Source organism: Physcomitrium patens, chromosome 22 (assembly GCF_059467195.1).
Source record: "Physcomitrium patens ecotype Gransden chromosome 22, ASM5946719v1, whole genome shotgun sequence".
NCBI lineage: Eukaryota > Viridiplantae > Streptophyta > Bryopsida > Funariales > Funariaceae > Physcomitrium > Physcomitrium patens.
In genome coordinates this window covers 6019236-6083934 of record NC_143431.1, presented here as the reverse complement: position 1 = coordinate 6083934, position 64699 = coordinate 6019236, and the positions used below count along the sequence as shown (strand labels likewise).

Sequence of the window (64699 nt, the reverse complement as noted above, 5' to 3'; positions counted from 1 at the left end):
ATTTGATTATTCTTTCATTTCTACTTATTTTGCACAATTAGGATTTTAATTAAAATTCAATTAGGATTTTAATTATAATTTTAGTATTTTTTTAGTAAAAGAGTATAACCATTACTATAATATATTAAAATAGATAATCATTTAGAATATAAAGTAAAAAAGATCTTTAATTCTATAGCAAAGAAGACGTATGTTGAAAATATCTTAAAAAAATATTTTTAGAATTTTGATATAAATTGAGGTCCTTGATTAGAAATGATGTCATTAAATAAGCCATGGTATTGATATATATTGTCAAAAAAGAGCCTTGTCATTTCTACTTCAAAAATTACCTTTTTATACAAGATAAAATATACCATCTTTATATGTCGAACTACAAAATTATAGATAACATCAAATATAGCTGATGGTTGGAGATCAATAATTAAAACCATAGTTATTGAAGACCATAGTTGCTTCAAAATTAGCAATAGCTGTAGAAGTCTATAAGAATGATGTTGAGAATTTTTGGATCTTGAATAGATATTATACAAGAAGATAAAGTCCTTCACAATCTTTCATATTTGAAGCCACCAAAAAGCTTGAGAGATAAGCTTCAATGTTTTGTTGAACTCAAAATATCATGCAATTGGAAAATCATGATAAGATTGGAGAATACAAAGTCACATTGATCATTTTGGAATATACAAATAATCTTTAAAATACAAAAGATCTTTTATAAACTTAAACTTGTTATTAATAGGGCATTACTTGATATTAAAAACCAATGAGTCTTTAATTGATGTTGCTTAAATTTATTCAAGAAAACTTAAATTAATAAATGTAACCATAAAAGTAGCACAAGACAAAATTATTTTTGTTTTAAGAGAGTAGTATATTGCTGATTAAATGATGCTTCTTTGACCTTTGGAGTAAGATATAATCTCTTTGATAAAATATTTGATAGTCCTTATTACTTCTCTAGTTAATATATGATTATAAAATCAAAATGAGATAATAATATATTTTAATGAGGTTGGCAGCAATTCAAAATCTGAGTTAATATAAAATATTCCAAATTTTTGAGATTTGTATATACAATCACAAGTTCTTTTCAAAAATAGCATCACTAATTGTCTTCTATTCATCTTCTTCTTTAATCTACATCAAATTATATGTTCCACAAAGATCTATTTTAATGTAGATTTTGGCTTGATGGAGTTGTTTTAAAAGATTTGATATCAACAATAATTTGTAATAATTCTTCATCATTATTTTGTTGAAGAGGCAATAATCAACATACATTTGTGAAGATTCATTTTTTTTCTTCATGAAAAGTATTGGTGCATCTATTGGAAATTTAGAATGTCAAATAAATATTTTTCTAAGATTTTTGTTGATACAATTTTTCAATGCCAAAATTTTGTTCTATAATAGATTGTAGATTGGATAAAATGGTGGTTGAGACTCTTCTTGAAGATCAATGGTACAATCATATGGCCAATGCTTCAGCAATATGTCAGCATTTTTTTTTTTGAAGATATCTTGAAATTCCTTATATTGCTTTGAGATAGCTACTACCAAGCTTAGTTCTTCACAAGTTGGAATTGCATCAATGACAAATGGCATTTTTTTCTTAGCCAACTTCATAAAAGCCTTTGCTTCAAGAAATAAGAGCTTTATTATTGATAATTTCTTAATAGGCTTTATTCAAAGAAATTCTATAATAAATTCAACCTTATAAAACCTCTAATCTACAAATAGATTATATCTTTTCAATCACAAAAGTCCTAAAATGATAGAATTGGATGGACTTTTAATAATATTGAATATTATTTTGCTACTATGGCCCTCAAATGATATTTCTAGTAGTATGATTTCATGAGTAATATTACTATGAATCATTTTATTGACTCACTTATATATTTAGTATTATAATAGGTACTTATGGTACTTAAAATAACCAATCTAGTGAATTTATGTAGATATTTTGAAGTTAATAGAAAAATACTGAATTTTCAAATACAAGACTAGGTCTTTGGTATAATTTTTTTAAGGAAGAATTTTAAAATAAGTAATTTCTCCTTAATTGAGTCAATATAGATTTATGATGTCTTTTATAGTAGATTTATTCTATTAAAAATTAATTTGATTAAGAATGGAATGTAAACTTGAGTAGTTAATTTAAAAAATTAGAAGTAAATAAAAACAAAAAAATAGAAGAAGGAGAAAAGATGGAAAAAAAAAGATGAAGAAGAAAGAGAAAGAAAAAATAGAAAAAAAGAAGGTAGGAACTAATACTAGAAATTATGAAAAAATAAATAAAACTAGATGGAAAAGTAGAAAAAAAATCAGAAGAAAAAATGAAAATAAAAATAAAATAAAAAAATGGATTGGAGGGTAAGAGGCTGCCCTCAAATTTTGGCACCCATCTTGTCAATAGAAGTTATAGTTGCCTCAAATTCCATCTCTCTTTTGTTTTGATTACTTATTTTTTTCATAATTTTTGAGTTGTGAGCATTCTAAGATTTGTTCTCTATTTTTTTTGCATGGTAGGAGTTATGCAATGCCTTGATGGCCATTCTATGTTTTTTTTTTTTTTTGATTCCTCAATGCTTCAAAGCAACTTTTTTCTTATATTTTCTTTTCTTCCTATTGTTGCAAGCTAAAATACAACTTGGGTCCTCTTTGTATAGTGACTAGAGCATCCACTTTTTCTCTCAGCTAGTGGAACAATTTTTAATTTTTAATTTTTTTTTTTGCATGGTAGCTACTATTTTTATTTGTTTTTTTTTTTATATGTTGATTTGCCTGCAAAGTGCGGAGCTTAGAGAGGATTGTGGTTCTTTTCTTAGTGGTATTGCAATAATGATGCATGCTATACTAATCTAAACTTTTATTGCATTGTTTGCCTTTGACATGGTAGTTGATTGGTCAAAGCAACATGGTTGTGGGAACTTCCAATATCAATAATTTTTCTTGTTTATGTTTTTTTTTACAATCATCAATGAATATCAATCAACAATTGAAGCTCAAAATATTAGTAGTACTCAAACAAAAAAGTGTTGGTTGTCTATACTTGGTGCAAGATGCATGATTAAAATACTTTAAAATTGATTCTATACAACACACCTTATCTATTTTTATTCTTACAAGGTGAGATTGTGAGTACATAGAATAATAATAATTATTATTATTTTATTGTATCTTTCATTGCGGTTTTTAATTTTTTTGCAATCAATGAAAATGTGTTATATTATTTAAGTTCAATCTAATATGAAAAAAAAAAAAATAAAAAAAAATACCAAGTATCACAATTTAACTGTTATCTAATCTTTTATGCAAGCCAATATCTTGGAACTAATGTTGTCCAATTCTTCCACCAAAATTATCATTGACTGGCAAACAAATGTTTTAAAGGCTACTTATTTTGAAGAAGTTCTCTCTTCCATCATTATTAAGAAGATTGAAATTCATCTTGTACAAGTTCACGACAATAAGTCACTAATTTTTTTAATGACAATTCTCTTAAGAAGACATGCAATTGGTGGTTATTGGCCGCCTTCTTTCTAATTCAAATAGAATTTGATTATCTAGTAGTCGTATTGAGAAGTGTTGCATAAGTTCAAGCCAAAGATGAGTTTTCATTTAGAACAAATTGAAAGAAATTTGCAAGATCATTGTTAGAAGGGATAAGTGCTTTGTGAAGAAAGACTCTTCTTCAATGTCCATAGTCAATAGCATATTGCAAGATGACTTAAGATAAGGAGGGAGATTTCAGATTAAAAAATAAAGTATTTAATTAGAATTTGATTAAATTAGGCCACAAGGCGAGGAGACTTTAGTCTTATCTTCTTAACTATATTGAAGGTGCTAGAACCTATATAGAACTTGTATACCTTCCTTCTTACAAGGACTACATTAACTATTGGTCCTCATATTTTCTACTAGTAGAATCAATATTTTTATATTTTCGACTTCACTATAGTATATAAAAACATCCAATTAGCTTAAAGAACCTTGTTTGGCCTTCAAATCTTATTCTATTTCTTCATAATGGCTTCTAAAGAGATAAAACTCAATTTCACCAAAGTCTTAAAAATTACTCTAAATATTTTTTAAAAATTCTAAATAAATTTTAAATAAATTTTATATATTTTTAATATATTTTTATAATACTAATAGCAATTTAATGCTATATTTTTTATCTTAATAATTTTTTATAGTAATAAAATTAATATGAATCGACTATAAATTATATTTTTTATATCAATAATTAAAAAGACATGAGGTTCTTTTTCATGCTTCTTATAACTGCTAACTAATATTTATAATTTTTTTATAAATATTAAATATAGATATAAAGCCCATATAAATATTGATCTTATTAAATAATTTTTAATACTTAAAAATAAATAAAGATACTAAATCAACTAAGATAATTACCTACAAGTCTTATTAAGACTCTATTTTTACAACTAACATTTTAATTCTCTATTTATCTAGAAATTTCTATACTATTCATTATATATTATAATTTTAATATTATAATACATCTTTTTATCTTAAAATAATTAATAATTCAATTTAATGACTCACACATTACTTTATCAAAGTCTACAAGCATTGATCTTGATGACATTGAAATAATTAATTATCATACTTTATAACTTGGTTGATAGCTTCATTAAATATTTAAAGATCAAATAATAAAAATAATAAGTCTTTCATATGATTTCTTAATTTCCAATACAATTGGCTTATAAAAGCTTGTTCATCCTAATTGATGTCAGAAGCCAATTACATAAAATCAAATCCATAAATTGATATAAAGCGTGATCTTTGATGTAATGAGAAAATCTTTCTTATTGCCCATCAAGCCTTGTCATATTTTCTAAATGCCTCTGCAAAAATCTTCAAAGTTCCTCAGGATTAGAGATCTCTTTTCAAATAAAAGAACAAACTAAGATAAGCCTTATCTTGTAAGTAAGGTTCTAACTAAATCAACTTAAGACTTCTCTATTAAATAGTGTTTAGATTCTAAAAAAATTATTAATTAAATTTGGTTAACAAATCCTCAAAACTTTAAGTATGTGCCATCAATTTTTTTTGGAAGACTAATTTAAGGCTCTTTATGTTATTAAATAGGTAAATTTTCTTATTGAAATACAAATGCTAGTGCCTCCTTGGATATAGAAGCTTAAAAAAGAGATTACATTATATGCTAAACTGCTCCAAGTCTTGCATTATCATAAAATCTCACAAAAAATCCTTCAATTACAGTAATTTTATAAGTTAAAGTATTCAACATGTTCAAAATAACATCTAACTTGGACTCAAGAGATTCAACCATATTAACATCTTCACCTCCAACTATCTTGAAAGAAAAAAAGAGAATTTTTAAATAATGTTGGTTTAAAAGAGGGTAATCGATAACCTCTAAAGTACTTAGATGCCTTCAAGAACATGGATAATCTACTCCCTTTTAGAAAGGATCAAACTCTAATATTGATGAGAAGACAATCTCGACAAATTATCATGAATATACTATACAAAAAATCAAACAAGAAGTTGAACAAAAAATTTTTAATAAGAAAGCTAGTAAGAAATTGATTAAAATAAAAGAATATAAGATCAACATCAAGAGAGATGAGTTAGAGCTCTAAAAGATGAGCTAAAGTTTCAAGAGATATGTTGTTGAGATTGAGGATCTTTTCAGCCTTGAGTTCAATATATATTAGGTATTTTGAAGCTTTTTGAGAAGTTATTATGTTATTTGAAAACAAAACAATCTTAAGAAGCTTTTCAAGAAGTTTTCACATTACTTCAAGACAAAAAAAATTTAAGAAGCTTCTTAAAAAGTTTCTATGTTGTTTAAAGAGAAAAGAACCTTAAGAAGTATTTTAAGAAGTTTTTACATTAATTGAAGATAATGCAACCCTAGGAGACTTCTAAAATAACTTCTTTAATTTTTATAGAATTTTCTAGAATCTGCTAATATATTTTTAAAAACTTCTAAAATATTCTAAAAATCTTTTTAGAATCTTTTATAAGAATATTTAAAAAATATTCTTTAAATTTTCTAAAACTTATTAGAATATTTTTAAATTATTCTAAAAATCTTCTTATTGGATATTCATAATAGATGACTATACATGAAGCTTTTAATTTCAAAGAAAAAATTATCTAAAAATTTTACTTTGAAGAATGACTACTTCAATGGAATTGGAAGAAATGTAAGCCAAAAAAGTGGAGTGAGATTAAAGTAAGAAGATGCATAGATCTAAGAAGTGAAGAGTTTATTTAAAAATTATCAAAGAAATATGAAAGTAGCCAAGGATGACCAGTTACAATCAAAGCAAAGAAAAGAAGCATTATATATACAAGTGCATACTATAAATAAGATAAAAAAAGATACAAATGTTGAAAGCAATGGATCTAACTAACTAAAATTTGTTCTTTTTAATGTCTATGGACAATGCTACTTTGAAGAATCTCAAAGCTAAGTTATATTTTTAGTTGAAGAGATAAAAAAAATTAAAAAAGTTTAGTAGAAATTAATTAAGAAGAAAGAAAATGACAACTGACTTAATGTAGATTGAACTAGGAGGCGCACCATTGAAAAAGCAAATTATTATTAAGAAACTAAGTCAAAATGCAGCTATGATAGAAGAGCAACAAAGATAACACTTTGCCAAAAATTCACATGCAACAAAGTAAGATGGTTGACAAGTAGTAGTGATTTATAAGAAATATGGATGTGTAAAAAGAGAAGTAAAATAGAAGAATATAGCATATGTTGACTCGCAACAGCCAACAACTTGGAATAAATTTGGTAGAATTTAATGATATTTTTAAAGTCAATATATCCTATAAACTCTCCATGTTTCTTAAAAAATTATTTAGATAGATACATAGAAAGTATAAATGTAGGATTTAGCCTCTATAGATATTGTTATTGATAATAAAATTTAGGTATGTGTGTTAGTGTTTTTCTCAGCCCATAAGTATTCAATGAAATCACTCTTCAAATCACAATGGATGCCCTCATTTCCTATCTCAATTATTTATGTCATGAGCTCTTTAAAAGACAAGCCTTTATATAATGATATATTTTCATCAATTAGACCTATAATAATATTTTTAAGACTTGATATGTCATATTCATCTTCCAAAATCATATTATCAAAGATGTATCATACAAATCTTAATGTTAGCAATGGTGTCCATATTCCATTGGTGATACAAATTACAAATGATGGTGAAATGGGCTTGCAACACTCTAAAATATTGTTCAACATCTTTATGGTATGCTTCTTCTTTCTTTGCAAAGTGCTTTAGTTTTTTATCACTTAGTTGGTGAATACTTTGAATAAAGTGGCTCCATGAGGTATAAATATTTTTATTAACAAATACTATCAATTGTACTTTTAGCCATTCACCTTAAAAGTAAACTCAGAGATGTCATTAGTTAGCATGTTGTAGATAAGTGGCAAATAATCAAGCACATTTAGATCATTGTTTGAGTTAGAGAGTCCAAAAAAATGTGCTATATGTGCATGCTTTAGTCAACTATAGCCTCTAAAATAAATCACAATTATATTTTATGAAATTTTCTTTAAAATGTATTAGGTACCTAATTATAGAAGATAAAATAGAACTTACAAGAAGAAGATCCTAACAACTCTAATAGAATTATAAACGAATTTCAATTAAATTATAACATTGTGAATCAATCTTCAATTAAATTCCAAAAGAAGTTTCAAAGAACTTACAAAAAAAAAATAAAGATATCATGAAATAACCTTGAAAAAATATATATAATAAAAAAACCCTTAAAAAATATCAAAAAAATCTTAAAGAAGTATTAAAAATAAAAATCCTATTTGAATCCTAATCAAATTTTAATATAGTATTTAATAAATCTTAATTAAATCTTAATAAAATTCTAACCAAATCCTAACAAATCCTAATAAAATCTTGAATCCTAACCTTAGATCAAATCCTAATAAAATTCTAATCAAATTCTAATCAAATTTTAAACCAAATCCTAATCAAATTCTAAATCAATTTTAATCAAAACTTAATTCAATCCTAAATCCTTATTAAATTCTAATTAAATTCTAATCAAATCCTAAATCCTAATTTTATACTATAATCTGCTAGTAATTTATAAGTACACAAAATTTGAAAAGAATCAAATTCATTAATTGAAAGAAAAGCTTCCAAAACCTTTCAAAAGTTGGTTGTTCTCTTTTACCAACTTAAATGTTAGTTTGTCAATAAAGATTTATCCTTTTTGAATTCTTAAATTGCTTTAAAAATTAGCTAATGTATAAATATTTGAATCCTAATTTCTTTTACTAATTTTTTCTTCAATCAAATTGGCCGATGTTGCAAGATCACAAAAAACCTTACTAATCATAAATTTCAATTATTCAAGACTATAATCCATAAAAAATCTTGTAACCTTTAATCTAATTTCTTGATTTATATATAATTTTTCATAGATATTTGCAATAAGTAAATTTTTTAGTTGATAAATTCTTATTAATAAATATATTGCAATATTCATAAAATCATCAAATTTATGAGTTTTTTATTTTTATTTTTATTTTTATTTTATTTCTTAAAATCCAAATCAATAGAATATATTTCCTATTTTAAAAAGCTCTCAAAACTTCAACATTTCTTTAAATTACATAATATTAATTATTAAAAAAAATCACAAGTTTACTTTTAAACCTTACTTTTTAATCAATCAAAGAATCTTAGAATTGTTATAGGTGTGTGGTTTTGTACCTCAAGATCTGATATCAATCTTGGTTCATAATTGATCTTTTTTTGAATATCAATTCTTAATATTTTGAGTTTTTTTTATTTGATTTTGTTTTTTTTTAAAACCTATTCTTGATTCTCTCTTAAAGATGTCTATATTAATTATATATTTTATTTATTTTGATTTGGATCATTAATGCCCTTATAAAATGAGTACAAGTCTTTCCTATAAGAAAGCAATATTAGCACTTATTAATTTTTACTATCTTCTTATTTATTAACTATATCTCTAAGATAATTTATTAATATACTTTTTTTTAATTCCTCTATAATAAAATATTTCCTTTCTTCTTTCACCTAATAGTTGTATTTTTATACAACATTGCTTGTCCTTCTTTTGAATTATTTAATTGACTAACTTATGTGTTTAATATCAAAAAAGATACTTATGGTACTCAAAATCATCAATTTAGTGAGTTACTATAAGAATTTTGAAGTAAATAAAAAAAAATAAGATTTTTAAAGACAAGGCTAGGTTCTTAGTAAGAGTCCTTGACAAAGAATTTTAAAATAAGTAGTTGCTCTTTAATTGAGCCGATGTCAAGGACCTAAATCTTGAAGAAAGAAAATCTGCAATACACTCTTGTGTCACTGAAGAGAACTAAAAAGTCTCTCAAAAGGTGATATAATATTAAACTAAAATGGCTATTGCCAAAAACAAAAAGACTAGAAAGTCTTAAAACAAGACTAAGGATTAGAAAGGCATTGACAAGAGTGAAGCAGGCTTCACTCTTGCCTCCATATATACTCTCTAACTAGGAGCTACATGGCGATATTCTACAGGACCTCCAACATGTATTGATTTTGCTAGGCACATGTCTTAACTTGCAAAGCAAGTTATCTATGTATGTGCCACATAGTTAGCTTGTTCCATAAGCTACTACATGGAGTTAACTTGTTCCACAAGCTACCAACACATGATTAACTTGTTGCCTAAGTTTCTAACCTATAAACACATCTAAAATCAAAACCGCATCTATGAAACTTCTAGAAAACTCCTTTAAAAGATTTTATGAAATTAATCTATATTTACCTATTTTTACTTAATCATATAAATAACTACTGAGATAAATATATATATATATATATATACATATATTCATAATAGTTGATATATATATTTGATGTCTTTTATAGTAGATTTATTTCATTAAAAATTATCTAAATTAGGAGCAAAAGATAAACTTAAAGTGGTCAATTTAAAAAATAAATAAATAAAAAAAATAGAAGAAAACAGAAAAAAGAAATAGAGGAAGGAGAAGAAAAAAATAGAGAAAAGGAAGGTAGCCAACTAGTAGGAGAGAATAGGGAGAAAAAAGTTAAAATAGAAAGAAAAGTAGGAAAGGAAAGAAAAAACCGAAAAAAGAAAAGAAAAAGAAGAAGGAATAGATGGATTGGGGGGCCAGAGGCTGCCCCCAAATTCCGGCAGCCTCTATGCCGATAGGGGTCCGGGCCGCCCCGGATACCCCTGGATTTCTTCAGTTGTTTTCTGTTTTGTTGTTTGTCGCCGTTCTCCACGAATTCCGGAGTGGTATCCAGAGGCTCGGTGAGTTGGGCGGTTGCAGAAGCGCTTGGGGTCGAAGGCGGCATTGCTCACTCTTCCTTGGTTCTGTGTTTTTTTTTTTTTTTTTTTTTTTTTTCTTCCTCGTTTTTGTGTTACAGAAGAGGCTTCAATTTTTTAGGTGCATGCGGCTACTTTAGGTCGTGGTGTTGTAGTTGGAGAAGAGCAGCATTGCTAGATCACAGCGCGGAGCGACATTGACGACGTTTTTGACGTAGGTGGAGGTCCTGTAGATGTGCCCCTGTGCCTCGTTTTTTTCCTGATTTTTACCGTTCCTCCTTCGGTGAAGTGAAGGTAGTGTAGGTTGGCAGCAGATTTTCCCTTGTGGCAGCGGTGTATGTTGGTCCAGCGGCAGTTGGAGGTGCATTACTGGTGCGGTGATTTGCCATGGCAGTTGTAGTGATTCGAGGTTGAGAGAGTTGAACGTGGAAGATGGTTGATTAATCTAGTTCTTACTCTTGTCTACTTCCGGCACTCAACGGGGCAACTTCGTTGCACTGTGGAGAGGCTGGATTCCTCATTGACATCACCTAGTCTGGTGGGTGTTCTCTAGTGTGAGGTGTTCGATGCGGCCAATGCAGCCTTGACTGGTTTGACTTATTTCCTCGTGCTAGTGCCTGCGAATCGGCCGCGATCGGTTTTATTCTAGTGAATTTGCACCTTAAGTTGCATGATTGCCTTCTATGGTTCTATTGTAAAAACTTCCTACACAATAAAAAAAACAAACTAACTCTATTGTTATAAAATTATATTTTGAAGAAGAGAGTGATGAGATATATAAGGAGTGTAGAAACTTTCTATACAAAAAAAAACATGAGAGAAGAGAGAAGAGAGTACATAAAATTCCTATTCAACAAGAATATAAATCAATTCAATGGTTACAAAAGTTATGTACTTATTGTGTGAAAGTTATATGAGTTGTTGCAAATGTTGTATAGTTTCTCTTTTTTTATTATGTAAAAAGAGACATATTTAATAAAAAGAGGAGGGATCTTAGAAAGAAAGGAAGTTGAGAGTAGGATCTTTGGAGAGCCAACATAGGATAGGTAAGGATAGGTAAGTGGCACCAAGCATAGCTTATACTAGCAATCCTACCTTATGATTAGAAACAACTTCATGATTGTTTTGGCCAATGTATCATGAATCCACAGCATCTATTCATTGGCCATTTTTATTGGCATCAATAAATAGAAACACCTTTAATCACCAAAAATATATGCTCTATGGTTTTTTATCTTTTTAGTATGTTATATTATTTAATAACTTTTATTTGAAATTTTTTAATGATTTTTAAATTTTTTATAAAACTTCTAAAAAAAATCATATTTGTCCATGAAATATGCTAAAATATTAAGAATAAGCAAAATTGATTGTAAAAATACTATCTGAGTTGATTAATAAGTTGTAAGCACATTATTTTTCTACCATGTAGCAATTTCAAAATACACAATAAATATATAGTGATCTGAGCAAGAACATGAAATTTGATTGATAAAAAGTTCTATTAATTCAATATTTTTGCTTTATAATTTTGACAAAAACAACAAAGGCATGTAATTAATTACATGAAATTTTTGTTTCTTCTAAGCTACTTCATATATTAAATATCCTTGTATTCTTAATAATATCATATTTATTCTTTATTTTTATGATAATTATAAATATATCCTTAGATGGTGATAAGTTATAAACTATTTTTTTTAGCTACATATGAAACTCAATTGCAGCGTTTTTTTAAAAATTATAGGCCTTACACAAAATAGATGTCTTTGCTCATATTATTATCAAAGAATTTTGAAACTAAATCACAATGCATTGAAGTAGATTTGAGCATCAAAGTAGTCTTCTTTTTCTTTAAATCTTTATAGATTCTTTATACAATATGCTTGCATACATTCAATTTTGCTAAAAATTATTCATAAAAAAATAATTTTGTATCAATTCCTTGAAAATTTACTTAGTCTTAAAGCAACCTTATATTCTTGTCTTATTCTTGTTAAAAGATCTTAAGAATTAGTAATTATTAATGTACAATTGATCCCTATCATCTTTGTTTATTTATTATGTTCATTATTATTTTTTTATTCTTTTCATATCTTTTACTAAAATACAAACCAAACAAGTAATAGGCTCTTTCTATTTTTATTAGATTTGTACCTTACTTTTATTTCACAAGAAATTTGCACCTTAATTTTGCCTTTGTATTGTGCATTATAGCTATTCTTAGTTTGTGACTTAATAATTTGAATCACCCTTGTATATTTAATTCCTTAGAAAGTCTACATTCAACCAATAAATACTATGTTGTAGTGCTTTTTAAATTGTATCAACTTTGGTATTTTATAATAGGTGTTTGTTCAAATTTTCCATCCTCAAATAGCACCATATTTTATTGCTTGCAATATTTGGTGTTGTATAGTAGTATAATTATATATATATATATATATATATATATATTTTATTATATTTTCTTCTTTTCAAGAAGAAAATTAAATTCTATCAAATTTTTATTTAAATATTTTTTGTCTTTTATATTTAATTATATAATATGATTTAATATTACCATGGTGAACTATTTCAAAAATCAAAATTTTAATAATACTATTAGTATTATAATTTATATTAATGTCTATCTAATTCTTATTAGAAAGTTTTTGATTTTCTCTAATGATCATCATTGGGAGCACACTTCTTATTATAATTATTGAAGAACTTTTATATGAGAACTTCAAATTCCATGAGATCTTCTAACTAGATTTTAAAAAAACAGAAAAAATTGACACCATTATGTAATTAGTATAGTATCATGTATAGTAGCAATCAAAAGCAAATCACTTCTTTATCGTATTTACTTTATTCTTCTAATGATGTACTATATATATATATATATATATATATTCCTAAAAAATTTTAAAATATTTAATATTGATTCTCACTGGTTTCAATTTGGCTTATTATTTGTGTGGTCTTAGAAGTTTTTTAGAATCATAGGAGAAAATTTGTTTGAAGAGTGATTATAATAGTAGACATGGAAAGCCCACTTAGACCACATAAAAATTTCAAGTCTATCAAAACAAGCTCTCTAAGTAAAAAATAAGTGAAGAAGATAAATTAATAAGAGGAAGAATACTAGTCTAATGCTTAAACCTATCCAGATGCTCTAAGATTTAGTTCTAAAAATTTTACAATAGCATTAAAGGTCGAGGCATCTATTTTGTGCAAGGCTTAAAAACTAAAGAAAAGTGCCATGGTTGAACCTCATACATAATATAAAAAAATAATAAGTTATTCTTATAAATATATACATATATTTATTTTAATAATTACTTAATTGATTAGGTAGAAATATATAAAAATAAATAAATTTTCTAATATTTTAAAAAATAAAATAAAATAAAAGATTTATAGACATGGCTTTGATTTTACATGTGTTTGTAGTTGATTAGTAGGTTAGAAACTTAGTCAACAAGTTAATCACATGTCACACATGTTGGTAGCTTATAGAACAAGCTAATTATATGGCACATGTGTAAAAAACTTGCTTTGTAAGTTAAGACATGTATCTTGCAAAGTTAACATGTATTAGAGGTCCTAAAAAATATTGCTACATAGCTCTTAATTAGATAGTATACATAGAGGCAAGAATAAAGCCTTCTTTACTTTCGTCAATGTCTTTCTTGTTCTTAGTCTTATTTTAAGAATTTATATTTTTTTTATTCTTAGCAATAGTCATTTTAGTTTAATAATATATCATCTTTGAGTGATATAAAGATGTATTATTTTCAAAGATTCATATCTTTAATAGTTTAACAAGAATACTAACTTATTATTCTTGTCTTGTTTTAGAAGTAAGTGAATTACTCTACTTCTACTATTATATTTTAAAGATTTTATATTATCCATCTTTAATCAAATATTTTAGTTTTTTCACATTATTTTTTTTTTAAGAATAGATCACCCCTCTTCATAGAAATTTTTATTTAGCATTAGAGATTGCAAATTATTTTCCTTTAGTTTAACTTTTGAATTTGTTAAATTATTTAAAATAAAATAAAAAATTATAGATTTCATACTTAGTAGAATTGAGGATAGATTTGCAACTATTGAAAATCTTTACAAATTTGTCAACACTTTTAGGATAGAAATTTTATGCATTACTAATGCCAACAACAAAAAAACTATTCTTTTACATATGAAAGAAGTCTAGAATCTATATTAAAAAGTTTTGTATTTGAAGGAAGTAAGTAGATCGACTTCACAACTAAATTTAGAAAGTTTTGCCTCTATAACTATGATGGGGATAAAGATTAGTATGCCAAAGAAGTTTGATTGAATAAGTTCTAAATTTCAAGGATTTTAGCAACAAATCAAACTCTATTTAAGCTTGCATCTTTTACTCAAGTTCAGTTTATAAATACACTTTTATTTGGAAGTGCTCTCTTTTGATTTGTATCCTTGATGAAAAAAGATTCATGACTCTTTTATGATTTAAATTCATTCTTAGAAGTGTTTAGTGTTATATTTGGAGAAAATTATTGAAAAAGAGTAATAGAAATTAATCTCTTAATTTTACAACAAAGATCACAATTAGCTACTATAAATATTATTAAATTCCAAAACCTTACTTGCAATGTAGACTAAAGTGACAAAGCTCTTATCAATCAATTTTGATATGAATTGAAAGATAATGTCGAAGATTTATTATTGAAAATATTGAGAGTAGATTCATTAGAGTAATTTATTGCTGAAGCCATTACATCTCGCAATCAATTATTTGAAAGACATCAAAAATAATGATTTAGCTAAAAAAGATTAAATTAAATAATAATGGTAGTTCTTAAGATTTTGAAAACCTATTTAACAAGGTCAAAACTAATACAAATTGATACAATATATTTAGAATTTCTTATGGAGTAGGAAAATATTTGACGTTATCAAAAAGGTTTAAATTTATATTATAGAGAAGCTAAATGTATTATTTAATATTATTAAAAGAAGCAACACAATCACAAAATAAAGAACACAATTACCAAAGAAGACAATGTGTCAAAAAACAAGTTTTTAAAACTATAATAAGAACCATAGAGCTAAAATCATGTACAATACCTAATAAATATCATATTCTTTCTTTAAAGCCCTCATTTTATTTAATAATAGATATGTATTTAAGAAAAAAAATCATAAATTTTTTTATTATTAGATTCAAAAGTCTTAGTTTCTTTTACAGATAAAGACTTTATTAAAAAATAAGATATATATTTAATTAAGAAAACTAAATACGTTGTCATGATGTAATATGACTATATGGTGAAAATATAATCAAGAATAAAATTTTAATTAATATTTAATTATCTTGATTTAATAATAATTTAAGATATTTAAACATAGATTTTATAAATGCCTCTTAGTTTATTTTCTTGTCTTAATAGTTAATAGATTAAAGATTAATTAGTAATTTTACCTTTTAGGTTGTAGAGACTCTTTTACTGCCTTAGAAAGTCCACAAATTAATAAAATCAGATTAGAATAGGTATATAATTAGCATGGTTGATACTAGAGTTAAGTTGAAAGTAGGTTTGGACTAAAAAACTCCTAAGATAGATAAGATTAATACTCAAAGGTCTATTGTTTGTGAAACAAGATTAAAATCAGACCTTTAGCCACTAAAATGACAACCTAAGACAAAATAGGATTTTACTTGAAGATTAGAGATTAGGATTTAAGAGCTAGCTTAGAGCTTCTTTTAGAGACATAAGGCTTATTATTGTAGGATTTTTTTGGACTTTGCAATTGTTGTTCAAAATTAGGGTTTGTATTGGTAACTTGGGATTTACATAATATAATTAGGACTAGCACTCTCAGCTAGTTCTTAAAATTGGTGTCACATCTATAGTTTAAAATTTAATAAAACTTGATCAATTCGATGTACTAAGTATATATAAAAATTTGTAATAATCTAACAGTGCAATTGAAAGATATTTGGATTTTGGTACAAGAATGTATCAAAATTGGTAGTTTGAAATTGGATAGCATTTCTATGATATTTAAAGATTTACTTATCAAATTAAGGTGAAATTTGGCATGGTCTTAGAAGACTTGAAGTTCAAGCTACATACCAATTTTGAGTTGAAGTTAATCGTTTAAAAAAGAGAAATCACTACAAGAATGTTTGAATCAACTTCCAAATTAGTGGCCAATTAATATCAATGTGATTTTTGAGCATTTTTTTACGATTTGTAAGTTTGATTGGAGTGAATTCTATTTTAATACATAAAAGACTTATAGTGGCATTTATATGCAAAAATTTTCTCCAAGTAGATGGTTAGATTAGGAGCTACAGCTTTCTAAAGCTTCCTAATTAGAATTAAGGTTTGCAAAAAAAATACAAAATTGCCTAATTATGAAAGTAACAAGGTAATTGGAATTCATGTATGGTTGAAATTACTAAGAAGAGTATTTTTGAGCATTTTGTATTAAATTTAAGTACTTTTGAATTAAAATTCAAATAGCATTCTTCTTATAAGAATAAAATATATTATGATTCTTTGATACTTGTAAAATACAATTCCACCTTCCACAACCAGATGCCGAATGCATCCCAAACATAACAACATGTAATATAACATTGTATATGTAGAAATTATAGATGGTTGTTTGTTGTCTTTTGAAATTGTTATTAATAAAACTATTCTTTTAAATGTAACAATTATAGATCATAATAACATAGTGATATTTAATATGATAAGATCTCTATCCAATCTAATTATTTTAAGATTATTGTAGTTAAAAAAATATAACCTTCAAATAGATTGGATTTTTTGTAATCTTCATTTTTTTTATAGTTTAATCTAAAATTATATTAATTAAATAAAAATATGTAAATCTAATATCTTCAAATCTTTAGTACTATATTCAAATCTTTACTAGTATATTCAAATCTTTAATAGTAGATATATAAGCTTTCATGCATGTGGCACAAAAAAGGTCATTTTTTGTTATATATGCGATATCCATTTTTGATGGTAAAAAGACATCAAGTAATATTCTTAGCTAATATCAATATTTCTAAGACGTTTTTGAAGAGAATAATGTAGATATTTTTTTATAACATCAATCTTATAATTATTCAATTGATTTGTAAAAAGATACACAATCACTATTTCAATCAATCTTTAAGTTATTACAGAATGACTTGACTATATTAAATGAATATATTGATGTGAATTTGGCTAAAAAATTTATATGTCATTCAAAATCTCCAACAAGAGCTCCTATCTTATTTGTAAAGGAAAAAAATAGATCTCACAAATGTGTGTAGACTATCAAGTATTAAAAAATATCACCATTAAGAATATATATCCTCTATTTCTGATTTCAAGATTTCTTGATCAATTCAATTGAACAAAGATTTATACAAAAATAGATCCACAAGGGATATACAACTTGGTTCACATTAAAAAAGAAGATGAATGAAAGATTGCTTTTCAGACTAGGTATGGACATTTTGAACATAATATCATACCTTTTGGACTCACAAACATACTAACCACTTTTCAGCATCTCATGAATAACATTTTTTCTGAGTTTTTTGATAATTTTATTGTTTGTTATTTAAATGATATTTTAATATACTCTAAGAACATAAAAAAATATGGACATCATGTTTGTATGTGTTAGAAAAACTTAGAGATGCAAGCTTATATGCTAAGATGAAAAAGTATATATTTCACACTATTTAAGTTGACTTCCTATGGTACATCATTTCTAAGATAGATGTCATGGACATACACATGTAAGCCAATAATTACATGTATAAATAGGTAGAAGTAAGTTAATTCTATAGTATTTGATATGGAAGCTTCATAGAAGCTTTATAGATGCTACTTTGACTTTATAGGTATCTTTAATTGACTTTTTGGATTAGAAACGTCGTCAACAAGTTGGCCATGTGCCACACATGTTGTTAGCTTGAAGACGAAGCTAACTATGTGGCCTACACGTAGAAAAACTTGCCTTGTAAGTCAAGGCATGTATCCTACAAAGTCAACACATATTAGAGGTCCTATAGAATATCACTACATAGCCTCTAGTTAGATAGTATATATAGAGACAAGAGTGAAGCCTTCTTCACTCTTGTCAACTCCTTTCTTGCTTCTAGTCTAGTTTCAAGGGTCTCTAATTTTCTTGGCTTTTGGCAATAGCCATTCTAATTTCTTTTTAAATATATATATCAAGTTATTTCTATTTTGTCATCTTTCTTTGAGAGAAGTCTCACTTGTTTATTTGTCTTTATCATGTTCTTGTCCTTGACAGATTGACAAGAGTACACTTATAATATCAGAGCTTTATCTAATCTTAATTAAAAGTGGATTACCCCTTTTTCTAGATAAGACACAAGCATATTAGAAGTTTCGGATTACCCTCTTCTAAGCTGATATTGTCCTGAGTATTTTTTTTTGTTCTCAAGCCCTTTCTTCTATTTGTCTTGAGCAATATTAGACATCTTCTCTTTTCTAAGTGTTATTATGGCAGAACTTGCTGAAATGAAGAGTGCAATTGTACAAATGTAAGAGCAATTGAAGGAGTTAATACTTACGATGCATCAACTCAATTTACCACTATAGGGAGCAAAAAGATTGACAAGAAGTGAAGATATAAAAATGATTAGAGCTGCTTCAACATCTGTACCAAATCATATCCCTTCTCCTATAGTAGAACACCCTTCCAGTGTTAGAGAACTAAGAATTGCCCTACTCGAGAAGTTTGATGGCACCAGATCAAAGTTTAGAGGATTTATCAATCAAGTACAACTTGTGATTGAACTTCAACCCCAAAGATATCCAATTCCAAGATCGCAAGTTAGATTCATTAGTATGCTTCTTTCAGATTCACCATTATCATGGTTTTCATCTTTTCTTGAACGACAAGATCCAATATTGGATAATCTAGAGATTTTTTTGGCGGAGTTTCGATCCATGTATGAAGAACATGATGCTATTCGTGTTGCAACCAATAAGATCTTTATTTTACGACAAAGCAATCGATCAGTAATGTTATATGCTTCACAATTTTGACAACTTACAACTGATATCAAGTGGGATGATGCTGCACTTATTAGCCAATTTCTCTACGGATTACAATATGAGGTAAAAAAATTAATGCTCAACTTACTTGATTCTCAAACATTGAGTCAAGCAATTGACTTTGCTGTGAAGTGCAACAATCGCCTTTTGGAATTTCAATGTGAGAACCGTACAAGTCGACCTCAACATAACTATAATTCAATAGCAACACCAACATCTCTTCAACACATACATTCAAAAGTAGAGGATATGTAAATTGATGTAGTACGTTTCAAACCTCTTATTGAGTAAGAAAAGACTTATTGTCATCAAGAAGGATTGTACTTATATTAAAGAGAACCTAAGCACACTGCTCAATATTGTTCAAAGAAGCGACGCAATCATAAAATGAGGAGTACGGCGATCAAAGAAGATAGCATGTCAGAAAACGAATTTGTCCAGCTACAATAGGAACCGTGCGGTTGGAACCTTATACAACGCCTAGTGAAGGTTCTATCCTCTCCTCAGAATCCTCTCCATGTTTTACGATAAATGTTGTTCTAGGACCTAAACATCTCAAAGCCTCTGCCTTGTTAGATTCAAGAGCCTCAGCATGTTTCTTAGATGAAAAATTTACTAAAAGTTATAGCATATTTTTAGTAAAGAAAATTAAACATGTTCATGTAGAAGTCATAGATGGTCGTCCGTTGTCTTTAGGAGATGTTACTCATGAAATCCTTCCTATAGAAATAGCAACTAATGGTCATAGTAGCTTTATAATATTTAATATCATTAAATCTCGTTCTAATCCAGTCATTTTAGGTTTATCACGGCTAAAAAAATATAACCCTAAAATAGATTGGACTTCTCATAGTCTTGATTTTTTTGAAAGTATAACTAAAAGTGTAGTTAATCCAGTAGAAAGTCATAAGTCTAGTATAATTAAACCTATATTTGAGGTGCAAGTGCTTTCTTGCATGCTGCAAAAGAAGGATTACCTTGTGTCATTTATACCACATCTGTTTCTATTGGTGGAAAGACTTCAAGTGGCATTCCAAGCCAATATCAAGATTTTCAAGATGTATTTGAGAAAAAGAATGTGGATACTCTTCCAGAACATTGTTCCTATGACTGCTCAATTGACCTTCAAGAAGGAGCACAACCGCCATTTGGACCAATCTACAATTTATCTCTAAATGAGTTAACTAAACTCAAAGAGTATATTGAAGAGAATTTGGTCAAGAATTTCAAACGCCATTTCAAATCTCCAATAGGAGCTCTAATTTTATTTGTGAAGAAAAAAGATGGATCATTGCTGATGTATGTTGATTATCGAGGATTCAACAAAATCACTATCAAAATCAAATACCCGCTACCTTTGATATCTAGACTTCTTGATCAATTGAATCAAGCTAAGATCTATACAAAAATAGATCTATGGAGATCATACAATTTGGTACGCATCAAAGAAGGAGATGAATGGAAGACTACGTTTCAAACAAGGTATGGACATTTTGAATACAACGTCATCCGTTTTGGACTTACAAATGCACCAGCAGCATTCCAACATCTAATGAATGATATTTTTTGAGAGTTTTTAGATGATTTTGTTGTCTGTTACCCAGAGGACATCTTAATCTATTCTAAGAACTCAGAAGAACATGGACTTCATGTTCGCCAAGTATTACAAAAACTAAGAGATGTAGGACTCTATGCCAAGATAGAAAAGTGTATATTTCACACTATTCAAGTCGACTTCTTAGGATACATCATTTCAAATGATGGACTTATGATGGATCCTAAGAAAGTTCAAACTATTATGGATTGGAAGATCCCAAAAATGGTAAAAGATGTCCAATGCTTTTTGAGATTTGCCAACTACTATCGGATCTTCATCAAAGACTTCTCTCAAGTTGCAGCTCTACTTATACATTTGACTTGCAAAGATAAACTTCAATGGAATCAAGAAGTAAAAGTAGCATTTGAAGCTTTCAAGACAGCCTTTGTTTCTGCACCAATCTTATATTGCGTCAATTTTTTTAAGCCATTTTTTTTGGAAACAAATGCATCAGACTTTGCTTTGACTGCAGTATTGTCACAAATGGGAGCAGATGATAAACTTCACCCAATAGTTTTTCATTCCAAAAAATTTTCAGCAGCCGAGATCAACTACGAGATCCACGACAAAGAACTTCTTGCAATCGTGGATTCGTTTTAAGAATGGCACCATTATCTAAAAGATGCTTTTAGCCCAGTCAAAGTATATACGGATCACAAGAACCTTGAATATTTTATATTAGCACATATTTTGAATCGTCGCAAAGCTCGTTGGAGTATATCTTTGTCAAGATTCAAATTCAAGATCACTTATCGACTAGAAAAATAATAAGGTTCATCAGATGCACTCTCTAGACTATCTTATCTTATACCAAAAGAAGGAGATGCTACTTTTGATCAACAACAAATAATTCTCTTCAAGTCAGAGCATTTTCATCTTTGAGCAATGAAATCAATACTAATTATTGATTCAACTTTCATTAAGCAAATTTAGTCAAGTATGTCTTCTAATCCTCTTATTCGTGATATGAAGAGAAATCCTTTCAAGTCTTATGATACTTCTAAGTTTGAATTCAAGAAGAATCTACTATATTTTGAGGGACGCCTATATGTTCTAGAAGGTGAAGCTTGATTGCGTGTTCTTCAAGCTCATCATGACTTTCTAGCAGTAGATCATTTTGGGTACAATAAAACTTTGGAACTAATATCCAGGGACTTTTGGTGGCCACAAATGTGGAAAGCAATCAAAGATTTTGTATAATCTTGTGATGTTTGCTCGAGATCAAAAACTCCTTGTCATCGACCTTATGGACTTTTTCAGCCATTATCCATTCAAGAACAACCATGGTCTTCTATTTCTATGGACTTCATCACGGATCTTCCAATCTCAGGTTCTTATGACTCTATATTCGTGATAGTAGATCGTTTTACCAAGATGGCACATTTTGTACCATGTACAAAATCTATCACAGGTGAAGAACAGCTAAGCTCTTTCTTGACAATATTTATCGCTGTCATGGATTACCCAAGGATATTATATTAGATAGGAGAATTCAATTTGTATCAAGATTTTGGCAGACTCTTTTCAAGATTCTAAAAGTGGATATAAAACTATCTTCGGCATTCCATCCTCAAACTGATGGACAAACGGAGCGTGTTAATCAAGTTTTGGAGCAATATTTAAGATGTACCATTAATTACCAACAAGATGATTGGACAATTCTTTTGCCATTGGCAAAATTTGCTTACAATAACACGGTACATTCTTCTATAAAACAAACACCTTTCTTTGCTAATTATGGTTATCATCCACGACTTGATACTTTTGACTTTTTAAAAGTTGATAATCTTACTGCAAAAGGTTTGGTAATGCATTTGTCAAAGCTACATACAATGATGAAGGCACAATTAAAAGAAGCTCAAGAACAACAAAAGGTCAATGCAGATGTCTATCGAAAGGAACAACCATCATTCCACATGGGTGATAAGATATGGTTACTTCATCGCAATATCAAGACCACTCGTCCTTGTGACAAGTTGGACTATTGAAGGCTCGGACCATTTTTTATTTCTGCACAAATCAATCCAGTTGCATATCGTTTACATCTATCGGAATCAATGAAAATCCATCGAATATTATACGTGTTTTTTCTTGAATCATACAAGATAGTGGACATACCAAGAAGAAGACAAGCTCCACCTCCTCGTATAGAAGTAGATAATAATGAAGAGTTTAAAGTGGAAGAAGACTTAGATTTAAGGTGGCACCGAAATAAATTGAAATATCTTGTCGATTGGTGCGGATATGATATTAGTGAATGCACATGGGAGCCAGTAAAGAATCTTGCAAATATAGCAAAGGCAGTGGAGGCTTTTCATCGACGACATTCATCAAAATCAAGATGAAAATCTTCTTTATAAAAGAAACACAATCTAGGCAAGATAACATTCTACTTTCAATCCTTGTTTGTAGCTTCTTTGTAGTTGTGACGCTTAGGAGATGGAGAACCAACAATCAGTGGATTCAACTCAAGAGCCTTCGTTTGCTGACCTATCGAATGAGACATTATGATTGTCACAACCTTCAAGACAGCATAATCAAGATGAAGATCTTCAAGAATGACATTTTCTTCCTTGAATAGATGGCAAAATACAACACGTTTGGTATCACGACCTTGGAAAGGACTCCTAATGTTTGGTGATTTTACTAGAGGTAAGAACAACTCCTGAAGGTGTTCCAAATATTTTATTCGAAGGAAGTTATGAAGGCCTCAACAATAATCAAATAACTGGGTGGTCTTCCTGCCTTGGTATGGGATATTACCGATGGTTGAGAGGCCCTATCAATCATCTTTGAAGAGAACAAAGATCAGAGTATGTGGCAAATATAATTTGTCACATCATAGATTTCCTCAATATATGATTACCGCTCCTCATAGAACTTGATCCTAGAAGGGAGATAATGTCTCGGACATACACATGTAAGCCAATAATTACATGTATAAATAGGTAGAAGTAAGTTAATTCTATAGTATTTGATATGGAAGCTTCATAGAAGCTTTATAGATGCTACTTTGACTTTATAGGTATCTTTAATTGACTTTTTGGATTAGAAACGTCGTCAACAAGTTGGCCATGTGCCACACATGTTGTTAGCTTGAAGACGAAGCTAACTATGTGGCCTACACGTAGAAAAACTTATCTTATAAATCAAGGCATGTGTCCTACAAAGTCAATACATATTGGAGGTCCTATAGAACGTCGCCATGTAGCCCTTGGTTAGATAGTATATATAGAGACAAGAGTGAAGCCTTCTTCATTCTTAACAACTCCTTTCTTGCTTCCAGTCTAGTTTCAAGGGTCTCTAGTTTTCTTGGCTTTTGGCAATAGCCATTCTAGTTTCTTTCTTAATATATATATCAAGTTATTTCTATTTTGTCATCTTTCTTTGAGAGAAGTCTCACTTGTTTATTTGTCTTTATCATGTTCTTGTCTTTGACAATACGTCTTATAATTTATCTAAAGAAGGTCCAAACTATCATGGTTTGGAAGTTCTCAAAAATAATAAGAAATGTTCATAATTAATAATAAATTATTGATATCAACTCAAAATTTTCACACTTTTTAGTATTTTAGTTAAGAACAAGTAGAAGAAAGATGAAATTGATTTTACTTACCGATTGAAAGAAATGCAAGATAATTTAATTGAGTGTTGGCCGCTTCTTGTTCCAATCTTTATTGAACTTTAAGCACCAATGTCTCTTTATTGAACTATTGAATTACTCTCAAATTTCACCCAAACATTGAAAATGAAGTCTTATATCTATACAAAAAAAATTTACTTCAATCCAATTAATAATTTATTAAAAATCTTAGAAATATTCACTAATCAATAAATTTCCAATTTTTGAGACTAAAGTAATAAAGTCTCAAAAAATCCTCCACATACTTCAATCTAACCATTTCATTGATCTCAAAATTTGCATATATATTTACAACTAATATACCAACACATTACTCAAATTTCATCCATATGTATACTATAGAATTCAAGAAACCTTCAAATTTGTAAACATATTTTTATTTTTTAAAACCTAAATCCTCTAATAATATTATTAATTTTAAAAATCCTTCAAAATTTCAATATTGATTCAAATGACATAAACCTATGGCTAAAAATATTTTTCTACTCTCAAAATCCACTCTCCTATGTTATGTTGTAACACAACTATATGATAAAAATATAATCAAAAATAAAATTTTAATTAATATTTAATCATCTTCATTCAATAATAATTTAAGATATTTAAATATGGCTCTTATAAAAGCCTTTTAGTTTATTTTTTTCTATCTTAATAGCTAGTAGATTAAAGATTGGTTAATAATTTTACTTTTTATATTGTAATTTTTTTATTATCTTAAAAAATCCATAAATTAATAAAAATAAGATAGAAGAGATAAATAATTAATATGATTGATACTAGGATTAAGTTGAGGGTAGGGACGAGCTAAAAAATCCCTATGATAGATTGGATTGATACCCAAAGATTGACCATTTGTGGGATAAGATCAAAATCAGACCTCTAGCCACTAAAATGGCCACCTAGGGCAAAGTATGAAGACATAAAGTATAAAGACATAGTATGAAGACATAGTATAAAGATCAATAATTAAAATGGCCGCCTAGGATAAAATATGAAGACAATCAAGATTTAATTTAGGTGGCCATTTTAGTATGAAGATCAGTAATTGAGATTTGTGAGTTAGTTTTAAGTTTATTTTAGAAATATAAGGCTTATATTCATAGGGTTTAGAATAACTTTACAATTATTGTTCAAAATAAGGATTCGTATCAATGACTTGGGATTTATGCAATACAATTAGGGCTAGCACTATTGGCTAGTTTGTGCAATTGATATTATATCTATACTTCAAAATTTGATAGTGCTTGGTTAATTAAGTGTGCTAAGTATGTATAATATTTTATATTAATCTAATAGTGGAATTAGGAGATATTTGGATTTTGGTACAAGAAGGTATTAAAAGTTAGTAGTTTGGAATTAGATAGAGTTTCTATGATATCTGAAGATCTACTAGTTGGATTAAGGTGAAATTTGGCATAGTATTAGAAGACTTTAAGATCAAACTACACACCATTTTTGAGTTGAAGTTAATGATTGAAGAAGGAGAAATTGCCACTAGAATATTTACATCAACTTTTGAGTTGGCAGCTAAATAACATTAATGTAGTTTTTGGACTTTTTCTCACAATTTGTGAGTTGGATTGGACTAAATTTTTTTAAGTATATAGAAGACTTATAGTGGCATATGTATGCAAAATTTTGCATCAAGTGGATAGTTAGATTAAGAATTATAGCTCATCAAAGCTCACTAATTAGGATTAAGGCTTGCAAAGAGAAATCAAAATTATCTAATTATGAAAGTAATAAGGCAATTAGAGTTTATATATGGTTGAAGTTACAAAAAGAGTATTTTTGAGTAATTTGTATTGGTTTTAAGTACTTTTGAATTAAAATTCGAGTTTCATTTTTCTTATATGGATGAAACCTATTAGAGTTTCTTCAATATTTATAAACATAACTTCATCTTCAACTGCCAAGTGTCCGATGCATTTTCAAATAAGACAAAATATATTACGACATAAGTGGTGAACCTAATATGAAAATTTGGAGTGGAAGGTATTGGATTATATTTGTGGTTATTTAGAATTGATGGTGCAAAAAGATAAGAAGGTTGAATTTGGAGTTTTTGATGGAGCTTTGGGTAGAGCTTCAAGTGGATCTTCAAGTGGAGTTTTAAGTAGATTTTCTATTGGTGGACATGATATATACTTTGATCCAAACACTGCAAATATGTTTCAAGCATTTACATTATTTATGCAATAATAATAGGGCAATAATTACAAAGAGACTTTAACAACCAAAGCATTACAAGTTGAAGATAATAAAATTGACCAATTTTATGGAAGAGACATTTCAAAGTATTTGAGATGTTATGTATAAGAAATAGAATTGAATTGAATTTCCAAAAAGAAGATGATTGAGCTATTTGGACATGCTACAATATTAAAGATAATAAAATATATTAAATCAATTATGGAGCATTTTGGAGATTCATAGAAGACATTTTTAGATGCATTCAAGGACAAATATTTTTTAGAAGACATTGATTGTATTATCAAGAAACCATTTTTGGAATGGATTGAGTGGCCTAACAAGAATTTGCAACCTAAGAAGCTTTTTAGGGAGTTTGAAAGGTAATATTCTTAATTATTAAAGATGAAAAAATTAACTATGGAACCAAAAAAGATAGAGAATTGCAAGAGAAGTTGAAAATTGTATTCATTGTTTTTGGCATCAAGTAGCCCTCCACACAAAAATATCCAAACTTGGCAAAAATCGATAGGGGTTGAAATAAGCGATGAGGGTGATCACTCTAACAGATCCCCACACAAAACCCTGAACTTGTTTCGACAGCATCGAATATTTTGCAGAGACTGAAATCAACCTCGTCCGCGTGGACAACCATCCGCTCACAACGAAGGAACTTGCAAAATCAGCGCAGGGCTGTGAGCAGAAGTAGAGGCCTAAGCCGACACCCAGCCTAGGAGATACTGTATACTATTCTGCGGTATATTGCACAGCCATCACTCAGTCCTTCATCGCTGCATCTGTGCCGTTTTGTCTGCCACGTTGCTGGTCCATATTGAGCAGCTTAATAGTCTGCCAAGTGGCCCACACGTGACAATGCGTCACTGGTGGATCGCTGTAGGGTTTTTTGAGATGGATGGTCATTGGTAAAGTCGCGTGAAACATTCATGCAACCAATTTTATTGGTGGCGATATTCACGTCAACAGTTTCTTGTTTGGACGGTCAGGCGTAGGAGCAGTGGTCGTCAATGTCCCATGCTTCCAAACGAGCTGCGGTGGATATTTTTCTGGGTCCCACTTCGCTTGGAGGCAAATTCGTCATCGGACGGTATAGAATGTGAGAGAATGAGGAATGTGTATCGTTAAGAGAGCGTATCCTGGTGCTTGCTTGATAAATCCATGTCAGTTGCTGGATGTCTTGTAGCCTGCGAGATTCGGTCGTGATGGGTTGCTGGGGTTTGTGACCAGAGGAGAGAGTGTCTGCTTGCATTTCGCAATCAGGTACAGGGGAGCTGGGGTGCTGGCTTTACTCCCTGGTCGTTGCATTGGCTATGGTGGATACGGAATGACATTCTAGGAAGTTTTTGGATACAAGGAAGTAGAGGGATTAATCTCTGTCCTGTGGAAGGTGTCATTTCTTCGGTGATCTTGGAGGGTCAGTTTGTTCTTAGCTTATTGAGAGGAAGAGTAGAGCAATGTCCGGGTTACAATTGCTAACCGTTGGCCTTGTGCCCGCCAAATCGTCTGAATTTGTTGGTTGCACGAAGTTCAGCCAATGCAGTAATCTCAGGCTGCCGGAATCACGGTCGGTGCAATGGGGCGTTTTTTCCCATTCGTGGACCCATTTTAGTCCAGCAGCGATTTCTACTTCGGGACAGTTACGCGAGGGTTCTAAGCGGGGTCGGGGGGTTTGGTGTCGGGCTGTCGAGGTTGAGAAGCTTCCGGAGGTCGATGGGACTTCTACCTTGAAAGATCTCGAGGTAAGGCTCCCTGCCTACTGCCCCTTCAGGACTTTGATCCTTGTGGTGTGGTTGTGTCCTTCTCAGACGTTGCATACATGGATTTGGCAGTGTTATCTGACATGCGATGTCTTCACATCAGTCTGTGCAGTATAATGTAGTACGATGTGATCGAGGATTCTAGTTGCAACTGGTGTATGTTGTTAGGAAACATCCTCGTGTATGAAGAGGGGTACGCATTATCCCGGAAGAGGCCAAGTGTAGATGTTACAGGAATTTAATTGTGATTGGAGTGCTCTGTTCATTGCTCAAATAACTTCAAACATTATGCACTTCGTGGTTCAGGGTCTCAAGCCCTTGCCCTGTTTCAATTGTAATAGCTAGGGAGAGAACCAACTGGTAATTTGAAATTCGAGCAGATTGATTCATCCATAATCACACAAATGGAGTACTATTTAAACTTTGTCGTCAATCCTTCAGCAATGTAGAGGAAATGACCAATTAGGAATTGTAACGAAGTCTCAATAGACTGCTGGCGTTAAAGTCACCACCGCAGAGATGATTTCACTAATTTTTATCGCAATGTGCTACAGAGGACCAATGTTCCACCCCGCAATTGTAGTCAATTGGTCCAACAATGAGAAATTTTCAGGAGATATACACTATGGGCCTGCGCTTCGTTTTATGGCATTCGGGTTTACATCTTCATGTGTGTATTGGCTTCTCTGTCTTGAGGAGCCTCGCTGCTAGATTTAATTGACATTCTCTCTAAGATGCATAGCATGCACTTGTTTCTGTGCAGATCGAAGAAGTGACTGAGGATCTGCAGCCTACTGTTGAGCGAGATTTTACAGGGACACCAAATATCCCTATCTATGTTATGCTACCAGTAAGCATGCTCTTCTTGTTCTGACTCTTCCCTTAGATTTTACATTGTAATTCCAAGGAGATCCAGCCAACATGGTTTATTACACTGATGCTTCATCACATTGTGTTAAACTTCGCTGTTCGATTCACGTGACCTGCGCAACAAACAAGTACCTCTTTTTAAAAATCATGGTTTTTCTTTAAATCTTTGTGTTCCCAGATGCAAACCTGACATGCAATCTACAGGTGCGGAACCTCTTGGGCTTTTGAATCTGGAGCATGAAGTCATGATTTTTCATCTTACTTACGCCTGTGTTACTTAATATCGTGTTGTACGCTAACAGTTGTATTTCTTGAGCAGCTGGGCACAATCGGTCACGATAACAAAGTAACGAATCCAGACGATTTAAGACAAAAGTTCAATGCGTTGAAGACAGCTGAAGTGGATGGAGTTATGGTAGATTGTTGGTGGGGTTTGGTGGAAGGCAAAGAACCCCAGCATTATGACTGGTCTGGATATAGGCAGCTATTTACTATGGTTCGCGACTGCGGCCTTAAATTACAGGTACACGCTTGTACTTGTTTCTTTTCATTTTATTTTTTAATTTTTAGAGATTTCAAATAACATTATTTATCTATTTTTCATATGTGGTTAAGTTGCTTAAAGAAACTGTACATGTTTTTCTTAGTTTTTAATTTTCTACATATTTCATGTTTCATTTCATAACAATTTCTGTACATAAATCAGTCGTGCCGTGACGGATCTTTTGAACTTTTTTCGGTGTAAGGTGGTTATGTCGTTCCATCAATGTGGTGGTAACGTAGGCGATGACGTTTACATCCCTATTCCTCAGTGGGTTCTAGACATTGGCAAAGACAATCCTGACATTTTCTTCACAGACAAGAGCGGTGTGGTTAACCCAGAGTGTCTTACTTGGGGTGTGGATAAAGTTCGAGTTCTGCGGGGTCGAACAGCTCTTGAGGTTGAATCTGCACTCTATTATAAATTTGCTTGTAGCATATGCTCGGGCTTTTAGAACTCGTGCAAAGATGTGCCAAAATATAACGTACTCATTGCATGAAGAACTCACTGTTTCAGGTTTATTATGATTACATGAGAAGCTTTCGGCAAGAAATGGACGAATTCTTCATGGACAAAACTATAACTGAAATAGAAATTGGGTTAGGTGCTTGTGGTGAGCTTCGATACCCCTCCTACCCTGAAACGCGTGGGTGGAAGTATCCCGGGATAGGTGAATTCCAGGTATTCACTAGATACTGTTAGGGACCATATCAATGCCTTAAATATAAGCGAGTTTTGTATTGTTTTTTGATTTTTTGATTTTTTTAAAAAAAGATGTATGTTTCATGTCAGCATTTCTGAGTTTGTACGTTAATCTGTCTCCTTTATTTTTGTTCCGCGTTTTGGTTATTCATTTTTGGTGGTTTGCAGTGTTACGACAAGTACCTTTTGGAGGATTTGCGAAAAGCAGCTGAAGCACGAGGGCACTCTCATTGGACCAAACCTCCTAGCAATGCAGGGGAGTACAATTCTCGACCACAAGACACTGAGTTTTTCAGAGACGGAGGAGACTACGACAGCTACTACGGACGCTTCTTCCTGAAATGGTACTCAGATGTCCTAATTCAACACGGGGACCGAGTCTTAACATTTGCAAACATCGCCTTCGAGGGTGTGAAAATTGCCGCGAAGGTGGGTTCTATCCTTAAGTACTTACATTAGGCATCCTAATTTGTCTAAACAAGAGCTTTGATATGGTAGTAAATTAGCTTATGTTTTGTTTTGGCCATGTATGTTGTGAATAAAATAGCAATTCTTTCAGAGATCCCAAAAACGTGGCATTTTATGCGCTACTTCACTTAATTCTGTTTCCATATTTCTTTCGAGCTGTATGCAGGTGTCTGGAATTCATTGGTGGTATAAAACAGCTAGCCATGCGGCGGAGCTTGCAGCTGGATTCTACAATCCTGCCAACCGCGATGGTTATGCAGCAATTGCACAAATGTTGGCTAAGCATGGCGCTTCGTTCAATTTCACTTGCGTTGAGCTTCGTACCCTAGCACAAGCAAAAGGCTACCCTGAAGCTTTGGCTGATCCCGAAGGGCTTGTTTGGCAGGTCAGTCTTAAAAGATCTAGCATTCAAAATTCTGAAGCGCATGGTTGCCTCCTAAGTATTAGGTGTAGATTTACAACAATCAGTCCACAATTGGTGTCACTTCTGGGATCTTTTTAAGGCTATATTCTTAATACGCCATTTCGGATGCAGGTCCTGAATGCGGCCTGGGACGCGGGCATCTCGGTTGCTAGTGAGAATGCACTTGGCTGCTTTGACCGACAAGGATACAACAAAATTCTGGAGAATGCTAAACCTGAGAAAGACCCTGATGGCCGACACTTGGTTGCCTTCACCTACTTGAGACTGAGTGACGAGCTCATGAAAGAACACAATTTCAAAGAGTTTTCTCGATTTGTCAAGCGTTTGCATGGTTAGTTCTCACCTCTTTGAAATGGGTGAAAGCTTTGGCTTGAAGCAGTCATTATCCCCTCATGTTTGGCAGGTATTTTTTGCTTGATAGTTCATTGTCTAATCACAGCTTTTGTCGCGTTTACCAGGTAAGCCAGTCGAAAGTGACTAAGCAAGCATTATTGGAAGGAGGAAGCCAAGCTCTAAGCCTTGTACACATGATCAAGCTTTTTGAAGTATGTAGATTTTTATTGTGGAATATCATTATTATTTCAGCTCAGAGCAGCGGCCTTAAAGAAGATATGCCGACTCCTTTGAGTTGTAGATCAGGTTTCCCTTAGGGACCTCAGCTGATTAATCTTGTATCTCATTGAAACCTTGACGGTGGATGTATGCGCATACTAGAACGGAGTATACCATGAAACCTTATGTTTTCTTCTTAACCATTTTTTAATAAAGAAGAGAACACCCATTAACTTAATGAAGCCCGTACAATTGGAGTTTATACCTTGAATAATTCTTGACATTGCAAAAGATTAATCAGACCAGACATATCCCCTTACCTCGTGCATGCTCATAGGTCACAGTCGAAATTCGGATTCAACTACATTGGCAACACAGTAGATCATATATATTCATTGCATATTTAATTGTCATACATGATTAGATATCTCATCAAAACATTGACTCAGTAGCATATGCAATGTTCACATATTCCATGCAATAGTTGCAACTGATCCATTCCTTTCATAACGATGAACAGTATTGCTGCTCCATTGCATTGTGCTAGGAAACATATGAAGACAAGGAGGCTGCTCATTACACCAATCTGGATAAGGATTCACATTCTTGGAACCATGAGGGATCAGAGAAAAAGTATTCTCAGCCACACTACTCACCTGGTCATAAAAGATGCATATACCTTCTGAACTGTGCTCTATGGGTACTCCTGTAACCTCTTTCAACAACTTAGCTGCGGCGAGCTTGTTGGCAATCTTACGAGATCCAGAGACTTAGTCCATCTCCACAGCTCTACTGATTGGCCACAAGACATTTTTTCTCTTAAATTTCGCAGCAGCTCGCTTCTCTATTTTAAAGCCAAGCGTTCGTCTCCTCATTGGGGAAACAAGTCTCATGCGTGGGAGGGGCTTGTGGCATTTTGAAGCATGTGAAGTCTCTGTGGATATGGAACTCATGAAGCCTAAGCGTGTTTTCAAGACCATATGCTGCCAAGAGGCCTCAGAGGCGAACCACAAGAGAGTGGAGCTTCGGTTGAAGAACAGATTGAGTATAATATCTGGAATGAGGGTAACAGCCTCGTGATGCGGATTGGGTCTACCTGCAGGAAGAAATCGTTGATCGCCCACGAGATTAAATCTCATATCCAGTGCTATCCCACAGTGCAGTTTGAGTTCCGACCTATCAGAAGTGTATCTTCACAAACTTTTAACAAATTTAGTGCCACTCCTCTAGCTTAAATTAGCGAATGTAAATTTCGCAGCCCCTCATCGAAACAAGAAAGTGTTATGACAATGGTCATAAACCTCTGTTTCTTTTACAGGTTCCTAAGTTACTGACTTAGGTTAGGGATAGAAAGTATGTACCTGAAGTGTAGATAGGTGGAAATAGGGTAGCCTCTTAAACCCTAAACCCTCTTGCTTGTCTACTGTGGTTTGTGTGTTTACTTCAACGTAGAGGAACTATGACAAAACCCTAACGCTTAAGTTTGCGTAGTTGTGGATTTTGGGTGTTCGTTCCTTGGTAGTGTGGCACCTGTGATTGCCAGTATCTCATTCGCAAGCGGTAGTCGCAACGATGGCTGCGTCGAAGTTACCTCCGCCGGAGATAGACAGCGACGAAGAGGATAATGGAGACTGGGAAGAATGGCAAGCAGCGGGGCAAGAAGAAGAGGGTGACGAAGACGAAGCTATGAAATGTCTTTTCTGTAACGCGGAGCTGCCAACCTCCAGGGATGTCTTCCAGCACTGTTCGGAAGTGCACTTCTTTGATTTTCTCAAGCTTCGGGCCGACGCTGGTCTTGATTTTTACGATACTCTTCGTCTCATCAACTTCATACGCTCCAAGGTCTTTGCTTCCTCTTAGTATTCTCCCTCTTAGTGAGATAGTTCTATTCAGCACTGTCGCGGGTTACACAGAAAAATGTCACCAGTTATCGCAGCTCAAATAGAATGTCTGTCCGGGGATTGTAGAGAATCGCAGTAAGGGCTGAAATATTGTGTCCTGGTCAAGTAATGGAAGTTCCGGGGACAAGTGAAATGCGCTTAATCAGGTTAAGAAGGGATTTTCTGTGGGTAGAAAGATCGTGCAAATCTGTGGAGGTGCGCTGAGCATGGGCACAAACGTTAAGTCTGAACTTTGATTAAAGGCTGAGTAACCGGATTTTGCAGGTTCAATGAAGTTTATTGCGCAGTCATTACCGATGACTCACATATTTTTCAGTGTCTAAGTATTGGATGTTTGGTTTTAAAACTAAATGGACACTTTCTCAATTTTTATGTGTTTTCTTTTATAATTTCTTGATAAATTCTGGCCTTCAGTTTTAGATTATATTTCCCGTCAATCTGCCAGTTAGGTGTAGCCTTCCAGTGGTATAGTTCTTCGTAATTGGTGAAAATACGCGTTCGAAATCTTGACTCTCTCAATCATCACTGCATCCCAATCTCTAGGTGGCTGAAACTGAAGCATGGAGTGCTGAATCTAGCCTGGAGTTGCAGCAGTCTATTCGGGAGGACGCGGGTGTGTCGATGGTCACGAAGTCAAAAGGACCAAATCCTAGCGGCACGCCTGCGTGGAAAGACGATAAATTTCTCACGCCGTTCTTGAAGAACGACTCTCTACTGTACTCTTTTGACGACGAGGGAGACGACGACGATGTAGAAGAGTTTAATGCTGCGGATAAAACCTCAGCATTGCGAGATCTTTTGGAAGGCAACTCCCACAGCGAATCTTCCAACTCGACAGAGATGAAGGCTCCCGCGGGGACAGGGAATGTAGGGACAAGTGAACTTGCCGATCTAACAAAGTTCTTTCAGTCTCTGGGCGAAGACATCCGTGAAGAACTTGTCAGCCCAGTGGATGTCTCTTCAACCTCTGATGTCCCGTCTTATTCTTCTTCAGGCGCACCACTACAAGATGATGGGCCTCCTGATGCCATAGCTGTGGATGACCAAAAAGAGATCGAATTAGAGTCAAAGCTCCCCAACAAAAAGAACAAGAAGGATCTCAAGGTTACGTTTGCTGAGGTAGCTAAAAGAGAGGCACGAAATGTGAATAAGGACTATTTTGGTTCTTACAGCGCCTTTGGCATTCATCGAGAGATGCTTTCTGATAAGGTACGGACCACTAAGTCTGGAGCTTCGGTCTACAATTCTAAGCTGTGTCTCATCACGAGATTTGGGTAGTAATTGCGTTTAATTGAGGTAGTGTATAGTGGTCTTATTCATACTTCTCTGTTTTTTTTATGACCACGATTGTACATTTAAGTGGGTAAGTATGTCTCCAATTTGTGCAGGTTCGAACGGATGCTTATCGAGATGCCATTGTTGCGAATCCGACTTTGCTGAAGAACGCAGTGGTCATGGATGTTGGTTGTGGTACAGGCATTCTCAGGTACATCAATATATTTGCTTTCTTGTCTTGACCATCATTGTTTCTTCACTGCGATTTTTAAGACTCTTATGGGTTTCTGAAGCAGTCAGTTTAGTGGCTACTCAAGTACCTGGGTGCTTCAACATCTATTACGATATTGTATCTTTCTTGGTAGTACAACTCTGGAATAGTTAAGTTTTGATAGTAAAATGGCGTAGTTGTATGATTGAGAAGGTTATACTTCAACTCTTGAAAACCTAACGCTTGCGGGGTATAGAGTCAATGGCGCTTCACTGTCATCTTTGACGTATTGGACATTTTAAGTTCCTGAAATGGTTGTTTATTCATAGTTCCTCCACAGTTTGTTTGCTGCACAGGCCGGAGCTTCAAAGGTTATTGCGATAGATGGAAGTTCAAAAATGGCCTCTGTGGCTACACAGGTACTCATCTCTGTTAGACAGGAGATGCGTTTGAGTATGTGTTTGAGGTTTTTCTCCTGTGTTCCGTGATGTAGCAGTCTCCGACTTTTATTCTCATGCAAGAGAGGAGCGAGAAGCGAGAAGCTCTTTTCTAACGTCAATTATCGATCTGTGGGAATTATTTTTTAGGGATGACTCAATTCTTGAAAGTACTTTGTTAGTTGCATAGAAGGCAGTACTTAGTCCCCCACGAGTTTAACTCATTGCTGGTGATACATTGCAGATAGCCAAGGCAAATGGTTACTTGAAAGATGCTACGAATCCAGAGAGTAATTCTAAAGGTGTAATAACCGTAGTATCAGGCATGATTGAGGAACTTGATGAAACTATGCCTGTTGAAGCTGGCGGGGTTGATGTCCTAGTCAGCGAATGGATGGGATATTGTTTACTTTTCGAATCAATGTTGCCGTCTGTGCTTCATGCTCGTGACCGCTGGTTGAAACGTGGTGGTGCTATTCTTCCAGACTCTGCGCAAATGGTAAGTCAATGTGTAGGAATTTACGTGCCTTTACTGCTTCGTGGTCACTAGCTCGTGGTTTACTCTCAGTGGCTTCAATCATGCAAAATCTGAGGTTTGTAATCGTAATAATGTGGCTACTTTGGCTTCTGTTTCAGTATTTGGCTGGATTTGGTAAAGGAGGAACAAGTCTGGCCTTCTGGGAAAATGTGTATGGCTTCGATATGAAGTGTGTTGGAGAGGAAGTGGTTCGTGATGCTACTCAGGCTCCAATCATAGACGTTATCGATAGCAAGGATGTGATAACTACGTCTTCGCTCATTCAGGTATCTTCTAATTCTTTCAATCTAAACATGTGCTCTTATTACGTTCGGGAATGTATGAGTTTATTCATGAATTAGGTTGTGCAAACTTTGTCAATTCTAGTTGTGAAGTAGCTTACGCCCAAGTGATTCCGGCTGTACATCCTTCTAGAGAGAAAACAGTAAGTCATAATTATTGGTTGGTAATAATCTTCACCGCTTTAGGTTGCTTTATTGAAGTTTGCATTGAGCTTTTGCTTTGACCCATGAGTTGACTGTTTTTTTTCCCTGGCAGTCCTTCGACCTTGCCACAATGGTAGCAGATGACACAGACTTCACTGCACAATTCAAGCTGGAGCTGCTGCCACCTCGGGATCATAGTAGCGAAGAGCTCAGCAATGTGACGTGGTGCCATGGGCTTGTTGTGTGGTTTGACACGCCCTTTTCAGAGCGATTTTGCAAAGATAAACCAGTCATGTTGACCACTTCACCCTATTCTCCTAGAACTCATTGGTCCCAGACCATTCTTACATTTAAAGTGCCCATTGCATTGTCACGAAAACATGATAGCTCCGAGAAAGTCGACAAAGGGAAAGTGGGTGCTGAAGACTTCCCAGCAGCTGCAATAGCTGGACGCATTAGTATTGCTCGAAGCCACAGGCATCGTAGTATAGATATTTCCTTGGAAACTAGTGCCGTTTCTTCGAGTAATGTTGTTAGGACCTGGCCCGTCCAAATGTTTGACATTTAGACACTATGGGTGCTATGTTTCCGTTATCTATGCTTTTCTTTTCTTTTCTTTTTTTCTTTTTTTTCTTTTTTTTTCTTTTATTTCTATGTCGGCGTTATTATTTCGTGGTCTTAACGTCTGGACTGAGTTGGTGGTTTCTCGACATTTTGTGAAAGTAATAATTTTTTTCCATGATCAAGGCTACTATATCAAATGGATCGGAGATTTTCCATAGAGGTGTTATGTTCGTAGTATAATGAATGGGATGTAGATCTCATTGATTTAAATCTTTTTGCTGTCCTGTGGACTTTCCGATCTTTAATCATTTACTTGCCTCTCTTCATAACGGCATGAAGGACTTTTACGATGGAGGGATTGTTCACAATTGTTTCAGCAACTCTACCTCCAGCACTTCGTCCAGTCTTCGCACGTAGTCCTATATTGTTGCGAAAGAGATGGCTCACAACAGGGAACATAGACGATGATCCTCCTTAGTTGTGGAAATGCTCTAGCGAAACCCCCAACGAGTATATAGTAATTATACCCGTCTTATGCAGGTAATGGCACTCAAGTTTTTTGTCATCAACAGAATTTAAACCCAAACTGATACTGCCCAAGGTTTTGGAAGAAGGATGGGTCGTCAGGCTAGTTCTGCAAACACCATACGCAGGGGATGTTTTATTTTATTTTATTTTAACGGTGAACAAAAGAAAAACATTTTACAGCAAGCGTCTTAAATTTTACCATCCACCTTTAAATTTCTTTTCCTGGACTTTACAAGATTGGTGAAAGCTGCCCCAAGATAGGCAGAGAAGATTCTAGAACGCCTGGGACACCCACGCTGTGAAGGCAACATCATTCACGGAGATGTTGTTGCCACATGGTTGAACATGCGCTTTGAAAAACCCGAACTCGATACAGTATCGAGACCTTTGTGAGACGGAGACGTCTAGACAAATTGACTCGTTATATTATGCGTTGCATTTACAACTTGTCTGCTAAACTCGTAATTCCTGTCCCTTCGGCATGTCTCAGACGAAACAAGTGAAGCCATGTCTCTGACTTCATTGTTCGTACCCTGCAAATCCGACAAGCCATTTACTCTAATGCATCGGTCTTTGCAACCGTATTACTGGTCTGTTGTATTGCAGCAGCAGCACTGGGGTCAGTAACTTCCACCAGACACAGTCAAGCAGTTGCGAAAGCGTCTGCCAGTAAACTAGCAACGGTACGGAATACTGCTGGGGAATAACATTGTGCTCTACACTTCCAGAAGGTGAAGACGTGCTTCGGGTCTATTTCACGTTGGTAATAACTTCAGATGATGCACACAGTTTGGGAGGGAGCCAGACTGCATCCAATGCCGGGCTGGAACTTCCAACCCCCACCAGTCCGTGTATCGGTGGAGGCCCTGCAGGTCCGTCGACGAGTTCAAAGAAAATGCGATGCTTGCTTGTATGAGCTCTTGCGCCTTTAAACAATGCTAGTAATGTAAAGGATTGCCGCTTGCTCAACCCCATCGACAACACAAGGCTGAGGCCTGTCAAGAGCACTGCGTTTTGAATGCAGTTCATTGCCTTTCGGGAGTACCACCAAGGAGCCGGCAAAGCTCCCCACGAAGCTGATCATCGAATTACCTTTACGTTGTCCGTTACAAGCCAGTGCCAGCTTGGCTTCTTGCTTCCAGTCTCGAACCACTCGAGGCCCACAACATCCTGAAGGGCTTGATTATCAAAGGTGATGGTAGAAAATGCCATGTTAGCGGAGAGTCTTCAGGACTCGATATCATTCTATTGATCAAATGACGTTTTGAATAATTGTAGTTCTCGGTAGATCGTCAAAAACCGAATACATCGAAGAGTTGAGTGAGTGGCGCTCATTATCAATCTGAACAAAAGGTTTTAGGGTCCCAATTACCACCCACTCAGTCGACGCAGATGTGGCTCTGACGCAAATATCGTGCTTTCATTAACGGCCAGACCCCAAATCTTTGACAGCTAGTGAAGGCTTCGAGTCGAAGGCGGTTTGAGATTGGAACCTAGTCCTTAAGATAATCCCCTAACCCACCGTACGCCGATTGATCATCTGAATACTTGAAACCACGTATTTCCAAAATCACTAGGTACGACCTAAGCCAAGCGCTGCAGAAATACACAAACTCTCCCAACCTAATTGTAGTGAAACGAGTAGAGCTGCAGAGACTGTGCAAACAGTAGAAATTTCTCACCGGAGGGAGCTGGCTTCACCTGATATTCTGGTCAAGACCACGGCTAATCGAGAGTGAAGGGGATTCTGGAAGTGCAAACGGGACGTTCAGATGCTCTCAGTCGCTAAGATTACTGCATCCCACTTCCTAATACCGTTTGTGGCCTTTATAATAGGGCTAGAGGGTGTTCAACACAGGATCGTAGATCGCGCCATGATGCATGCACACTACCCTAGTGTTGATGGGAACAGGTTTAGAGTAACGCTTGTAGAGGCTGGCATGTCCTTGATGCTCATTTAAGCTATCATGATATTTGGTTTACGTATGGGGTAGTATTTGTACATGAGATCATGTGGTTGGTACCATATGCAGCACAGTCGGTACCACAGTTTTCGTAATTGGAGTATCTGCTCTATTTGCGTCAAACGGTTGGATCTGCTCATGGGGAACAAGTTGCAAACAACAACATGGTGATACAGTTTACGGTTTCATCTTCGAGAAACGACGTGCAGTCTTATGCAACATCCAAAGTATCCAAAAGGGATCCCACATTTGGCAGGTTGTGAGCGATCGCTCAACATGGTAACCCCCACAGTACGGGAAGTAAACGTCAGGCCTCGGGAAATCGAAGAGCAATCACCCAAGCAAAGTCAAACACCCTTCGATTGTGGAGTGATCGACATCAATATGCACTCCCACATCAACGTCGTCTTCGGGGGTAGTTGGGATTGAAACGACGACGAGCGCAAAATTCAATCCAGGAAAGGCTGTCGTGTGCAGATGTGGGAAGAGGCTCACGTTGACGATCGGAGAATCCATAGAACAGGAATCCATGTATTTTACAATCGGATACCCTAAGAATCTGGGGTCACGTGGGCTTTTCGAACCTGTGAATTGAAGAGCCCTTTTGATGTCTGCATCTCGTAATGTAGATGTGCATTCACAATGAAAGCACTCCCTGGATGAAGGGTGATTCCTGTCTGAAATGGTATTAAGGTAAACCTAAATTTTCTTTGAGGTTTCGTTCGGAGATTAAATTTCGGGATAAAGAATCGGTCAGAGGCCGTCCCGAGGTTTAGTTGTTTTCGAAACAAAGGTGTTTCCTGAGATGCACCAGTCTTCGGACGACTTTTCCGACTCGAAGATTTGTGTCAAGCGATGAAAATTTTGTGAGATTGTTGCGAGTCATTAGAGTATTTCTGCGAGGATTCAAATTTCAGCTGGAACTTAAGAGTGTTTAGCAACAAAAACTCGCTTTCAACGCTCTGCTATTGTAATCTCACTGATCAAGTAATGAGACGAAATTGTGCTTTGAGCAAGTCTTCTAGATTCAGCCAGCAGCAGGTACAAACATCACAGCGACTCAAAATATCTTGGCCACTGCGAATCCTCCAGCCGTCAGAGTCTACAAAAACTCATAGAACTCTACAGAATCTGCTCCGGGTAGCCTGTGACCACTCAATCACCCACATTCTGTAAGCATGTCGGAACCAAACATCAACTCACAAAGCATATTCGGACAACAGAACTTGAATATTGACAGCATCAGGCTCGTGAACATAATCTCTGTCAATCTAAGTTTGTTCACGGTCCTGGTGCTTCTGGTTCTCTGAGCAAGATGGCTTTGATTTTGAACCGAGAGCATGTGCGCAGCGCGACATTCTCCTTCGCTTATCGTGCGGTGATGCGACAACCCAAAGACCACGCCAGCACAAGCTGAGCTACAGTGTGAAGTTACTAATGAATATGTACTACAACCTTTTGGGACCACAGTCACATCCCCTTTGTCCGTATGTACGCAATCTCTATGTACATGTGAAGGGTTCACATTAATTCAGACGTGGTTCTTGGCAATAGCAAGATTGCGTCAAAACTCGTCAACCCAATTGCCTGGTTCACGGTTCAGGGTTTGACGCCCTGTCCAGTTCATCCACTTGACTGCTTTTGGTGCCTTGCTCGCACGCGACAATCAAGACGAGATGGGGATTCTGGTTTTGCGAAGGCTTCGTCAACACACTAACATGGCACCATAGGCACCGTGGCCAGCTTAGTATTTAGATTGATCCAAGCCCCTTCCCCACCCAGTTTTTCAAAGGAAATTGTTCCCAAGGACTGATACCGATGGGACGTAATTAAATACGCCAATCCATCTGGTTGAGCAGTTGTTGTCGTCCCACCCTTCACATAATCCACCCTGTTGCGAAAGGAACCCCCGCGGGCAGGCAGATATGGCAGCTTGGAAGTCGGTTGCATGTCACCATTCTTTGGATTTGGGCTCCCCTACCCTTTCCGTCCCTTTCCTCCCTCCCTCCCTCCACGACGGGGAAGCATGCGCTTTTCTCGTCACCACCACCACCACCGGGGACTTGCATTCTCTCCCCCGATTGCTCGCAATTCAGCTCCTGCTGCTCCCCCTTCGCCCACCACCGTGCTCGTACTCTGCATGGGGTGGAGCATTGCTGCTGGGCCCTCCATGTGAGCCCTGCATGAGTATCGCTGGTCCCCAGTGCCATTGTGCATGGCCGGCGTGTGTGTGTGGTTTGGATGCCGAAGCACTTAAGATCTGCCGAAACCACTTGGGTGGGATTAGACCTTGTACTAATCAGACGAAGAGAATGACTTATTGTTTGACTATCAGGGTGAGCATGAATGAGTATATTGCACATAAGTGTAATAGAGAGGTGGAAAAGGGGAGATGGAGGTATCAAATACCTCCAGTATCAAATCTGGGGCATGGTCATAGATCCAATTCCCTGATTAGGGCAAAGTACCAAGCCTTGGGAATTTGCCTTTGGGCCTTGGAGAAAAAAAAGGCCCTGTGCTTCCTCCACTGTGCTCATGGTCCCAAAAGTAAGGGAACAGAAGGAGAGGGGGACCCAATAATTAGAAGAGAAAGACAGAGCCATTAGGGGAAGAGCCAGTTAGTAGACTTCTGATTTGAGGCTCAAGGGCAGTGCTAGAAGAAGAAGAATTAGGGTTTTGTTTTATGCAGGGGAAAGTGGGAGGGGCATCCCCACCCACGCCCTGTTCTGCACACCTCTATGTCCTCCTTCTCCTCCTCCAGGAATTGCAGCTGCAAACAACATGCTCACCATGAGTAATGTATGGTTTGTGAATTTGAAACCTATTCTTCATTTTTCTTGAAAAGCTTGTTGTCTCGTAAAATATATCCCCTCTTTCTACCCTTTTTTTCTTTCTTATTCTTGGATAAGTATAATGTGGGAAGTACACACACATTGCAATGTGAAATGTTTTTTTGATGGATGAATATAAATCTCTATTCAAAGATACTAGTGATATTATATCTAGGAATAATTAACTTAGTTCAAAACTGGATGTAGATAGTTGCATTCAATATTTTGAAGTGCACTGTTTCTAAGTAAAACAAAAACTATTTCACTCGGGAAATTTTAAGGTTTGCGCAATTTTGACTATGCTTTAAAAGATGCATCTAATGGATCAGAGTTTAAAACTCCACAGCATATGGTGATAAGATAGGGGTATTGATTGCATTAATTTAGATTTTGCCAAACACATAATGTTAGAAAGCTATGCCACCCCAATGATGCAAATAAATAAATAAACTGAATTATGATTCTATTTTAATGTGCATTATTATCAAAGCATGTTTCATAAATTAATAAAATCAAATAGACTTCACCAAGTAACTTTGAATCGAAATGCACATTAAAATAGAATCATGATTCAGTTCACATTTAATTATTTGTAAAGTAAGGTAAATAAATAAATAAATAAAATTCTTTTGCAAATTGAGTCCATAAAAAAAACATGTATTTAACTTATTTTCTCCAAGAAAATCATGTACATTGTCTTGGATGTTATCAAAAATAAGCATAGATCTCTTCACAAGAATTATGCACACAAATCAACCAATAGACAAAAATGGCGTGTATCTCAAAAGTGGGTGTTTTAGCAAAGGCCTGGGAAATCCTCCACACTCCTTCCAAAAGTGGGTGTTTTAGCAAAGGCTTGGAAAACCCTCCACATTCCCTTGAAGGGGGGAATAGATGGACCAAGGGAAAAGGGTGAGGCGGGGAACAGAGGAGCACAATTAGAAGCAGGTTGGTGGGCACTGGGGATCCAAGCCCCCCATGGAAAGAGGGTGCAATGTGTGTTTTACCCTTGAATGTAACAATTGTCATGGGTACTCTCACTTCATCTGTTCACCTGTAGGGTGAGAGCGAGAGAGAGAGTGAGGGGGAAGGAGAGCGTACAAGCACGTTAGCCATGTCATGGAATTAACCTGCAGCAACAAACTCTGTCCTTGAATAGGCTTGGATCCTTCTAAAACCTAGCTATGACAATTTCTATGCTGCATCTGCATTTAAGATTCAGGCTTGAATACTACCTACCACTGTACCCTCTTTACCAACACTTTGTTCATGACTAGTCACCAGTTTCACCCACATGATATTCTTTATTATCATAAATAAATAAACAATAAATTTACTATCAAAACATGTTCATTGATGTTTTATTATTACTGGATGTAAAAATTTAAGAAAAACTTGAAAACCCAAAACAAAACAAACAAACAAAAAACATACACACACACACACACCCAATTTTTTTGCATTATGGTTGTTGTGCACATTTTAGCTATTCCTGAGGCAGTGTGCTAACTATAAATGAATTACATATATGACTGCATTTGAAGCTTTTAGCAAGTGTGATTATGATGTTTTGGAGTTTGAATAAACACCTTCTGGATTATTATCCATAACAGTATTTTACTTGAGTTCTTTACATTTGTTAGGTAGAGAATCATATGCCTATTCAAAAGTATTTTGAGAATATGACCAAACAAATTTTGGATCCAACACAAGCTTCTCATTAACAACTAGAATTTCATTAATTTAAAATTTAGATAGAACATGGTTTGTGAGAAACTTCCTAAGCAAAATTGCTCACATAAGATTACATCATCAGTTTCTGTATTAAGTGAAGCATTCTCTACAAGAAAAAATTAAGCTCTGCTTAGTGAGCAGCTCATTGACAACATCAGAAGAGTAAAAAAAAATAAATTTTAAATTTTAAAATGGCCATTAAGGTTTAGAATGAAGGAGCATAGCATATGAGTTTGGAGTTGAGCCCATAGATAATTCAATTCCTGGATGGAGGGTTTGGCCATTGTTATTGTGGACTATGGTGGTGTTGATGCCAGTATGAACACAAAAAAAACTTACAGACACACACACACACACACACAGTATTTCCTCCCTTAAGAGTATCTTTGTCCTTTGGTATGGAGTTGAGCTGCCACAACAGATTGAGAAACACCATGCACAATGTGATACTCCATTTACCCCCCCCCCTCTACTTACTCTCTTATCTGCACATGAATATTTGTGTAAGAAAAAAGGTGGATCTCATGTGAGACACAATCAATGAATAGATTTATATATAAATATATATATATATATAATTTTCATCATTGGAAAAAGTACCTTATTATTGTATACTGAATATTAACTTGAGTTCACATGAAATAATTCAAAGTGGGATATCAATAACTAAAACCAATGTGTAGTTCACAAAAATATATTCAATATGAAATTCCTCAAAACCGAAATTTGTTTCAAATTCATAAGTACCATATCCATGCTCAATAGCACATGTTTCTGCTTATAAACTGTATTATACAGTATCAGACAACATTCTACTTGTGAATGTACACATAAAACACATACCATGTGTCACTAAAAAAAAAGAAGAGAGGCACATTTGGATGAGCAAGTGGGCCTATGAAATGCATAAAACCTTGCAACATTAACACCCACTTTAAAAAACATACAAATATATACAAAAAATAATACTTTGCAACTAATATTCATGTTCTACAAAACTGTCTGCATTCTTAACAAACTGTAAGGGCACCAATCTCAGAAGCTGTGCAGGCTTTGGCCTACTACTATCAATATTATCATTGTTGTTATTATTGTTATTATGATAGCATGGACATGGGCACCACCCTTTGCTTTGATGAAGCCCATTACACAGGGTGAGTAGAGATTGAATGGATGGTGGGGGGGAGGAGGTGATCACATGATCTCCAATACAGGGAAGTAGAAATGCTTGCCAATTGTGTGACTCTCACTCTCTTTCTCTTTCTCTTTCTCTTTCCCTCTCCCCTTCCTGTCCAGTGTGTCCATCAATCAACACCAGTGTCTGAGTTAAAACTCTTTTACCAATTTATTCACATGGAAATTGTGAGGCAGTGTAATTACAGCTTTGGGAGAAAAATAGGTATCAGGGAGAGGAGGGGAAGAAGAAGAAGAAGAAGAAGAAGGTCTAGGGCTGGCTGGTTACTGTCCATTTAACCAGGGCCTCAAAACAGCCATTGAAAGTGTTCACATTTCTAATGGGTCTGGAATTGGCTCACATACAACAAAAATGGATGACATTCATTGTTCTCATGGACATTGGATGGACAAGGTGGGAACACTCACTTTCATCCACACAATACAGCATGACCTTTGAATTAGTCATTTACTCTTTAATATTATTTTTGTTTTTTTTTCAGACCCAGTCACTTTGCACAAGAAAATGCTTCTTTTCTGTTTGTTGTGTTTTCCTTCTGATTATTTACTTGTTTATTTGCCCCCCTCCTCTCTCTCTCTCTCTCTCTCTCTTGCTTGCAGGCATGTGCTCACAATGGAAAATCACGGTCCCCATAATGGTGTGTGACACAATACCCCCATTATTTGCATTAATAGTTGATTTCCTGTGTAATGATCTTACCATCACAAAAATGGAAATGGCATGCGGGTTCCATTGTATTCATAGAGGAAACAGGGGGTGGGGGTGGGGGTGGGGGTACTGATGGGCATGTAGAACTCCCCTTTCTGCAGTGCATTACTATTGGTACCCAATGCTGATCCATACCATACAATACAATACAACACTATACGCTAAAATAGCACAGACAAGGGAGTAGAGCCTGTAATAAGATAGACTTTATTTATTAAGTGGGGTGGTGGTGGTAGTCTTGGTTGTTCACAAGCTTCCCCTCTCTCCTTCCATAGCCAGGCTCTATTTCCAAAAAGGAAAGCTCATCATGCCCTAAATGCAAAGCAACACATTCTTCATCATGCCAGAAGAGGAAATATAAATAAATAAAAAAACAGACTACTAAGAAAAAGGGGGGGGGGGCTGCCAATACTATCAGCGGCTCTAACACTCCAAAAATCATGGCAAGTTTGATAATCGAGCATGGCAGGGGCAGAGCATTGATTTTGTTAGTTTGGTTATTCATTCATTTTTATCTACTGACATGGTTTTCATTTGTTACCATCCCCATGTGTTTTTACTGCTGTACACCACCACTGTCATGGCATGGTCGGGTCATGACAAGGGGGGTAAAGAAGTGATGGTGGGGACCATTGAAGAGTGAGTGAGTTTTTAGAAATGGTTTAATTGTTGTTGAACGTCTTCTTATTAGTCTTGCCCATTTGGGATCCACACTCAATTAACTGTAAAATTGTAAAGACCTCTGTGTTGGTGTATTTTTATTTAATGTTGCAGTTTTGCAATGTTTTTCTTGCAGCCAGGCACTAATGCACATCCTTATGTGGGGGAAAACGGGGGGATCTGTTTGCGCCCTCTTACTCACCAAACAGTGATTGTGTAACAGTACTTGTGGCTGCCCTGCTCTGCCTGCTGCTGCCAAAAGCAATGCTTTAGCAGAAGATAGTAAGTTACAGTCTACAATCAACATTGACAGTGCAGGTGCTTCCTTCTAAATGCTGTGTGGAGGAACCCACCTGTGGCAGCAGTAGTAGTACCACCCTTGCTCTCTCTCACCCCCTCATAACCCCCCCAATAATGCCCCCTCCCTTTGCTCCCCTTCACACCTAGAGGGAAAAAAAAATTTAAATTTAAACCCATATGCATGCTTAAATCTTGTTTACTAGAAGAACACACCAACAATCGAACAAACAAATAATTAAATAAGAGAAGGAAGTGGGGGTGCTAATAAGAAGAGGAAGAAAGAGATAAGGTATTATTTAAAATAAAATTTAATATTATTTTTAAAAAGTACATATACAATTTGTACATGAAAGTTGGTTCTACAGTGTAATTTCATGGAAATAGAAATACACTTTTAATCTTGGCATTGTTCAATTGGTCCTTACATTTGTTGAATCACTTACTTGTTCCCAAAACATAAGTTGATGCCATTGAATGGCTTCTATAGTAAGGTATATAAGATTGTTCACATGGTTAAAATTTATATAAATCTGCAAAAATATAGTTTTCAATCTAAGAGAATTAATAATATTTCACATAAAATTTGAAATAATATCTTACAATTTTCATTTTCATTATCATTTTATTTTAAAATTAGTGCCTTTCTGATTGTTTTAACAACTCTTTGTCTTTGTACCTTAGATTGCTAAGTTAAAAATTAGAATAAATTGGTTTTGTAAAGCTTTTTAAAAAACGAAGAATATTGTTGTATTATGACTAAAATTAGTAGATCACATTGTCTATACAACCTCTTTAGTTTGCCCATAAAACATCAATTGAGTATTAATTCAAAACTTTATTTGATCACTATATTTTTTATGCATTTGAAGATAGAACATCGTATCAAACCATGTCTTAGTGCTCTCTTTTATAAGGAAGTGCAATTAGAATATACTCATATTTTTAAAAATTTAATCTATATCTATGATTCTTATATGTTAGGATTGTTTTTGCCTAATCTATTTCTTGAATAAATGTTAATGTAAAGACTAATTTTTTTATAAAAACTTGGAAAAATATCACAAAAAAATGCTAAAAAATGAACAGTTTAAAAAAATTGTTATAAATCTGATAAATTTACTATTTTTTGGTTTAATGATTTGGGTAATATTAATAATTTTTAATACTAGATTTAATAAATAAATTTGTGATAAAATATATATATTTTTTAAAATTTGGGACCAATAATTTTCTTTCAAAATTATTTTTTAAAAATAAAGAAACTTTATTTCATATCTTGGTATTGCTAATATTGCACAAATTATGTTTTATAAAGCATTATCAACATTAATATGCTTTTGGGTATATAAAATCTACTCAATCATTCTGTTTATATAAATATTAGTAATTTGGCCCTTAAAAAGCACAAATTCAAGATAGAAGGCCACTATGAGTTTGCAATTATTGAAAAATTACAACTTCAAATTAAAGTATATAAGGTCTTTAAATCAAGCATCCTCTTAATGTTTATTAATAAGTAAATTTCTGATTTTTGTATAATGGGTTTATAAAACATCCAAAAATGAAATAAAAATCTTATAATAATCATTTGGAATAAATAAATTGTGTTTGTATTTACAGTTAATTAATTAAATTTTGATAGCCTTATGTTACACAAAACAAATTATGCTATACCATGGTGTTTGACATTCAAAATCTTAAATACTTGTAGTGTAAACTTAGTTATAAACTTTTTTGCAAAAATTCATTGATATTTTTAAATTTTTAAAGTTTCTTCTTTAAGAGTTATTACTTGTAATTCAGAAATTTTAAATAATCAATCTTAAAATGTAATAATATCTCATCACGATAAATAAAATTTCTCAGGATAAAAGATTAAATATTTGAAAAGTTTCGTTGCAACAAAAATAATAATTTTTAATAAAACTCATTCTACATCACTTATATATCATCAGTAAAAAATCGTCTTTACAAGGTATAATGAAAAAAATAAAAAAACACAAAAAATATAGAATATATATATATATATATATATATATATATATATCTGTACGAGTAAATTACCTTTTGAAAGGTGTGTACAGATTTATGTCCTTTCTAAAATATTGAATTCTAAAATATTGTTGAATTCAAAATTTGTTTCACATCAACTAGCTTTTTTAGTTCATCTTTTCTACATATTTTTAGTATGTTACATATAAGAATATGCATTTAATAGGTTTTACTTATTAAATACAAATTCTGATCTTCTACACATTTGAATTTATGTATCTATTTAGAAGTTGTATCTGAATCTTATATGAGAAAATATAGCATGTGGTACTCATATTTGAATACCTGTAGTTTTGTGGCATACAAAACATTGGATTTGGTTAAAAAATTAAAATTATTTTAATTAATTAATCATGTCTTTTGTTTAAAATAAAAATTATACCACCACCTTGAAAGTATTGTGCATTAAATAATCTTATTGGATGCTTTATGTTATGAACTACACTTCTATCTTCGATATGACCAAAACTATTTTTAGGATAGTAGATATTTATTGCATTCTTGTTAGAAAAAATAATATTTTCTTTATTTCTATAAATTTAATATTTTTGTATTTTTTATCTTTTACTTCTTTAATTTTACTGACACAGATTGTAGAATGCTGAAGAATTTATTATTAATAAGCATTTAAGGTGTACTTGGGTTATAATTTAAAATTTTAATGACATTAATTTAAATTTTTCTTATATTGTAGTTAATTAGGGTGTTTGTCTACCTATTTTCTTTCTTGTACAAGCTTAAATATCATGTTAATTGTTTAGACTTTCTAAGTGCATCCTTCTTGTAGATGTGTTCTTAACCAGGTGTGAAAATTATTTACATTGCAATGTATACTAAAAAGAAACTAATTAGAAATACTAGATAAGTAAAATTGCATATACGTAAGAATTCAAAGTTACATCATTTTTTAGAAATATTTTTATATAATGATATATATTATATTGTAGAAAAAAATAATCATAACTATATTTTAATCTCTTTTTTCTATTATTTTATATCAGAAATGAATATTATTACTATGTACTATGTAATATATATAAATATATATATATATATATATATATATAATTATAATAATTTCTTGTAAAGTAGATAAAATAGCAAGGTCTTTTTAAATATCTAAATTAAGAAGATTTATTATATTAAGAATATTTTATAAAACATTATTATTATATATTTATTATAAGTGATTTTTACTAAATAATTTCTAGAAATTAATCTTTTTAGTAGGAGCAATAATGTGATTATGGTTATAATATTTTATCACAGTAAATAAAGTTGTATTTACAAATAAGAGTTATTATGTGTAATAAAAATAAACCTTATTGCGTAATACATGTTTAAATTTTTTAAATATTATCTTGTATATGTATAATTTTATTTTTAACAATCAAAATTTGATTGGAAATTAAAATAACTTTTATCCAAGTAGTCAATTTTTATTGCTTTAAATTTAAGATTAGAATAATAAATATCAATATGAGGTGCAATTAATTTAGTGCCATGAAAAAGATACTTTAGTCATAAAGAAGAAGAGGTAATTAACCAATTGCAGATAATTAATGTATTTTCTAATAAATAAATAAAACCATAACTAGATTTTAATCTTTTTTCTTTTTTTCTTTTTGTATTTTTATTGATTGTTGAAATAAATATACACACACACACACAAATATATATATATATATATATATATATATATAGTCTCTATATTTATTATAGAGAATTATTAGTGTTTTATAGTTAAACAAAGCATATTCAATCAAATTTTTTATTTCTTAAATTTTTAAAGTGTGTTTGAGTTTTATACAATATAGAAAGAAATCTTAATCAAGTTAATGTATGACTTGGTTGTATAATATCTGTATAATATTTTTTTTAAGCAAAATTATACATATATATATATATATATATATATATAGATAATCTATTTTATAGCATATTTTGTAGCCAGTAGGACATACATAAATTTGGTATGATCAGTCATTAGAAGACATTCCATAAACATAATATGTACTTTATGTTATATAATTTATTCATAAATTTAATTAAAATTTAATTCTTATTAATCCTTGGAATTTTGAGAAATCATATATATATATATATATATATATATATATAAATACTCTACATGTTATTTTAACATTATATTTTTGAAGGTTTTTTTCACAATTATAGAAAAGATGTTTTTTTTTTAAAAAAATAGAATCAAAATGCATTGGAGGAAAGTTTATTATGTTTATTCAGATAATCAAAGATGTTGTTTGTGTGTAGAAATACAACTAAAAAAATTCTAAAATCTCTTCTTGAATGTGAAATAAGTTAGCAATACAAAAGTAGTTTTAGATTCAAAAGAACAATTCTCTTGTTACATTTGTGCACAATAATTAGTGATTTTATGGATTTTTAAAAAATTTAGAATAATAAACCTTTATTTTACAAATATCAGCAATTAGTAGATTGTAACATAATTTTAAATATAACTAACTAGATATAATATAATCATCTAATTAAAATATATTCAACAAATATAAAAGTTAATGAATAATATTTAATTTTTAGTAAAAAAAATACCAATTCTACATCATCAAAGAATCATAAAATGATATGCTTATATACTAAACATAGATATTTTATGTGTAGTTAGTTTTACTTCAAGTATGCAAATTAATTAATGTTTGTGTAGGATTTTTTTAAAATAATATTTAAAAATTAATAATAGAATTGGCGATTTGAAGAGTTTAGATGAATAGAATAGGATAGTTTTGGGTAGAGTAGCAATGTCATACCTACTTATTAGATCACATAATAAGACCTACTGTTTTATTACAAGTGAAAGCTTTTTATGAAAACAAAAAATAGTGGTTTCTTGTTAGATAAGTAAGAAGCAATAGAAAAGAACCCAAATATAATGAAAAGATTTGATATGCACTAATTAATTTTGGTTTGAGTTATTTATTATTTTAAAGTATAAGGGTGGAAATTTTAAGAGATTATAGCATTTTAAGAATACTAAGGTGCACTAAGTATATTGGTTGTATCTTTTATATTAATCTATAAATAAGATATGTTTTAGATTGTAATTTTTAATATTTTATAGATAGTTAAAGTATTTTTTTGATATAAAATTTAGATGTATTTTTTGAATTCTTTTATTTAAAAAGAGCTTAAAAAAGAAAAAAAAAAAAAAAAAAAAAAAAAAAAAAGAGATATAGAAATAAACTTGAAAGGGTGCAACATGCTTGTTATCTTAGAATAAGAACTTAAAAAGATCAAATGTACATATAAGAATCATGGTAAAGAAATTATTTCTTGTTTAAAAATTATTATTAGTAAGTTTACAAGGCTTTGAGATTTTGATACTATTACTTGATTATAGTTTCATGAAAGACTTAATAGAAGTGGGTTTTGAAATAAGTTCAATAAGTAAGGAGAGAAAGTTCTCACCAACAATATAAACAGTTTAGATGACTATTCAAATTAGTTTGTAACAAATTTTACAATTTAAAGAACATAATTTAATTAAATTTAATTTTTCTTTGTATTTACACTAAATTAGATAATCAAACTAAAAAGTAGATCCACAAAATTATATTAGGATAATAATTTATATGTATATTTATTATATTTAGTAAGTTTAGAAGAAAAAAGTGTTGAGAACCTTAAATATAACTACCTAGCTTTTATACTACCAAAACACTTATTATAACAAGAAGCCTTATATTTTCCAAACCACCACAATTTTCTTGACAATACTCTATAGCTATGCAATTATTTCTAATATAAAATTTAATTGAAATGGTTTATATTTTTGTTAGATTATATTCAGTTGAAAAGCTAATATCAATTCATAAGATGCTAAAAGAATGTATTTTCTGTAAACTTTTAACTTTTGATTCAATATACAAAAATAAATATCTAAATACTAATAACAATTCCAATGTTGTTGAAAGTTCTTTTAAAATATTATAATTAAAAAACCACTAAAATAAGTTTTGTAAATTGTATAATAATTTATATTAATATTTTAAACTATAAATAGAGTATTAATTAAAACAAGTAGTGTTCATGGGTACTTGGATTTATCAAATGTACATTAAAAGTAATGTTTAAACTAATTTTTTTCTATGTACAAGTTTGATAATTTTCTTTTATTAGATACAAATAAGTCTGGAAGTTGCTTATAGTGCCTTATAAAATCTTATTATTTAAAATTAAAACTTAATTTGTATCTTTGAAATAAATTTAATGTAATTTTTTATTTCAAATTATAAATATTAAAATTATTAATATTAAAGTTTTTCACAAAAAAACTTATTAATTTCTTAGATTGAGCATTAAATTCTCAATCAAAAACTTGTGAATAGGTAGAAAAAACAGATTATAGGAAAAATTAATAATTTATTATAAAAATTATACAAACATGAAAATAATTAAATTAGAGATATCCAATATCAATATCCAATCTTAAATTATTAAGATATGATTCTTTCTTAGGATATATATATATATATATATATATATGTATATATGTTTATACACACATTATAAATAACTTGTTTTTTAAAAATATAAGAAATTTTATCAGCTGTGACATTGAATTCAAAGAAAGCAACACACACAAATTTTTAATTTTATTTTTGTTTTTAAATATTATTAAAATTATGTATAATCAGATGTTTTGGTCTCGTAATTTTAAAAAGTCTTGCAACATTTTTTTGATAAGATCATCATGTACTACTTTAATATATTTAAAATTTATCTTATATTTAATTCAGTAAGTAGGAAGTATTGGAGTGTGTGTTTTTTTTGTTTTGTTTTGTTTTGTTTTTTTTTTCAGTTTTTTAGAAAAACTAAAAGATGTAATTTTATTATTTTCTTCTAAAAAGAATTGAATAAATAATTGGATATTATTTTTTATTATTAAAGTAATCAGGAACATTATTTACAGTTTTTTAAAAAAAAGTCTACTAAAAGTATTTGTGGTTTTCTTTAAAAATTTATTTAGATCTATTTAATATCAACAATAGATTTTTTACAAATTATTTGCACATAATAAGATGTTGATTATGTTTTTAAATTTAAAAAAAAATTATAGTCTATAACATATCTATTACTTTAAAGTAGGCATGCATTTATATGTAGTGTCATTAATACATAAATATTTATTGATAGCTATAATTTAAACTAAATTACCATCAATAATTAAAGGTTAATTATTTATTTTTTTAATAGAATAATTAAACATCTATCACCAATTATTGAATAATTAAAATGAGTTGACTTTTATTAAGATCTTAGTTCCATACCACTGTAAGGATGATTTTGTAATAAATAAAAACATATTTTAAGTATAATTTTTTTTTAAAATTAAACCACCAATGTATCTACCATTTTCAAATTTTATTGTATGAGCAAGAATTTTCATAGTATGGAATGTGTTAATTATTGCTTGAAGCTAATAATGACATTGGATCAATTATATAGTAGTATATTTTATATATTTATATTATATGTCTATATAAAAATTATTCAAATTAAAAAAAATATCCTTTTTTTGTAGTTACAATAAAAGATATAAGTAAATCGTGTTTTTTTGGTTGATATTTATTAAATTATCTGATGAAACTTATATTAAAAAATCATATAATAAAGATATGAATTTGAAATATATATATATATATATATATATAAACTTAAAAATAGTGCATATATATTGCTCATATAACTTGTTCACTAATAAATGTACTATACAAGATTACTATAATGAACAATAAATTTTTATATTAATTAGAGGATTATCAGCCTTATTTTGGATATATATATATATATATATATATATATATGTATATATAATATTAATAATTAATCAAATATTTCTTATAAAATTATAATTTATGCAACATTAATTTTATTATTTGTAAATTTTGAATCTATTTTTTGTTGCAATTTTTCAATATTGTTGTCTCTATATTTTAAATATAATGCTAGAAATTTTCAAAGATATCTTAGAAATATCTTAAAAGATATTTCTAAAATATCTTTAAAATTTTGAAAATATTTCTAAGATATTTCTAAGATAGAAATTTTGAAGATATTCAAAATTAAACTAATATTAGCCATGTTTAGACATTCAAATGATTCAAATTATACATATTTTTTAATCATGATAATTATATTTTTGTTTTATTTTATTTCATTTACACTTGCAAAATAATATATAGAATGCATTTATATTAAATAATGTCTTTGAAAGAAACTTTATAGACTTCTAAAAGTTCATTTAATTCATTGTTTGAATAGTTCTATTGCTTTTGATCTTTTGAAACATACAAACTATAATTAAATTATTCTACCTTAATTGACTTCTTTATTTATTTATTTATTCTAATTATATTATAAATTTTTATTATATATTATTAGACATGTATTTTGTATATTTATATGGTTATTTTTTTTTAGACTTTTATTGAAATCATTAATATAATTACAAAGCATAATGCATCAATGTTTTATATGAAGTTTTTATAACCATAGATAATTGATACAACATTATATAATATATAAATATAAAATATTATTGTATTGTGGATTTAGGACTCTTTTATTTTCACCAATTATTGTGATAGAAGTATTACTTTTAAATATATACTATTGTAGAATAACTGTATTTTATAATTTTTTTCATATACCTAATTAATATAAGTGTACAAATGCTTTTTTACTTCATAATTGAAATTATAAAAAAAAAATTAAAATAACTTGCAGAAGAAAATTCTTTGAAAAATATTATTTTATAATAAATTATAAAAAAATATAACTAAATTTAATGCGATAGAATTAAATATATATTTTTTAGATAATACAATGATTGTAAATAGTGATATAATAATACAAAGAACTATGAGTTAGTCTTCTTATGGTAATACTTTGTATTTGTTTTGCTTAATATATGGAATTAAACAACCTTGTCTATTATCAATCTATCTTCTCTTAGAAATTTTAAGAAAGGAACAAGGGATAGGCAAGTAAGCACTATTTTGTAACACCTCTTTAGCTTGGTGAATAAAGATAATGTTGCAAAAACAAATTCTATGTCTTATTTGGTGGATGTTTGGAATATATTATAAACAATCTTTGAAGGATTTATAGCCCACAATGATTAGCTTAATAGAACTTAAATTACATGTATGTTGGTTTAAAATCTTAATAAAATTATTTTATTTATATATATATATATATATATATATATATATATATATATATGTGTAAGTTTACAAAGACGTTTTAAAATAAAAACACATTTAACTTGGTCTTAGAATAGTTTCTATTACAAATAAATATAAATTAGAAGAAGTTATATTGCTTACTTAATAGAATATTATATAAAAATATTGCTTTAAAAAATCTTTTATTATAGAATTTATTATGGTGATTTTTTTTCTAATTTTTTATTTTTAGAATTAAATTTTAAAAAATAAATCAATTGGCACTTGCTATAATTTTAAATTTTAAAAAATTAATTAATAAAATAAGATACCCCATAATTTAAATCATATTTTTGTATTAAATTATTACATATTTATTATAAAAATATTTTTTATAGAAAATAATTATAAAAAAATGGAGAAATTATTTTTTATGGATCATTTTTGGCAATTAATGAATTAATCAAATTCTAAATAAGTTTTCATCAGACCATCTTGTACAAATTAATGTATACAATGCATGCCTCTTACATATATTGGTTATTTCAAAACGTAATTATTTTCTTACATGTTTATTTGATAAAGATTAAGATCAAGCTATGGAAATGTTTTGGTGTTTATTTCTGGCATTAGAATGAGAAAATATGATAAGAAAATGAATTATCTAGTATAACATTCTTGTATCAATCTTGCCATGGTATTACCAGTTCAAAGTTCAAAGTTGTTTTAAAATCTTTTATTACTAATGTATATATTTATAAATATTAAAATATTTTAGAATAAAATTTAGATAGTTCATAAAGATAGATCAAGATTTTAAATTATATATATATATATATATATATATATATATGTGTGTGTGTGTGTGTGTGTGTGTGTGTAATTTTGCATTAATAAAATTTTAATGAAATTATATTTTTGTCTTGAAGAGAATTGGTTTATAAATTATATGGTGATTTTTATAAATTTTTACCATGACTAAATGAGTTGTGCTTTTCTTGTTTTAACTAAAGCAAGATTATATTTTTCTTACAATCCTACTATAATAATAGTACTATTAATAACAGTAGTAATAGAGATAGAATTGTTATTCTCTATAGACAAAAAAAAACTGGAATAGTTGGTTTGAGGGATTTTAAATATGCAAATTTAGAGTAGAAATAATATGCAGATTTTAAGATAGAATTACTATAAAATATTATACATAAATATGTGTGTATATATATATATATATATATATATATATATATATAAAATAAGTAATATTGGTTTTAGTATTAAAATAATCAAAATTGTTGTAAGATATATGTTTAGATTATATATAGTTAAAGTTAATGTGATTTTTAAATAAAATAAAATTCAAAAAAAATACATTTTAAATACCAAATAAAAAAATAATGATAAAATTATATATTCTACATAAAATATAAAATATAAAATACATTACTAGATTTCATTTCTACTTTTTAAGCATGAAATTTTAGGTGATCTTTAAATTAGAAATTTCACATTAAAATATAGATTTATTACCTTGATAATTAAAATTCTCTAAAAATTAATATAAAATTCTCAGATAAATTAGGTTTTCTAAATATTATATATCTTTAGAAAAAAATTATATTTTTATATGAAGAAGATAATGCTACATAAATTATAATTCGAAATCACTTAAATCTTCAAGTATAAATTAAAACCATTGATATTGCTACCTATACAGAAACATTCTTTATGAGTTTCATTTGAGATAGATTTTCTCCTTAATTTTTTCATTTTACTTATTTAGTCCTAATAACCATAAAAAATAAAATCGTGTATTTTTATTTTACAAAATCCAAATATTGGCAACTATTTTTTTATATAAATTTTTTGTTAAAAAATAAATGCAAATAAAAATAAAATATTTAAATCAAAAAATTAAAATAAAGATGTATTATATTCTCCTATACACCATGCAATTAAAGCATAAAGTTATTGTAGTTTTCTTTATTTTTGAAATAAATTTTTTTTATATATGATAATTTTTCTTATTTTTTAATATCAATATAAAATGGCTTCACATTATTATTTGTTCTTTTGGGTTTTATTTTCCCTTATTTCTTATAGATAAATATATTTTTAAATATTTCAAATATGTAAAGCAATATAAATCTATTCAATCATTTTTATTTTTTTAATTATCCATAAAAAAGCATAAATATTTTCTATCTTATCTAACTGTTGTATATCTTTGTGACATAATAATTTAAGAATTTTCGTTAATATATATATATATATATATATATATATATACTTACAAAATATCTTGAATCAAATATTTTTACAGCACTAATGTTTTAAACTATATTAGTATCTAGTAGTTTTTACAGAATTGCAAGGAGTTACAGGATGTCCATATATATAGAGAGAGATTATCATATGAATCTTGATTTTTGAAAACAATAAATTTGATTATTTTTAAAACTTTTGTTATATTTAGCTATATAAAAAAAGAATATTATTTTTTGTTATACTCTATTTTGTGTCTTCAAAACTTACCTTTGAAGATAAGTTCTAAACTACTAAATTGAATGCTATTTTAGATTTTTGGAGATTTTAAAGAAAAGTTTAGTTTTTAGAATAGCACATAATTATTTGTTATGGAAAAATGTTAGAAAAAAATTGAATATTTTACATTGGAATAAATGTTAAAAATTTTCAAAGTGTATTTAACTATGTGTATATTTTTCGTATTTTTTGCATCATATTTGAAGTTTAGAGTTTACAAATAATTTCATGTAACCTATCATTGCAATCGTAGTTAGCTACAAACAAACCTAAGGTAAAGTTCAAGCTACAAAAAATAATTCACTTGAAGAATTTGACAAATTTTTTTTTTATATATATATATATATATATATATATATATAAACATTTTTTAAGAAACCAATTTATATATATATATATATATATATATATATAAACAAAAAATTGCTCAAATTTAATTGGTTTCTTAAAAAATACAAATTTTTCTTAAATTTATTAAATTAAACAGAGATACTTTATTATAATTAAATAATATGTCAGAAGCAGAAGACTTCAGAGAAACGTTTTGAAATCCCAAGATTTTTTTTTTTTCAGAAATAAAAATAAAAATGAAGAAATAAAATTTATATTAAAAGGTTACTTTGTTTTTGAACTGGGAAATTATACCGGTTCTTAAAACACAATAAAATGTTAACAGTAAAATTAAGTAGTTCTGTGACTTCCATTTGGCTAGTTTCTGTGTATAAATATGCATGTACATATCCTTTCAATGTTTTTAATGAATTTTATTGAACATGTATTAGAGATACAATGAAAATTAATAAATTCAAATCAAATTTTATTTTTATAAGCAAATGGAGTCGAAAACTCAAATCAAAGAATCAATAAAACTTTGCAGGGAAATAACCTTGAACAATTCAATGTGCAATATCAAAAGATTTCAGAGAGTTTATTTTATTATTTTATTTGATTACTTTATTTATTGATTCATTAGAAATATTCAGTTCATAGTATTTCACAATAATCTTAATTTAAAAAACCCAAATTTTCTAATTTACTGTCAGGAATCTTTGATAAACCCACTCTTCACATCGACACGATTAGTGTCAAAATAATGAAAAAAAATGAAAACAAAATAAAATAATTTAACAATGAAACAAACAAAAAAAAATGTGTATCAAAAATCCAAGGGAGGTTGTTCATTAAAATGTAATGTACAGTGTGACAATCATGTGTAGATCATGGCAGATTTCTCTGAAACACAGACATCCAACTTTACCAAGCACTCTGTGCATAGTTTAAACTTAAGAACACACTAGAATACATCATGAAATCTTCAATTATAATATTTTCTAGTAAATATCTTGTAAAAGGAAACATGAAGAATCAAAAAATATTAATAAGAAGAAGAATAATTAAGAAAAGAGAGAAAAACACGCACACACACACACCATGGGGAACAGCAACAACAGCGTTGCAAACAAAACACAAACAAACACCCACTCCCGTGCTCTCTTCTGATAGTAAGTGAGTTAGTTAGTTGGTTAGTTGGTGGGTGAGTTAGTTAGCAAGAGGAAGGAGGAGGAGGAGGCCCTTTCCTTTCCTTTTCCCTACTTACTTACTTACTTTACCTACTTACTTAGCCTCCCTGCCTGACCTCTTTCCAGTAATCACAGAGAGAGAGGATTATCTGAGCCAATAATCATGATGGGATGGGTTAGGGTTAGGGAGGGAGTAAGGCACACACCTGGCAGAAGCAGAAAGAAGGAGAAGCCTTTCTTTTCCTTCTCATCCCTTCTTGTCCAGTAGTAGGGATCTCCTCCTTCTCCTCTCCTGGTTGCTCCCCACTGGCTGTTACTGCCCCTCCCCCCCCCCCATCATTAAGTAAGCATGTAAGTGTGTAAGTGCACGTTAAGACAAAAGCCCTAACCCTATGCCTACCCCTAACCCTACCTCTCGCTCTCTGTCTCTATCTGTCTCCGTTAACCCAGAGAGAGCCAGCCAGAGGGAACGTGTGTTCCCCATGCTATCTATGAGACCCCCCAGAGGAGGAGTTGACTTGGGGTTGTGGGGGAGGGGGATCCCCATGCCCTGCCTGCCCTGCTCCCCTGTCCCCCCCCCCCTTTCTCTCTATCGTGTAAAACCCCATCTTCTACTTCTTCTTCTTCTTCTACTTCACCTTGTCCCCCCCTTGATTGTTAATAGGGTGAAAGAAGCTTGAATCCTTTCACCGCACAAAAATAATATTGCATGTGTCCATACTATATCATACAATACAATACCCACAAGAAAAAAAATAAAAAATAAATAAATGGTAACATTAGTAGAACTGAATGCTCATTTGCATTCTTCATTTGCAAGATTGCATATGAAGATATAAAAAAATGAAAAAAAAAAAAAAAAAGTTATGTGAAATTATAAAAATCACAGGCTACAAACTTATTCATTTTAAACATTTTAACTATGGTATATTCATTATATTTTATTTAATTAAATCTTAAAGTACAATAGTTTTTTGAAATATTATTTATTATATTATTTGTAATAAAAATTATACTCTAGCTTTATTTGCAATCAACTCATCTTACAATTAATATGTTATTTTGAGTTAATTTTTTAGTATATATTTTTTTCATAGTAAAAGTTAAAATTAACCTCATCAAGAAATTACTATTACTGTTTAATAATAATTACATATATATATATATATATATATATATTATTTTTAAGATTGATAAATGTATTTAACATCGATTTTTTTTTAATAGCTTTGGAGTGCATTTAAGAAAATTTTCTGGTGATCAATTCTTTATATGATTAGATTTGATAGCATTTTATTTTATTGCATGAATTTCACGAAATTTGAAAAATATAATAAAATAAAACATACAAGTAGAGGACTATCAATTATACAAATAGACATTACAATTATAAACAAGAGTTTTAATTTAAAACTTTATTATATAGATTTATAGTTTATGTTTTTTATTTAAAAATTATTCTACAACTTAGCTGCATATCTATACAAGAAAGAAATAAATAAATAAAATACACAATAACAGTCTATAATTTGATATCAAAACATTATCTATTTCGGTGCACCTTTGATATTATTACCATTTTTAAATCAATAGCTTGTAATTTAATGAAATGTATTATCTAAAACTATTTTTTATTTTTATGATTAAAAAATCTAAAAATTATTACAGAATACTATGTGTTACATTGAAATATAATTTCTAATATAATACATTGAATACTTTAGTAAAAATTATTCAAGTATTTTATTTATTTTCAATGTTTTTAAATCTGAAAAATAATTTATTTATACACACTTACTTAAAAACTATGTCAAGTACTTTAAAGTACTCAATTCGTTGATTTTTATTTACTACTATTTTATCATAATTTATATATATATATATATATATATACACACACACACACATAGACTAGTTTTTTGTGTTATTTTTTTATTTTTTTAAATTTTTTTGTACGTTTTTAAAACTTGTTAAAGTTAACAATTAAATTTAATTGTGTATTCACCTAATATTACTTAGTTTTTAAACTCTTTTGTATAAAATTTTAAAGCTAAATCTTTTATCTAGAAATAAATTTTTTTCATCAAATCATTATTAAAACATCAGATTAGTATTATTATCTTAATTCTAGTAACACATCATTTTTTAAATCAATTAATGGAGGGGGAAGAGTGGGCTTCATTCCCACAACATCCATGTCACAACATTTTTCCCCAACAACTTTTTCTGTAACCCCCAAAGATAAAATCTAATCATGCTAGACCCATGGCACCTTCGCAAGCACTACACATCAACAAAGCAACAGACAAACATTATATTCATACCAACTAATCCACATTCAACCTACAAATAAACTGCGTCCAAATCAGAATGGTAATGAGCATGCATGCAGCAGGGAGGCCATATATTGCTGAGTCTGCCTCATGAGGAAGGCTCTGGAAAATCCACACAAGGGAGTGCTGCAGGCTTAGGGGTTTAGGGTGAAGCATTGCCTGACTTTCAATGCATCCTTCATTGAGACCTTCACCCAGATTACAAGGCCTGTAAGAGTCCGGGATTATGAGACGATTTGGTGCCAGGTCAGACAATCCCCCCCTCACAGGCTCACACTCCCACTCACTCTCTTTCACACATTCCTTCCTAAAATGCTATTGCCAATTTGGTGTGGGGGGGTCTTCAAAAACTGCAGCCACTACCTATGCAGACAGTGGTAAGTACTTAAGCCCCTCTGAGCAGGGTGGTCAGGTGTAGATTTGCCTTCAGATTTGAGCCTCAAGTCAAACGCTCCTCTTGGATCTAGAGCTCAGTCTTGGTCTTGGCCTCAGTCTCTCATGTACAAACTTGTGAACATAAGTTTTGATTCCCCCCTGAGTTTGAGGGAGGGGTGGGGGGTCTTACAAGTCAGCTGCTGTGCATTGGACTCCCACACACATATCTCTGAACTGAAAGCACAGTACTCCTTCTGTGCCTTGTACTCCCCACTTATCTACCCCAGAACCCAAACCAACAAATAAATGCTACCCTTGTATAACTTATATATTCTGTGGATACTAATTTTTCTCACTAATAGGGAAGGCACTGCCAAGATCACTAATCTTGTGGTTGCATGGAAGCAGCTGGTGGCCAACATTTTGAAAATTCTTATGTGGGTAGGAGTGGCAACCTAGGCCAACACCCCCCCTCCTTTTAAAAAAAGAAAAGAAAAGGGAATGAGTGAGGAAAGTCCCTAATTGCTAAGCTCCCCTTCATATTGAGTACCTTCTCTTTCTCTTCTCCTTCTCAATTTCAATTACGTTTCTTGTTAATTTATTTATTCAAATTTGGTTTGTTGAAATTCTGACGGTGGGGCTCATGAATGAAAGGGGTGGCAGGATGGTCTCCTCTTTTTGTCTACTACTTTTGCCACATTCACCAATACTTTCTTGTCAGCAGGCTTTTCCAAAACAGGAGGCCCAGTGAATAAAGCTTATAATTGTATTACCTCTGGAAAATCTTTCTCTCTCTCTCTCTCTCTCTCTCTCCCTCGCTCTGTGTGTGTGTGTGTGTGTGTGTGCTGATTGAAGTCATGGGAACTAACTTGTTCCTCGTTGGTGATCCCAAGGCTGTTCTCTCACTCATTGGTATGTTCCAAAGGTGGTACACAGTCTCTGCAGAGGAAATTCAACTTCAAACACTCACTACCTGAGGCCTTGGTAAACTACACAATCAGGAGGGGGAGAGTCAACTATTGGGTAGATTATCAGCTCATTAGTTTATCATCACAACAAAATAATGTAAAACTGCCAGGTGGGCTGTTGATGAAGGAGGGGCCGAGCAAGGAGAATCCATTTGTTTTTCTCTCTCTTTTCTTCTTTCTTTCAGCTCTATTTTACTTATTTTAT

At 31.3% G+C, this 64699-nt stretch overlaps 2 protein-coding genes across 3 annotated transcripts; both read left to right on the top strand.

Moving 5' to 3' along the window:
• Window positions 1-28073: 28073 nt before the first annotated feature.
• LOC112274906 (beta-amylase 2, chloroplastic) lies at window positions 28074-32461 on the top strand. Of its 2 annotated transcripts, XM_073530155.2 has the most exons (10): window positions 28074-28169; window positions 28441-28648; window positions 29430-29516; window positions 29856-30059; window positions 30283-30477; window positions 30594-30758; window positions 30948-31208; window positions 31414-31632; window positions 31783-32002; window positions 32130-32461. In XM_073530155.2, exons 3-10 carry the CDS (start codon window positions 29508-29510, stop codon window positions 32150-32152), a joined length of 1296 nt encoding a protein of 431 aa, XP_073386256.2. In that variant the 5' UTR covers window positions 28074-28169; window positions 28441-28648; window positions 29430-29507; the 3' UTR covers window positions 32153-32461. The 2 variants fall into 2 exon arrangements, with proteins under 2 accessions (XP_073386256.2, XP_090102360.1); XM_090246234.1 differs by lacking the exon at window positions 28074-28169 and having other exon boundaries at window positions 28225-28648.
• Window positions 32462-33468: 1007 nt separating this feature from the next.
• LOC112274905 (putative protein arginine N-methyltransferase 3) lies at window positions 33469-37756 on the top strand. The gene is made up of 7 exons (XM_024504756.3): window positions 33469-34065; window positions 34668-35333; window positions 35513-35610; window positions 35951-36029; window positions 36292-36546; window positions 36684-36851; window positions 37123-37756. Exons 1-7 carry the CDS (start codon window positions 33796-33798, stop codon window positions 37576-37578), a joined length of 1992 nt encoding a protein of 663 aa, XP_024360524.1. The 5' UTR covers window positions 33469-33795; the 3' UTR covers window positions 37579-37756.
• Window positions 37757-64699: the final 26943 nt, after the last annotated feature.

What these genes read in the sequence shown, in the direction of transcription:
- LOC112274906 (XM_090246234.1), top strand. Translation starts at nt 28,364, where the DNA reads ATGTCCGGGTTACAATTGCTAACCGTTGGCCTTGTGCCCGCCAAATCG. An exon ending in CTATCTATGTTATGCTACCA is followed by an intron (nt 29,517 to 29,855) that starts GTAAGCATGCTC and finishes TTTCTTGAGCAG; the next exon opens with CTGGGCACAATCGGTCACGA. An exon ending in GTGTGAAAATTGCCGCGAAG is followed by an intron (nt 31,209 to 31,413) that starts GTGGGTTCTATC and finishes AGCTGTATGCAG; the next exon opens with GTGTCTGGAATTCATTGGTG.
- LOC112274905 (XM_024504756.3), top strand. Translation starts at nt 33,796, where the DNA reads ATGGCTGCGTCGAAGTTACCTCCGCCGGAGATAGACAGCGACGAAGAG. An exon ending in TGGCCTCTGTGGCTACACAG is followed by an intron (nt 36,030 to 36,291) that starts GTACTCATCTCT and finishes GATACATTGCAG; the next exon opens with ATAGCCAAGGCAAATGGTTA. An exon ending in CTACGTCTTCGCTCATTCAG is followed by an intron (nt 36,852 to 37,122) that starts GTATCTTCTAAT and finishes TTTCCCTGGCAG; the next exon opens with TCCTTCGACCTTGCCACAAT.